A 72089-nucleotide genomic window follows, 5' to 3' on the forward strand; every position below is an offset into this window, starting at 1 on the left:
GAGGGGGCAAGGGAGGAGGAGGAGCTGTTGCTATTACTAAGTTATTATCTTCTTTGTCTAAAAATAATGTTTTTGAATTTTTAATCTTCTGTTCTCTACGATTTGCTTCCTAAATCCACCTGTGTACCTGAGGAATGCCCAATTGACGTTGCCTTTTTGCCTGACCTCCCGCATCAGATTTAAGTTGCTTAAGGAGTTTAACCAGTGAAGTTTTATCTAGTTTACCATCAAATTCATATTTGTTAACCCATTTCGTATAATACCTAACGTTATCGGAACGTTGTGATTGCATGTATTTTGCCTCTTTGGTTAGGGGCGGATCTCGCGATGTTTGAGTGCACTGATTTCCCATGGTAAAAGAAAATGTTATGTAACCCTTCTTATCATGTGATATCAAAAGTTCAGTTCCTTTTCACAGTTTATCTAGAATAACTGCCTACCTTATTCTGTTACCCTGATCTATGACCAAATATACAGTGCTTCCTTTTGTCCCTGATCTGCATAACAAATCTTGACAACTAGTAACCTAGTCCCTGATCTAAAACAGAAAAAAGGCAAAATCTTCCTACCTGAGCCTCCGGTATTGAGTCGTCCAGGATCCGCTCTTCGGCCACAGATCAGAAAGTGGCCAGCCTCTTTAAACGACAATTCAGTCGGAGGTCTTTTCACCCAAGAAGAACTGTTTCGGTAACTTCTCCTGCGCAGTATTCGACCACCGGTAGACTCTGATCTGCAGCTCTCCGAGGGATTTCCGGCTAAGAAGGACCAAACTGTTAAATAAAATCAAGAATTCAATACACAGGAGGTTCAGGTTCAAAGGTTTACTAGTGTACACCAGGAGGCAAAAAACGTACAAGTACAGAATTTTGTCTAACATGAAACAGGAAGTATACAATTTTTTATAGTCTTTACATTCAAGCGGTGCCCACCTTACTACCGTGGTATGTCACAGGGCATCTACATCACTTTAGCTTACAGTCCTCTAGTCATAAAAACTGCTGATGCTGTATATTTTAAAAAAGTTTTCCTCTGGTAACAATACGGCCTTGCTATCCACCTGGTCAGACATAATGTATTTCTGTAAAGTTACTTCTTCAAGGTTTCACATAATTTCGAATACAATAGCAGATTCAGTCTTCTAATACACATCTTTGTTCACTGTAACACTTTCCCACCAGCTGCATGCTATCTTAGTAACACATATACAAGGCCAAATCATCCCAGGAGGAAAGAGCAGAAGATTTCATTATTTCCCATATTTAATTTCCTGACCCAGCAGATAATCACTTGTGAAACGCATAAACATTAAAACTTGCTAAGCTAGCAACTGCCAGGGCCGGAGGTCAATTTTCTACAAGCCATACTGCAGTTTCAAAACTACTTGCATTTACACATGAATTTATCCTTTCTGTTATATGATTAATAGAATAAAATGCATTACATACTACTTTGTTTTTAAACTAGCATTTCACATGTATTCAAATACATATTTTTCTAACAATATGCCTTATCCTTAGCCTTCACCACCTCTCTCTTTGTCATGCTCCTCATCTCTTTATACTCCTGTCTACTTTCTTCATCTCTTTGACAATCCCACTTCTTCTTCGCCAGCCTCTTCCTCTGTATACTCTCCTGTACTTCCTCATTCCATCACCAGGTCTCCTTGTCCTCCTTTCTCTGCCGAGATGTCACACCAAGCACCTTTCTAGCTGTCCCCCTTACTATCTCTGCTGTAGTTACCCAGCTATTTGGTAACTCTTCACTGCCCCCAAGTACCTGTTTTAACTCGTCCCTGGACTCCACCTCACAATCACCCTTTTTCAACTTCCACCATTTGATCATTTGATTAGAGCTTCTTCAGAGCTGTTCCTAATTTGCATATGTCTTTACTCCCAATTATTTCATGGTCTGCCATTTGTTAGGATGAAAAATATGTGGCTGTCTCATTCTGGGTTGCACAGATAGCCACGGCCCAGCATGCAGGTGAATGCACAGACTTCCTACACTGACAGCAATGTATTTTGTGCACTAAGAGGGGATCTTAGAAAGAATGACATCAAAAAAATCCCAATTTTTCTTTCTTATTGCAACAGTATTCTGCCACTCAGTGTTTTGGCACTAAAGGAAGAACAGGGAGTAAATATTGATTACAGAAGACAGCATATATATATAAAATATTGCAGGTTTGCATACTTGACATGAAGTGAAATGAATCTGTATACAAATATTCTGGCTGTATATACAGAAAGGCAGATGAAAATATGAGAGACAGTGGAATATTTGTTGCAGAATGTTGAAAAAATCAAAAGTCATTCAAGGAAATGTAATGCAATGGATATGCTAAAAAAAATCAGAAGAGACCCACAATATACAAAAAACAAGGAAGGTGGAGAGGTCATAATTCAAAGTTAATTTGTTATATTAACATAATAAAATATTTATTTAATCCATTATTGCATGTGTATTTAATCTCAATATGTTTATATGACATTTAAGCATATGGTAATTTAAACAAATTGAACTGAACAGATTGTAAAATGAATAAACAGACTGTAAAATGCTGGCAAAAGCCATGGTATCAATAGAAATGCATGAAGACTGAAATGGCAGACCACCACTGACCAATCCCTCCCAGTGTTTGATTTATTTAAAATGCTACTTTTCCTCACATCAAGTTAAGATCATGGAGGCGGTTTCTAACACTGTCCCAGGACTATGTTGAGACACAACAGTTTAGAAGTACAAGCATTAATATTTCAGTTTCACTCTCTGAAAATTGTACTAGGTGTACTTCTGCAGAGAAAATGAGGCAGGCAATTTTGTTGGCAAATCCGTTAATCTGAAACATGTGCAGTCTCAAAAATGAACCCAAAATGTTGTCCTAATTCTTTAAATTACCCTAATTTATTTACTTTTTTTACACTTTGCTAATGCATACTTAATTTCAAAGGTCACAGGACATTTACTAACAAAACTGCTTACTCATGAGAACGTTTCAGACTCTAATTCACACTATGTTAAAGATATTTGCCTACAAAATTTACTGTGGCCATTGCCGTCCTAACCAACTACATGACACATTTCGGGGAAAAAACTAGGTAACTTTAGGCAGGTGTTTGCAGCTTTTAATGTGTCTTAATTTGGGATATCTATAAGTTTGGGTTCAAACTCAGTTTTCTGTTTAAGGTGCTTCATTGTATAACTCTTTAGATTTAATGCATGCTATAATAGGGAACAGTTCCCAACTTTTGACACCCTTTTCGAAAACTATTTGAGCAAATACCTTTAAGTTTTCAAATGTAATTATTGAACTTTTTCTTTAGGTGCTTGTAATATTTTGGACGAGTAATCCACGTAGATGGTAACAGCTGTGAAACAAATGTTATAAAATTGTCATAGACATATTCAGTTCTGTTCAATTTATTCCAGCATACCTATATGCAGACGGTTGGAGATTAATATAAAACAACTGTTCTAAAGCATAAATATAACAAATTACAGATTTCACTGTGGATATTGATACATATAAAGACAGAAGGATAGATAGGTAAGTGCATAGAAAGACAGACAGGCAGAAACATTCCAGTGATATATTCAAGTTATCCAAAGTTGGCTCTTGCTTTAAGAGGTAAGATAAGATAAAGAATTCCACAAATAAGTCATTTAAAAAAGAACAAAGCTATGATTAGAAAGCTCAAACTGGTATGAAAAAATTAAATAATCCCTTGCCTGCTAGGTGGAGAAGTTAAAATGGTTAAGATGGCACCAATAACTTTATTCTGTGAGAAATATACAAAGCATGCAAGGCTTGATATTTTCCCATAAAAACATTATATTGAATCTTATAGGGCACCATCAGGCAATGCAGTTTGTGTGGTACTGGTAATATGGGCTTAATGATTAATACCAGCCAGAAGATATGCAGCAGCGTTCTGTTTTTTTGCAAAGTGACTAAAGTCTCCAGTGTCAAGACAAAAGTGAGGTGCATTGCAGTTATCTGTGACTGACAATACCAAAGTATGCACAGTCCCAGAAAAATGCACAGATGAAATTAAACATTTTAGCTGGACTATGTTCCACAAGTGGAAAAAAAAGATAACCACAGCTGGATCCTTATGCATAAATGTCAGCCCTTCATTAAAAACAATGCCTGAGGTACAGAAGTATACTATCAATTCACACATTTCAGTCTAATGCCCCCAATGAACAGTAGTGGGCCAAAGATAAGGAACCCTACAGCAACTGAAGGTGGCATAAATGGTCATAGCCTCAGTGACACAAAATAGTGGTTATCTGAGTATTCCTCATCCAATTTAGAATGGTATGGGCAGTGCAGTAGTGCAGCAGTTAATGTTGTCTCCTCACAGCAAGAGGTTCTCCAGTTCTATTCTCAGCTGGGGTGCCTTCTTTGTAGAGTCTGTGTGGGTTTCCTCTGGTTTCCTCCCACAATCCAAAGACGTGTCTGGAGCATTTTTCCCTGGGCCTCTGCTGAAAATAGGCTCTGTCCTAGTCGGACTTTCCCAGTCAACAAATAATAAATAAATAAATAAAACATAGACTTGAATTTACAGCTAGTAGGACTAACTTACATTCTTTAGGGCAGAAAGGTAAAGGTGATTATTATCTAGATAATACTGGTAAATAAAACATCAGTGTCCAAATGACTTCTCCCAGTTGGCAGTAATTTTCTTTTAGAAAGTCTGCTTTTACTTTTCAATATCTACACATATGATCTCTAACGTTTTTCAGCAGTACAAAATGAATAAGATAACCAAATGTTATGAGACCAGCACCTATGTGTATGTAAAGAGTTGCAGAGAAGGGGTATGCAAATCCAGTACAGAGTTGGTTGTGGGGTACATAACACAGTATGAATTATTTCAGATTAATTTGTTGCTAATTTGCTTTCCTTTAACTGACCAGTAATCCCCTCATCTATATGTGGCTTTCACATCTGAATTCATTATACATTTTAACTGAGGGAACTTGAGTCTATACTTTAGGACTCTTTCTGCAGAGAAGAGGTAATTATGTATAAGGACAAATGAAACATTGACAATAGCTGGTACAGCTCATTCAAACTGTGGTTTAAATGACAACACAGTGTCAGCTGGATATACTCATATTCCAAATGTGAACTGCTAAGTTTACTCACAACCAATTTCAGTACACTGTCTGCTATATATTATATGTAAATTATTATTGAAAAAGAGATGTAACAACATACACAGGGACATGTATGGTGAATGGGTCAACCTGTGGAGCTCCTTAACCAGTTAAAAAGTTAGAACTCTGGCAATAACATTTTAAGTGTCAGTTGGTTCAATTGCCACTGTCTTATATCTTATACCCATGACTGGATAGGAGAAAAACCACAACTGTACCAAAGGTTTGTAAAGATAAAGTGTGGCAGCTGCTTGCAGTAGTGTGGTGACTGACATGGGCATTATTACAGAGAAACCGAAAGCCGTCCAATCCACATTGGAATCCCTAACCCAGTTCCTGCAGACACATGTCTGTACATTTGCAGCAAATAATGATTACTACAGTCAGCCAGATAACAAACTCCACAATATTATCCATTCCCTAGTTCATCAACAGTCTGAGCTTAATGAACACTGGCCTATCACAGCCAGATATTCATGTAATATACAAGAACTGCAAGTGTGCTCCCAAAAGTCTCAAACTGAAATTGGTGGATCTAAGAGATTAAGCCAGAGAGAGCAATCTACAGATCATAGGGTTGCCAGAAAAAAATGGAAGGGCAGAATACAATCTTCTTTATTAAGAAAAAGCTAGACTTGATTTTGTGGGTGTGATGCCCCACCACTGGAACAGTAATCAAGGAGTCTCAATCCTTACCACTAGCAAAAGTGGGGGACATTTACTAGAAGGATAGCAAGTACACATACAGTATTTCCAGATGCAGCTCTCTGCATCAAGTACAATTTCACTTAGGAGCACACAGAGACCACAGTCAGTCTGGGGCTGGTTTCTCACTCTTTCACCAGATCCAAAGTAAGACTCCCCACTGGCACAGCTATAGAGTTGAGATCTCAGCTGAGTGATCAAGCTAAGACCTCCAGCCTCCTCTCTGTCCAACAAGTGCTTCATGTCCCAACCAAGAAGCTGACACACACACACACTCTTTGAGGCTTGATTTGCACACACACACACACACACACACACACACACACACACACACACACACACACACACACACACACACACACACACACACATACACACTGGTAAAGGCTGGTACAGGTTTACTAGCTATGCCCCCTTCTGCCCAGACTATAAGGTAGTTTTTATTGCCACTGGTCAATCCTGCCGGCTACCTTAAGGACCTTAACAAAGGGTGTCCAATCTTACTGTCTGATATTAATATTAACACAAATGGTAGTTTGACCAAGAGCAAGACTATTATGAATGGCCCACACAGTGTCACCAAATAAATATGCAAGTACTCTCAAAACTTAAATATCACTAAGCAGATCAGCCACAATGAAAGGTTTAAATATATTTAATAATAAATAATAAAAGAACAAGAAAATACTAAATATATATTCACAGTGATATCAGAGTTCAAAACCACAGGAAATATTTAAAACAACATTGCAGGACAGTCTCAAATCTAAACTAAGCTTTACTATATATTCCTGACTTAATCTAAGAGAATTATACAGTTCCCTACAAACCTACTTCATTAGAACAAGGCAGATATTGTACATAGATCTTCTAGCTGTTGTCAGCTCAAGGCAGAATGCAGAATGCTCTGTCTCACTAAGCGACTTCTCAAATTAATATCTAAAATATTAATTCGGGGATAGCTTGCAGAATGACATAATTTTATTGTCATCTGACTGCTAGTTCCCAGGCCAAACAACCATTGACAAAGCTGGCAGTATTTAGCATCTACCTGTAAAAATATACAGACAAGGGCTTCTCCTCAGATCTCTGGCAGATGCTGGAAGTCATAAAACAATTGCATTTCTTCATGCTTTCAAGACTAGTAATTAATTCACCCTAAAGACAATACAGAAAGTTTCCTAGTACAGACGTGTCTCTCTGCATTGAAAACTAAAAGATACTGTCTTCTATGGCCTAGCCATAAAATAATTTGTCAGTTATTTTTCTGAAGTTAATCTTCTGTATTCCAGTTTACACTGTTTAAATATATTCATTTAAGCGGTTACAATAGTGCATGTACATTTCTATTCTCTTCCAATAGGGCACACTGTGGTTACCTTTCAAACAGCACTTTGCAAATACCTTTTCAACACAAGTGTCTGTATAAACAGTTTGATATACACATGATATACAATATACATTTATTTGTAACACAAGCATCTTATATAAATCATTTTGATATTCACCAATGACATATAATTATTTATAAAATTCCAGCTAGCTGGGCTGGCAGTATCTCCTTTTGTCACAGTGAGTAAGGAATGGCCTGGTGATTGATAGGACTCACAGAATCAATAATACGAAAAAAAATCTGTCTACTTGTGCAGGCATTTTATCATAAAATGTCTAGGCTACATTGATTGTGAGTCAATCCTAAGAAAAGCAAGAGAGGAAAAAAAGTACTCCAGTCACCTAATGGGTCATCATAATAAGAATGCCCTAGACGCAGCACCTCACTGTATGCCAGAAGGAAATTAATGGTAAAGTTTTTGTGGGTCTATAGAGCTCTTGGGTTTGCAGTAAGTTTATGATTTTGTGCTATACTGTATATCACAAGGAAGAGTAAAAACATTATGCTTCTACTTATCAGTTGAGCTGATCATTTTTTATAAAGGTATGCCCATCACAAACCCACATTGTATGTAGGAGAAATTCAGGAAGCCATGATCACCATGGATGACAATAAAAAGGGGACTAATCAGTATCAGCATCTCCTGGCAAAAATCCATCAGGAAAGAAGAGAAAAGAAGTATTGGTGAGACCACAAAACCAAAAACAATCTTCGCCAGGAGGTTCAAAGTAAAATCTTGCCATTTTGAACCTAGAGGACCATAACCATTGCAAGCCATTAGCAAGTCTCCTGCCAGAAGTACAGAATAATGGGGAAAGCAATGCCTCAGTTTCTAACCCTGAAATTTCAGCAGCAAAGGTGGAGACCATGGAGCACTCTTGGATCAACTAATCGCTACACCAGGATGTGTCTACTACAAATGATCACTCAGGACATACAGTGTAATGCTCTTTAGCTGGGAAAACGGCAGCTCTCATAACTTCTAGTAGAGTCATGCTCTGTGATGTGCTAGATAGAAATACTGCAGCTAACATTTCTTTACTGTGTTAAATGGTTCATATCCTAGGTCCCTACTTGTAAATGTTTTTAATCTCCCAAATACCTACTTACACTTTTCAAGGGCTCCACAACTTGTCAGAGATTTGGGATGCATGGCTATGCTTAAAAAGGCCCTTGTGGTTGTTAGCCTGTTGCACACCTGTGAACTTATTAAGGGTTATTTGCCCTAAAATATGTTTGTAGGTTAACATGCTATGGAGCAAATCTTTATTCTCATGTGCTCTTAAGTGACTACTTAAAGTAACATATGAATATGTAGATTAATTGTTTAAATAGTGTCCTGTGTTTTATTTGTTAGCTAGTAGGTGAGCCAGGTTAGTACAGCTAGCACTAGGGCTGGATGAATCACAAACATAGTCATTGTTTTCATGCTTTGGTAAGTTTGCCATTTGTGCCAATGCTTACTTTCTGATGTAGAGGCATGTAGTATCATGCCTGATGCTAACGGGATGCCAGTGTATGAACATGATACACAGCTGCATTAAATGGAGTTAGCAGTTGCATAGACTTTGTAGATTTAATAAGAATACCTTGTACAGATTAACTTTAAATGTTTGAGTGCTGTTTTTCCCCAGGGTAGCAGTATGGAGGTAAAAGATTACTAAACATCAGTTTATAATCCACATACTGGGTTTGAGACTGGGAGGGTTGGTTTCTGACCAGGAAAGGATTTGTCAGTGACCCTGTCAGTTAAAGCTAGACATTTCCCATTTAAAGGCATCAGAGTTGAAGGTATGGCTCCCTTACATTTCCTTAAGGGAGGACCCAATCTTTATCACAATTTGCTCACATTCCTTGTGCAGTACCTCTGGCAATCACACTGTTACTGTCTAAACCTTTATATAAAATACCAGACCAGAGTATAATTAATATTAATGGGAGTGACCCTTCATAGGCATACCATCAAGATATCAAATGTGTTAAGTGGAACATCAAAGGAATATCAATAGCAATTAAGGCCAATACCATTCTTAAAGTACTGCACAGGCTGTAGATCCATATAATTTTGCTGCAAGAGAAAAAAAAAACTCATGTGTAACCGGAAGAAACAAGTTCTTACAAGTAGGAAATTGTAACATTTGTTTTCCAGCTCCACATCTGTGAAGTGGGATGTTGCCAGCCTGGTACTCTACTCTAGATAATACAATATATAATCAGAGACAGTCAGAGAAGATGGGTATTGGTGAAACTGAACACATCCCAAGCATGGTGACATAGGCTCACTCAGTAACTTTCAGGATGCAATAACGACAACGCACAATGGACATCATAGGTTGCTGGTAGATGGCAACTTTAATGTAGTGGCTGACCCCACCTTAACAGGATACCTGCCAACAGAGTACAGCTGCCAAAAGTAGGGGATCTTATGAAGAAATGACAGTTAGAGGACATACAGTAGACATATCATTCTACATATGAAGATTAGACTTTTTATGCCAAGGAAGTGTCAGGTCATATTGATTGGTTAATAGGAACTGATTGGGGTAAGTACAAAGCACCAATATCATTACAAAGCCTCTGCTGGACCACTCTGTGTTTGATCTGACACTACAGTTAAGTTTAAATAGAAAGTTCACATCTCATTGGAGACTTGATCCACTACCTTTGAAGAGGAAACAAAACTTGAAATACTTTGCTGACAGCATCTGTAGCTTTTAGAAGGCCGAGCCTGGGATAGGAGAAGATAAAATAACTAAATGGTTAGTATTCAAGCATAGTTGTAGAAGCATAGCATTTCATTTAAACTCCAAAAAGGGAGGGTGATTCTGATGTACTCTGAGAGAATTGAGGAGAAAATTGCAAATAGCAGAAGGATAATACAAGGCCAGAGGGTGCAAGGGTTGTGAACTGTGATGGGAAATCAAGAGTTTCAAGCAAAAGTAATTGAAGTGCTCCTACATATCAGACAGTTGGAAAAAAATATAGGTTGTTTTATGGGGTGAAAAGAATTACATCCACTAAACTCCTAGCAGAAATGTGCTGAGTGGGCAAGGAAGATTAGTGTGAAGGTTACCAGGAGCATAGAAGGGCAAATTACTATTGACCCTGACAAAATTGTGATCATTCTCACCAAGGATTACAATCACTCAGTAGGTAGTACTGGCCCTGTACTTCAGGTGAGAAAATGATTAGCCCCAAATGGCCAATAACAGTCCCTGTAACAGAGGAAATGGTAGTATTTATGGTACAGCCAACTTACATGCAGGAGGCTTTTGAGGCAACTGATACTCTTGCAAGTGGGGAAGCATCTGTCCAGGTTGGAATAGACATAGATTTTTACAAATGTTTAAAAAAAGATTTCAGTTCTCCTCTGTTAGAAGTGTACTTTAAAGATATTAAGGGTAGGAGGTTCCTACAAGGCCTAGTCAGAGCTAAGGTTATAATGTTCCCTAAATCTAACAAAAACTTGACAGAGGCTGACAATTTTCATCCAATATCCTTATTGGGCACAGACCTTAAAAATCTCTGCCAAGGTGCTTGGTCAGAGACAGAATAAATTCCTTTCCTCTATTATTAGATAATACCCACTTAGGGTATATTACAATGGGACCCCAAATGTAGTGAGACTTTGGATTAATGACTAAAATACCTTTCAAAAATACAAATTACAAGCACGAGCTTTGTTGAACAATTTTCAAAAGACATTCAACTCTATTTTATAGCCATTTATCTGGCAGGCACTGTTCCAGTACAACTTCCCACATGAGTTCATTGCATAGTGTATATTGTTATACATGAATCCCATCATGCATGTGTCCACTAGAAATATTCAATCAAAAGTTGTTACCTAGAAAGGGGAAATAGATAAGGTTGCCCATTATCACCCTTGCAATTTGTTGTCTCTATCACTGGTTGACATTTATCGAGGGGATGCATCAAATGCCAACAGAATCATTCATGGGTTACTCCAACTGGATGTTATTACATGGTTCACTGAAGACTGCATCATTTGGGTTAGTGCACCACATCTGCAGATTAACAACATTTTAAGTATTTTGGGTGGCATGGAGCAGGTTACTGGTTTCAAACAGAATAAAGTCAAAGCAAATATTTTCCTCTTACAAAATCAGCAGCCACTGTTTGGCAAGGCATCAAAAGTATTCTATGTAATATCCTTATACAGAGTGCATACTAAGGCATCAAGATGACAATATATACTGAGAAGGTAGCACATAGCAGTGGCCAGGTGCTTTGGGATGAATTTAGGGAGATTACAGGACAATGGAAGAAAATGCACCTGTCTTTCCTTAGTAATTTGCAACTGATTAAAATGTGAATCCTACATAAGGTGCTAGTCATAAAAACACATTCCCCCCAGGCAACTTTTACACCAAAGATTAAGAAAGTACACGGACTAACATATAATTTGGAATGGAATGACAAATAGATGGGGATCAGCCAGAAATGGTTATTCATACAAGTGGCAGCGGGATTGTTGGGAGTTCCATATCTCTATGGGTGCAGTATGATAGCTATTGGTTGGTTCTTTCTTAGGGCTATACAACCAGAAGAAAAATTCTGGAATAAGACTGAGATATGGCTTATACAATGCCATCATTATAGACACTTGGCTTCTCCCTCTTTCAAAATATGGGATTCTGGGGGACTAGATATATCATTTCATGCATGTGTCATCGAAGACATAGGAAGTCCAGTATTTCCAATTGATGACAGTCCCATACATAGGCCAGAATAGAATTATGTAAGGGTGGTCTACATAAAGGATATATAGGATGAGATAAATCAGCAGATTCTCCCTCGGAGGACATCAAGTAAAAATTTCTATGACTCAAAGTTTTCTGAAGACAACACCTGCAACTGAGAACTTGTATAACTGACCTGATTAGATCCAAAAGGCTTTTAAATAATGAAACCGCAGAGTAACATCTGTATCTTGAAAGAATCACCCTCAAGAATGCAGGTAACCCTAAAGTCAAGAGGCTATATTGTTTAGTGCTAGGTAGTCCTAAACCATTGTTTTCTGAAATGTCTTAAAGGTTTATAGGTTCATAAGTATTTACTAGGCTACTAACCACCAGGGCCTTTCTAAGCCTAGCCATGCAGTTCAACCCATTTGTGTAATTATATATCATGACTGTTTAATAGAAGGGTGTATGTTAGGAAGTTTCTAGAGTTTATGTGCATGGGGGGGGGGGGTATTTTAGCTTGGACTGTCTATCAGAGACATAGAGGCCAGACCCAGGGTGAATTTCCGATTTCCCATTCATTCGTCAAGGTTATGCCTAAGGAATGGATTCTGCTTCACATGGATGGGGAGCCTGTTCTAGAGCATGATAATCCTCTGAGACACATACCTGCTCTGCCAGCATGTCTTATTTATATCACAAGCAAAATTTAAATCATTGAATCTAGTAGTTCTGATGCTGTTTATTTTGCAGACTTGCAAAAGGTCTGTCAGAGCTACATTCAAGGACACCTTGTATGCTAGATGTAGATCACCTCTCAGTAACCTGTAGGAGATATAGTACAGATATAGTGTTTTAAGGTGATCCATATAAGAAAATGTGTTTATACCCCAGATTCCCCTGGTAAGGAACCTTGGTGGAACTTTCAACTATTGCATATGTACATGCCAAAGAGGGCATTGTACTCAACGATGGGTTTGATAACAACCAAATAAAGTGGTAGTATGACTTTCTTGGACCTGAATGCCATACCCTTACGTGTAAGCTGAGCAACATAGAATGATTTTCTTACTACCTTGGCCACATGTTGGTCAAAGGCCAAATTACTGTCTACATATGTTCCCAGTTCCCTGACTACCGGGTCAACTCTTAGGGATGTCTTATTGACAGAGCAATGATCCTGGATGGCAGTTTTCACAAAAGGCACTATAATGCATATCATGGAAATGAGTTTCAATCCGTGACTTTAGCACCAGTCATTTGTCTGTGTTACACCCTCTTCTAAAATGCTTGTGTCATGGGGGCAATCTATGAGAGCTCCTAGTCTGCAATCATCTGTGAACTTGATCAGCCAAAGACACTTATTTATTTTATTTAACATTTGTTACCAGGAAAATCTGACTGGGACATAGCTCATTTTCAGAGGAGGCCTGGAGAGAAACACTGCAGATGCATGTCTTTGGAATGGGGGAGGAAACCAGAGCTCCTGGAGGAAACCCACACAAATGCAGGGAGGACATGCAAACTCTGCGCAGATGTCACCCTGGCCAAGAATTGAACCTGAGAACCTCTTGCTGTGAGGTGACAATACTAACCACTGCACCACTGTGCTGCCCATTTCCCTTTACCTCCAAGAAGTGGATACCAAATAGCAGTTGTCCCAACATGGAGTCCTGAGGTACCCTGCTGGTGACCAGTCTCTTAGTAGAAGTTGTATCACCAGTCTTGACTTTTTGGGTCCTGTCTATGAGCCAGCTAACAATCCAGAGAGTTATGTATGAGTTTATGCTTAGTTCAGTGGGTTTGTTTACTAAACTTGAGAACAACATGTTAGTGGAACCATTAAGGTTGGATAACAGAATAGTTTGCCATAAACAGCTACATAATGGAGCATCCTCAGCATTGGGATGTTTGTCACCACAAAGGTGTCATGCAATTGGCATTTTGCTCACAAGCTATACACTAGTGCGTGGGGTAGTAGTAATATCTTTTGGTATTGCAACCAAGGTAATGGAGATTACTTCTGCATGCTTTGGGAGTGTCCAGATGTGGTGTGGTTATGGGAGATTGTTATACAAGGAATGGCATGGGCTCTCAGAATGACTTTACCTAACAGTGAGAATTACAAGTTTTGGTTGTTTGTCATCCCAGCAGAAGCACTTTCTTTGGACACAACAGAATTATTTTGTATCAAAACTGTAGTAGATACTTTTTTATTATGGTGTTTTGCAAACTGGAAAGAATACAAATGAATTGGGAATTTGACATACTGACTTTGAATAATACATTCCCGGCCTGGTCACATTCTTGGATAGACAAGGTTAAGTGAAATGAATACTGGTGTATTTTCACTTTTAACATTTGAGACCAATCTTAAATATGGGGCAATTTTTTCTACAGCTGAAATTTAATAATTTTCTTTTTGTATATATAGGTATTATTTATGTTTATGTGCTCAGTTGCATAAAGCAATATAATTAGTTTTAATTTGTTGCTGTACATGTCACCTTTGGTTGTTTGGATTCTTGGGTGCCAAGTTAGCCAGTTTATGTTACTACTAAACTCTGCCTTTATGGTGTTAATTTATTTCTGTGTTGATGACAAATGTTTAATAAAGTGTATAGAATTTAAAACAATAGATGTAACAGCTAGATGTGATATTCTGAAATTAAGTGTTTTTCAGAAGTTTTTCATGCTGTCACACTACTTATCTTGGCAGTCAGTGACCACCCCCCTTAGCATGCACCACAGAATTCCATCATTGCCTTGAAAAAACTGTTCAGAAAACATATGTAGTAAGACAAAAAGCAAACCATATAGTTTGTTGATCATAACATACTGTTCAACATGTACAGATTTTATTATCCATTGCTGCCCAAATAAAAAAAAAGTTACTGGATAAAATGTTGCAACATTGTTCTTGTATATGTCGTTTAAGTTAAATTCACAACATATTCCCCAGTATAGTTCCAAGCTTATACTTAGTATGATTGATTTTTTTGACATTCTACAGCATGAAAATGTAGCATCTAGGGGACTATAATAGTTTGCTGGACTTCATTTTTGTGGCCAGATTCCATCTTACCTAGCAGTAGCCCATATGAATGTCCCTAATTCCCACATGCAGAAGATACACATTTAATACAACATTTAAAACAAGAGAGGTAACAGCTATATGTATATTCTGAAATTAATTTTTTTCAGAAGTTTTTCCTAAAGTTTGTTCCTAAGCTTTTACACTTATAAGCTAATTTGTACTTTACAAGTATTAACAAAATAGCTGAATATAGCATCCTAGAACTCACTAAGCCAGGAGCAGCAGCCACTTATGACCCTCTCATAGCCCCCCTCATTCTTTCAGACTAACAGAGTTCCCTCCAGTGACTCCGATCAATAATTGTAGTTCGGTGACCCTGTTCCTCAGAAGCATATTTGTACCCAGGACTTATAATTCCCTAACAAAAGGATACCTTTGACCCCCTGTCTTACTACCAGGCTTTTCCCTTGGACTTTTGCAATCTAATGCATGGAATTCTTATTTGACTTTCAAAAGCTAGTGTACGTACTTTCTTTGATTCATCTTTATTGCAAAGCCATCCTATACTATTTTCCCTCTATTTCCTGACCTACCTGGTTAGTGTCTACACTGATACTGATATTTTTTTATTCTTCAGGCTCATTTCTGCTATTGCTTTGCTAGCTCCAGGTGCTGCCCACTTCATTCACCCTTGCTGTACTAAGGCTCACTCCGCTCCCTCACCCTACCCCCATTCCCACCCACCCCAGGATCAATCTCCTTTATTGCTAGACAGGCTCCTCCCGTTCTCCCTATCCTCCAATCAGCACTCCACCTGCAAATTTCAATCTCACTTCATCCATTATCTCATCAAGTCTCCTTTCTGAGTCTTCTACACAAGATTTTCTTTACTTTATCTACAATCTATCACCCATGACCTTAATTATAATCTACCGTCTTTACTATGCTTCTAATAAAAACCTAAACTCTCTCTCCCTGTCCTGCTAGCTCTGTTACTTCTAGCCTTTTATATTACCTCCTTCCAATCATACCTGCTCACAAACAACCCTTCCCCTACCTTGCCAGTAATTGAGGACCTGCGTCATGACAAACCCACTGTTCACATCTCCCTATACATTTTCAACACCTCCCTTACTCTACTAGTCTCTCTTAGATATTTTAAAACCTACAGATCTGCTACTCCACTATATATATATATATATATATATATATATATATATATACACACACACACACACACACATATATATATATATATATATATATATATATATATATATATATATATATATATATATATATATATATATATCTCACAGTCTGTTTTCCAAACTAAGATGTCTTACCCCCATTCCCTTACCCATATTAAACCCCAAAGTGACATGCATCCTAATCCAGGCCCAACTCTTGCCACATTCTCTACCCCCCCCCAAATCCACATTCTGACACCTCCCCTATCTCCAAACTTAATTCCTATCTGCCACTGAAAAAATTACTCTGACCTTCTCATCTTAAATGTCAACCTCAGAAGCTTGATAAATAAAGTACATGAATTTCATGCTGTTATTGCCCTTTATTCCCCTGATATAGCTGTTATTACTGAAACATGGCTTAAGCCTCATATTAAATCTGAAGAATTTCTTCCCAATGGTTATAACATCCTCAGAACTGATAGAGTATCTAGATGTGGTGGTGGGATTGCCATTTTATTTAAATAAAATCTTAAATTGGCACAACTTAAGCCTACTCCACCTGATATCCCTAACTCAGAAGTTTCAATAGCATGCCTAGATATGAATAATCATAAGTCCATTATCTTTATAGCCATCTACCTGCCCCCTGCTAACAACCTCTAAAATATTGAAAACACCCTTGAACTGGCCTCTACTAACTTCAGCCATGAAGCCATTATACTTGGAGATTTTAACCTTGACTGAACTGTCTGCTCTTCTAACCCCCCCCTACTAACTTTATAAACCTGTACAATTTCTGTCAAAAAGCTAACCACCCCACACGAGACAAACACATCAACAGGCAATCCATTCTTGAAAGGATTTTAACAAACAAATCCAATATTAGCTATGATGCTGGGTGTCTCCCTGACACACTAAGCGATCACTTCCCTAAATACTTGATTAGAAAACATGCACACAATTTCTGTAACATTTCATTTCTCTACATTCACAATAAAAGACACTTTTCTCCTACCTTATTTAATACTCTTCTTCAACAATATGACTGGGCACCTCTAAAAACTCTTCAATTGGATCATGCAGTACAAACTCCCATTTTATTAATCCAATAACCTCTCTACTAAACAGAACCCCTGATACACCTCTGTCCATACCTCAAACCTCCAACAATAATTCTACCCTCCTCTATCTCAAACCTATCCAAAGTTATGTTAAAAATCTCCTTTCTAAACTAAAACCTTGCAGACTAACTGCAGACCAGCTACCTGGTAACTTTCTACAACTAGCTGCTGCTTCCATCGCTTACCCTATATCTATTCTCATTATATCTGATGTCATACCCTTACATAAAGGCAGTCACTCTACTGATGTATCCATCTACAGACCCATAACCATTTTGTCACCACTTGCCAAAATCATAGAAAAATGTATACACAAACAGATCTTAGACCATTTTCTGTCAAATAATCTATTATCTGATACACAACATGGCTTTCAACTTTGGCATAGCACCATTACAGCTCCAATTAGTTTTACTAATACCATAAATCAACTCAAAAACAAAAAACAACTAGTGTCTGCTACCTTCTATATGTCAAACGTGTTTTTCATCAAATACTGCTCAATAAACTAGCTTTCTGCCACTGCAGCTCTGAAACCCTAAGCTGGTTTCATAGCTACCTGTCAGATAGTAAACAAGCCACTTTATGGGAAAATAAGCTCTCCCCCCCCCAGCTCCCTATATGTGTAGGAGTCCCACAAGGATCTATCCTTGGCCCACTTTTATTCACAATGTTTACCTGTGACCTACACTCCTCAGCAAATCCACCCTCAATCATACAATATGCTGATGATGCTTCCCTAATCTGCTCTGCCCCCTCTATCTAGGAAACCCAAGAAAAAACTCAGGCAGCCCTCCACAATATTGAAAACTACTTAACATCCCATCAATTTATATTTAACCCCAATAAAACCAAGCTCATGGCCTTCTATAATACCTCAACAACAAACAAACAACCACTTATCTCTATTTCCTCCTCCAATGGCACAAAAGTAAAACTCATTGAACATACAAAACTTCTTGGTGTCACAATTGATAGTGGACTTAAGTTTGACAAACACCTTGCCCTAACAATTAAAAAGGTTAATGTCAAACTGAGCTCTCTCTATAGGGCTAAATCTTATCTTACTGACCATGCCAGACTCGCAACAGCCAGAGCCAATCTCTTATCTTCCCCGCTTTACTGTTCACAAATATTTACCAATCTTCGCAAACCTGAAATGAATACCCTTGAATCTTGCTATAACAAAATAGCAAAATTTGCCGCTAATCAGTCTCAAAGATCTCAACTTTGCACTGACCTTCTCCAGCTGAACTGGTTAGAGCTCCCTCACCTGCTTACTCTGATTCAGCTACTAACTGCCCATATAGTCTTATACAAACCTGACAACTGCCCAACTCTATCTGACTTTGTCCAGCCCTAGACTAACTTAAACTCTCTTAGGTCTGCTGATAAACTATTGCATTTTTTTTGCCAAAAATCGTTTTATTGAAATGTCCCAATACAAAGCCAACTTACAATATGACATTAAACATTGTAAAGAACAAATTAACAGCAATATAAAGTTTTATTTATAATATAAGTATAATACTTGGATCCTAGAACTATATACATCATATACAAAAGAAGCCACCAGAAAGAACTTTAAGAACTTAAACGTTTACATATAGAACTAAGCAAAACTTGTGCATCTAATGAAAGTAATGTGAGGAGTATATCAGAGTAAAGCATGTAGATTATATATTTGAGATCTTTGTTGAAGCCGGGTATAATGTATAAATAATAATGTATAAATATGTATATCTTGTGACAGTGAGAGAAGTGGCCTGGTTTATTTACATCAGGTTATAAACAAAAGTAAGTGAGGGAATTTGAAGTGATATCGTGCTTTACTTCTTAAGGATTAAGTCCAGTAAGAGCCCCCAGTATTTCTGATAACACTGTTTTTGTTTTATATTAGCATAAGCTAACTTATGGGAAGAGATATACTTTATAGTTAATAAACAAAAATCATCCCATGAAATTGAGGATTTATCAGCACATTCTTTTAGTGATGTAAAATTTAATAAGGGTGCAGGTAGAGATAAGGATATGATTTATGATTTTGGGATATTTAGTTGTGACAATATGTAATATAGCTGTTTCCCATGAAAAGGTGGGTTTTTCATAACCCATCTTCTCTAGCCTTACTCTTAGAGAGCACCATAAATTATGGACTTTTTTACATCCCCAAAAAACATGTAGGGTATCTGCTATTTGGTTTGGGCAGTACGGACATTCTGCTGACTATTTAGCCTTGAACATATTAAGAATTGATGGCATGTAATAAGCATTATTAACTATGATTTGAGTGTACAGTAGATGCTTGAAGGGAATAAACGTAATGGTATTTTCTATGGCCAATTTTTTATCTTCCTCTGAAATTAGCTGGCTTTTACTTTGCCAATAATTTGAGAATAAAAGTGAGTGCTGGGATTTTCAGCTTGCTATTAATTTATTAGTCTTAGAGATCATTTTATCTTTAAATGCAAGGTTTTTAAGTATTAAAATAGTTTGATTGATTTCCTGGTGGTTCAATTTGGCAAGAGGTACCTTGATTTTAATTAGGTAAAGGATTTGCCTAAGGATAGTGGTGTAGTTCTTAGGGAGTCCAAGCTTCTCCCTTAGTTGTGTTATATTGGTTTCCTGCCATTCATATAAACCCCACACTGCAAAGTCCTTTATAAGAGGAAACTTAATTAGATTTATTGGTTGATTGTTAATTGATAAGTTAGGATTTAAATGGATTGGTTATATGAGGGTAAGGGCATTGTGGAGTTGTATAGATATGAATACATTTTGGATAGTTGAAATCATATATTTAATCAGTGGGTGAAGGTTCCTAATATAAGAGTCTCTTTGATTTAGGTTCAAAAAGGAGACAGATTTGGGGTTAATATCAAGAGATTTAGGTTGGTTGTACCATAGTTTAATCCATAAAGGTGTCCAACAGTTTGATTTAGGATCATAATTTATTATTTCGATAAGCCTACAAAAGGTGGATATACTATAATAGAGCTTAAAGTCTGGTAATCCCAGGTCACCTTTATCTTTTGCTAATGAAAGTTTGTTGTATTTAATTCTAACCAATTTAGGGTGCCATAGGAATTTAGAAATGGCTTTCTCTACATTCTTGAAGAATTTTTGCAGAATGATAGAGAAGGTAGCATATAACTGAAAAAGGATTCACTGTAAGATATTCATTTTGACCACACTAGCTCTTGATAGTAGGAGCATATTGATATTTCTCCACCTAGTAATATCACTTTCAATTTTTGACCATGTATGTAATAAGTTGTTTTTAATGATCTCATTAAAGTTAGGGGTGAAATTTATCCCTAACTATTTTATTGATATTTGGAGTTTATCTCACTATCAGGAAGGTATAGTTTTTTATGGCCTAAGGGATTTATAGGGAAGATATAGGATTTATTCTGATTTAATTTATAGTTGGATATAGCAGAATATAGGTCTAGACCATTTAGTAGCTTTGATAAATCAGTATTAGGAAGTTCAAAATATAATGTTTAATCATCTGCAAAAGCAGAGTATAAAAGCTTTATATTCGATATTTTAGGAATATGGTGGAAGTATGTTTCAGATATATACAGGAGCAAAGGTTCTAAATATAGATTAAAAAGGTAAGGCAATAGTGGGCAACCTTGCCTTGTACCATTGGAGATGGAGATAAGATTAGAAAAGCATTTGCTGATTTGTAAAGTAGTAGAGGCTTTTTGGTAAAGTACTTCAATTGTTTTTATGAATTATTGTGGGATACCAAAAGAGGGTAGGACATTAAACAGGAAAGCTAGATTTACTCTGTTGAACGCTTTGCTTGCATCAGTGGTAAGGACATATCTTGGATGTCTATCCTTATCTAGAAGCCTAATAATGGTATCTAATAGAAAGGTGTTATTGCTAGTTTGTCTGTTCTGTATAAAGCCCATTAGTTCATGTAAAATAATAAAAGAAAGTATGGTTTTCAGTCTGTTTAGCTATAACGTGAGCTAGAATCTTAAGATCTGTATTGATAAGGGCAACTGATCTATAATTGGGTGGGTCTAATGAATAAGAGTTTGGTTTAAGGATCCAAATGGTTTTTGAGTTGTTAAGATATCTGTCCGTTATGCCATATTGAATTATGTCATTAAATATCTTCATTAGAATTTTAGCGACCGGTTCAGAAAAGTTTTTGTAGAATTCTGCCGTATAGCCATCAGGGCCAGGGGATTTACATGGCTTGAGTTTATTAATTGCAGTTTTGATTTTTTTCAAGGTGTAGAGGTGATTTCAGAAGGTTCTTTTGATAATCAGCAATCTGAGGAAACTTTAGATTTTGTATAAACTCTTCCACTTTGTTAGTAGGGGGTAGTTTGGTAAATTGTATAGGTCTTTATAAATATCTTCAAATATATTTATAATATCTTGGTCTTTATATTTTACTGCACCTTTGTATTTAATTTCTTTGACTGTAGAAGGGCCATTTTTCATGTTAATTAATCTAGCCAGGGTTCTTGATGGAATTTGTGCCCATTCCGAGCATCAGTATAATGAGTTCATTTCCACAAATAAGATATTTTCTAGGTATAGCTTGTGTAGTTGCTTTTGCAAGTCAGTCATTGTATCTTCTCAGCTGAGTATTTATGTTGAAGTTTTAATTCTATGTCTTTGATTTGATTTTCTATTTTGAGTTTAAGGTTATTATGTTTTTCTTATGCCATAAAGATTTTTGAATGACAAAACCTCTTGTAACCACTTTAGCAGCGGCCCATTGTACATCATATGGGATTTGGCTGTGAGATCATTGTTCAGTAGGGCAAAGATAGTATTTATTTCTTGTATTACATCTTGCTTTTGAATGATATTAGGATTTAGGGCCCAATTGTTAAAATGTGAGGATCTCTGGTTAGAGGAGAAGATGTTAATGGAGATATTGATTTTGGAATGGTCGGACACAGATCTAGGGGATACATTATAGTTAAGTGAAAGATTGAGAAATTAAAAATGCATCTATTCTTGACCAGGTTTTATGTGTGGCTGAGAAAAATGTGAATCTAAGTATAGAGTTATCATGTTGGCATTTTGTATAGGGGTCCATTAAATCAAAGGTATTTTGTGATTCTTCTAGGACCATAGTAGTATGTTGAGATTGTCTAGTTTCTTTATGTGATTGGTCTTTATCAGGACTAAGTAAAGCATTCCAATGCCCACCTAAAATGTATAAATGAATTGGATAATTAACTAGGATATTGAAAATATCATAAATAAAAACGTGTTGATCTGGACAGGGGCTATATAAATTAACAAAGAGTGATGGCTTACTTAAAGTAGGATAATTACTGGTAAACAAAACCCATCTTCCACTAGGATTACTTTTAGTGGAGGTGGTCTCACCATGATAGAGCTTATTAACAATAATAGCTACTCCCCTAGAGGATGAAGATGAATTATAACCTGCAGCAATTATTTGTTTCACCCAGTTTCTCTTACTCTCACTGTCTGAAAGCTGGTTGATCATATGTGTCTCTTGTAGAAAAGTTATAGTAGATTTATTTTGAAATGTAAGATGCATAATAAGATTTATTTTCTTTTTATATGATAGCCCTTTAATGTTCCATGAATCTGCTGTGAAAATTTTAAAATCTGAATTTATTATTAAAGTGTGTTATTAAAAGATAGCGGTATAATAGAAGATTTAAGTTTAGACTTGTTAAGGTAGAAAATACTTTAAATAAGGTGACTTCTAAACTTCTTAACCCTATATAGGTGCCTAACCACCCATCCCTCTGTAAGAATATGAATGTTATCACTAAACATTGTGAAAAAGATCAAGTTTTGGGTAATGTGAGATAAGCGGGTAGCAGAGGGATGATAAAATTACCTAAGTTGTTCCAAACATGAACAATCATTAGCCACAAACTGTGCAAGACAACTCCTATAAATTAATACCAGCTAAGTGGAATCGACAACTAAACTCTTATTTTAGTCATAGTAGCATCGCTTTAAATGTCTTGCTAAATGTTTGAAGACAATGTCATAAAAATAAATCTTAGTAACAACTGTTGGGGTGACTCTTGTCCTGTTAGAACAAATTAACTTGATGTGGCAATCGCAAAACCAAAGAACCACTCAAAACCAAAATAAAGAAAAATGAATGCTGCTACCATCTAAAGGTTGTAATTCCCAATGAGAAAAGTATCAAAACCAAAACTGGACACAACCACCATGATGTTATAAAACCAGTATTTAATGTCGAAGTAAAACAAAATGAGATAAAATAAGCGCTTTCACATGCTACACAGGCATGCTTCTTCAGATTTCACAAACACATTTTCAAACAGTTCTTAAGTACACTAACTGCACAACCAAATAATTGAATAATGGATACAATAATTGAATTCAATAATTGGTTGATTGAGCAAGCAATATTTTAAGGCAACCAGCTCCTGGTTGAAAGCCAGATATAAAGTGAATCATATATAATGAAATGTGTGTATGTGTATCCTGAATACAAAAAATACAATGTGATAAGTAGTATAAAGTAATAATAATTGACTAACTAAAAATTAATAATTTAAACAAGACACAATTTGCAACATCATATTACACTATCCGATGTAAAAATATATAAAATATATGAAAACACTATTTACTAAAATGCGTGCACTAACGTACATCTACACCCAGGGTATAAATTTGGGTCCTTAAGCATGTCCAGTGCTTATAATTCATTACCTCTTAAAACATTAATGGAGGGAATATTAATAATATATGTAGTATGTAGTATAAAAATACAATATATATATATATATATATATATATATATATATATATATATATATATATATATATGGTTGAATCCAAAAATACATCTAAATACGTGCATCCAGTATTGGTTTAATGCTAATAGACTGGTTGAGCCCTGGTTCTAAATGTGCTCTCATTCTAAAGATTCATTCAAGCTCAACTGATTCTAAGTGATTCAGGTTGCTGCCCCCTAGTTTATTCTGCAATATCATCTGTAACACCCTGAACCTAAAAGTATGACCTACATTTAAACTAACATGTCTGGCCAACGCGTTCTGGTTGTTCATTTTCCTGATATCGTATATATGATTATATATTCTGTCTTTTAACCTCCTCGCTGTCATGCCCACATAAAACCCTGTACATTTTGTGCATGTAGCTAACTAAATTAGATTCTTACTATCGCATGTAGCATAAAACTTAGGTTTAAACTCAAACATCATGGTAGGGTGAACAAAATGTTGTTCGAATGTTATATATCTACACATGTTACATCTCATACAACAAAAAGTACCCATTTTATTTATACTTAATCTATTGATTCTATCTTTTGTGTGTTCCTTACATAATAGCCTTTTTAAATTCTTACTATTTCTATAGTTGAATCTTGGTTTATGTCCCACTATATTCATTGTTTTAGCATCTATGGTGAGTACACTCCAATGTTTGCTTATTATGTCCACCACTTTCCTGTTGTCATTAGTATATCTCGTAATAAACGGGGTTATAATATCATAACTCCCTCTTGATCTATTATTTGCATGATTCATGGTGATTTTAGTATTCTCATTTATATTATCCATAATGGAGCATCTAGCTTTATTTATCATAGAATCATTATACCCCCTGTCTAAAAACAGGGTGTGTAGATCATCAAGCTGTCTCTGTAGTTCAGAATTCTCTTTACATAACCTATATATTCTGACAAACTGTCCTTTTACCACATTAGGAAAGACATGTCTAGGGTGCATGCTACTATAACATAAAAGTGTATTCCTCCAACAAGGTTTTCTGTATAGACTCATGGAGAGACCACCATCCATCATCCTGGTTATTTTAACATCCAAGAAACATATTTCTCTTGCAGAGATTTCTGAGGTAAATCTCAAAAAATCAGTAGTCGACTCCAAGAAAATGATAAACTCTAAGAGATCCATCTCAGTTCCTTTCCAAAATAGTAGTATGTCATCAACAAATCTTTTATATAGTAGCACTTGTTGGTAATATGTGCTACTAAATAAAAACTCCCTCTCCCAATAATGTACCACTAAATTCGCGTAAGAGTTGGCACAGGGGGTGCCCATTGCTACCCCCCACTTTTGTGCATAAAGTTTATCACGATATATAAACACATTATTGTTGAGGATGGTATCCAATAAAGTACATACCAATAACCCTTGTTCATTCGTTACCCCTTCTGTTATTGATAGCATACTCCTAACTGCTTCTGTGCCGTAGTCATTGGGGATTGCTGTAAATAAATTCCTTACATCTAAAGTTACCATTAAGTAAGAAGTATCTTTAAATTTATCCTTGATGGTTGATATATCATAGATTAGCTGGTAGCTATCTTTTAAGATGCTCGGAATGTTACGAACAATAGGTCCTAGTACGCTCTCTAGATATTGTGATATCCTTTCAGTCACCCAGCCCTCACCTACTACAATAGGTCTCATGGGGAGGGGAAAAACATCTTTATGTATTTTGGGAAGGCCCTTAATACATGGTATTGTGGGAAATTCAACCAGAAAAAAATCATATAGCTTCTTGGTGACCTGCCTGCACATCAATAGATCATAAATATCATCATATACTTTGTTAATGATTTTCATGAGTGATCCAAAACCTATCTCTACATAAGTATTAATATCACATAGCAAAGTCAACATTGCATGGTCATAATCTACATCATCCATTACCACTATCCCTCCCCCCTTATCAGCAGGTTTTATTACTATGTCATTATTAGAAGTTAGGTTACTCAAAGAGCTTCTCTCTTCTTGGCTTAAATTAAAGTACATGCATCTAGGTCCTTGTTTAGAAAAATATGCATATAAATCATTCTCACATAGATTAATATAACATTCAACATTAGTTGGTATTTGTGGACAAAAAGAACTTTTACATTTAAAATGATCTATCAAACAATCATTATTATTTTTATTGTTAGCGTGCATTAACTTTAATGCCACTGAGCGACCAAAAAGTCTGAGATCGACTAAAAGTTCGCTGAGTTTACTTGCCTGAGAAGGAATAAAAGACAGTCCCTTATTTAAAAGGGAATAGTCAGCAGTAGTAAGTTCAAGTTGTGAAAAATTGTAGACCAGCTGGTTCAACTTCGTAACCTTCGTCTCACGCCGAAGTTGTCCCCTGAAAACTTGCGTATCTGACAACCACGACTCTATGATCTGTCCCTTTCTCTGTCGCGGAACTTCAGCAGTAATGGAAAAAAATCTTCCGGCTTCCTAGATGATACCTTCGGTCTTGCCCCTGGTCCTTCACTGTCTCTCAACTCCATTAAGGCCTCTTGGTTACAGGGAAGAGCAGAGGATGCAACATCATCACGTTGCTCTTTTGATGACGTAATCACATCAATACTGTGTGAGCCTTTACTTTCCTCATTGCAAACAGCAGTTGAGACTGTTTCTGTTGTTATATCAAGTTCATAGACATATGCCTTTTCTTTATCTAAAGTTTGGGGAACATCATTATTGTCCGATGTTTGCCCTGAACGTTGATTGTATTTGGGCCAAACAAACACCTGACCAAGCAGAAAATCCTTGTGATCACGTTGCATCTTACGATATTTGACTTGCTGTAACCTGTCACTATATAATGTGACCTGAGTATAAACGCTGTCAATTCTTTTCTCAAACATCGCTCCCTTGAAGCGGTGTTGTAAATCTCTATTCAGAGACCCTACTTTTTGTGTAAGTTCCACTTCAATAGGGGAGAAATATTCAATCAATAATTTTATATAATTAAAGCTTAATTCTAGATTTAATTTCTGCCACCTCTTCAACAGTTCGGGATGATTATTACCATAAGTAGGCATGCATAAAATTCTCATGCCTCTGGGTACAATACGAAAATGAAGGCATGCCTCCATATGCCTTCTCTGCCATAATAACCTTTGCAATTTGTACAGATCATTCTCCAGCTCTCTAAGCAAGTCATTAAACTCTCTCAAATTATCCACAGTACCTGCAGTAGTCGGCGTTGATAAATGATGTAGCTCTAAGCTCAGCAAGGGATTATTCTGCATTTTTACAATGTTGTTCCACCTTGAACTCCTGGAGGCATTGTCAGGATTATAGTCCAATTCTATAGCTGTGCTTTCCATCGTGTGAAAGTAGCCAGCACAGAAACAGGAACCAAGATAAAGAAAAATGAGTGCTGCTACCGTCTAAAGGTTATAATTCCCAGTGAGAAAAGTATCTAAACCAAAACTGGACACAACCACCACGATGTTATAAAACCAGTATTTAATGTTGAAGTAAAACAAAATGAGATAAAATAAGCGCTTTCACATGCTATACAAGCGTGCTTCTTCAGATTTCACAAACACATTTTCAAACAGTTCTTAAGTACTAACTGCACAACCAAATAATTGAATAATGGATACAATAATTGAATTCAATAATTGGTTGATTGAGCAAGCAATATTTTAAGGCAACCAGCTCCTGGTTGAAAGCCAGATATAAAGTGAATCATATATAATGAAATGTGTGTATGTGTATTCTGAATACAAAAAATACAATGTGATAAGTAGTATAACGTAATAATAATTGACTAACTAAAAATTAATAATTTAAACAAGACACAATTTGCAACATCATATTACACTATCCGATGTAAAAATATATAAAATATATCAAAACACTATTTACTAAAATGCGTGCACTAACGTACATCTACACCCAGGGTATAAATTTGGGTCCTTAAGCATGTCCAGTGCTTATAATTCATTACCTCTTAAAACATTAATGGAGGGAATATTAATAATATATGTAGTATGTAGTATAAAAATACAATACATATATATATATATATATATATATATATATCTAGTTGAATCCAAAAATACATCTAAATACGTGCATCCAGTATTGGTTTAATGCTAATAGACTGGTTGAGCCCTGGTTCTACATGTGCTCTCATTCTAAATATCCATTCAAGCTCAACTGATTCTAAGTGATTCAGGTTGCTGCCCCCTCGTTTATTCTGCAATATCATCTGTAACACCCTGAACCTAAAAGTATGACCTACATTTAAACTAACATGTCTGGCCAATGCGTTCTGGTTGTTCATTTTCCTGATATCATATATATGATTATATATTCTGTCTTTTAACCTCCTCGCTGTCATGCCCACATAAAACCCTGTACATTTTGTGCATGTAGCTAACTAAATTAGATTCTTACTATCGCATGTGGCATAAAACTTAGGTTTAAACTCAAACATCATGGTAGGGTGAACAAAATGTTGTTCGAATGTTATATATCTACACATGTTACATCTCATACAGAAAAAAGTACCCATTTTATTTATACTTAATCTATTGATTCTATTTTTCTTTATCTTTTTCTTTAACCACTCAAAACCAGAATAAATGCTCATGCCTCGCTATGTATACTTGAGAAGCCAAAAGTGTTCCCAAAAGAAACTTGTGCAAGCAGCGACTTGTAAAATCCACTTGTTTAATGCAAAAACATGACAACCGGAACACAAAAATAAAAATAAATCATAGGAATGGTTGAGCGCTTTCACCCGTATATAGTACAGGCTTCATCAGAACTAAAAGCCATTTTCAATTCAAAACCATATAAATAAAATCTTTGGCACCAATAGTTTAAAACGTATTTAAAGCTATACATACTCTCTTTTTACACAGTGTAACCAATTGAAACAAATCTTGGCAACACTCGTATATATCTTAAGATCTTAAGTTTCTTTTGGGAACACTTTTGGCTTCTCAAGTATACATAGCGAGGCGTGAGCATTTATTCTTGTCCTATTAGAGGTATAGGTACTCTAGTAAAAACCTAACAGGAATATAGACAGGACTGGTAAAAAGGTATAGGAATACGGAAATACTAAATTTTAATAAATAAATCTAGTATGACTCTGAATGTAGGAGCCTTGCTTGCTGTTAGTACATACCTATCTCTATAAGTATATTGTCCTGAAAAGAGTAGAGATCCCCACAATTCAAACTGGTTGGTGTTGTATATAAGGCTTAAGTGAAAATCTTTAGAAGGCATATTAAAATTCTTATAAGAGTAACATTGTAGAAAGGGAGCGGCCATGGTGGTGCAGCGGTTAGCATTGCCGCCTCACAGCAAGAGGTCCTCCGGTTCGATCCTCGGCTGGGGTGCCTTCTGTGTGGAGTCTGCATGTCCTCCCTGTGGTCGTGTGGGTTTCCTCCGGGTGCTCCGGTTTCCTCCCACATTCCAAAGACATGCTGTAGGTGGATTGGACACTCTAAATTGGCCCTCGGTGTGAGTGTGTGCATGTGTGCACCTTCTGTGGAAGGTTGAGCGCCGGGCTGGCAACTCGACACTGTAAAACTCCACTGCCAATCATGAGCGGACAGGTGATCCACTGTGGCGACCCCTAACTGGGAAAAAGCCAAAAGAAGAAGAAGAAGAAGTAACATTGTAGAAAGGGGGGGAGCCTTGTTTTAGTTTAGAGTATGCTCATAGAATCTGTTGAGGTATCAGGGGTTAAAAGAAGAGTTTAGTTTACTATATATAGTAATGTAAGCACAAACAGAGTTATTTTTAACAATTTATCAGATCAGCTATGAAGAATATTAGAAGAACATGTTGTTATAGCTGCTCACAAATTAATAGATCTAGACAGAAAACATCCACTTCACTATTTACATTTTTAGTAATAATGCACGTATCCTGCCAATTTGCTGTTTGAATTAAATGAACTAACATAGCTTGACTTATTATTGTCAAACAAAACAGATTTTATCTATTCCTGAGATTTAGATAGTATTACAAAACAAAGTATACACTTTGATGGTAGAACCTGCAGAGGTTATGAGCTGTGTTATTGCCAACATAAGGGCTGAACTGTAGTTTTGGCATGCCATAATTTGAAACATTACCTAATGGTCTCAACTACTACAATCAGTGATAATTCAGATAAATGTAGAAAGAGCAGTGATACCTAACTGAAAAAAATGCAGTAGTACTTTACTGCATCATCATCTATGCATACAACCCTTACAACATCAAAAAACAAATGTAAGTAAAAACATAAAGTAATATAGTGTATAATGCAAAAGTTTCATTTTTAAAGTAACTCTGTTCTGCTTAAACATTTGAAGTAAGAAACATCCATATTTATTATTTCTTCATTACTCCTCTTTATACCTCACTTCCAAGCCACTCATGTATTTCCATGCATTTTGAATCATAACTACTTTTGCCTTATTAATTTTGTCTGCATTCAGGTTTTCATTGATCTTATAAACAACATTAGCAGTGCCACTTTTATACTTAAATCCTACCAGCATTATACTTCATAACATTTTAATTCTAGCTCCATACCTCTTTTCCCTAAGGCAAACAAAAATGTAGCCTTTTACACTAGTTATTAACACGCACAAACTCAGCTGTTTTTGCCAAGTCCTGATACCCTTTGTAAGGGTTCAGCTTGCCACATTTTTCAAATAGACAGTTAGACATAGTTGTTTTCGTTTAAGGTTATATCTTTTATAACCAACTTGTAGTAAATTAATCTTAAAAATTAAACAGAGATACAGTATTGGGTGTGTATTGAGTGTGTATCTTGATTGCAGCAGTTCAGGTCTGATAAGAAAAGAAGAAAAGAAAACACAGTACCAGAATTTATGTCTTGCTAAAGTTATTAGCTGTAGAGATCCTGAATTATTCAGATGAGTAAAGGTGTCACTTACGATTTCTTTTGATTTTCTTTCTAGGTAGGCATTTAAAAATAAATAAATAAACTTGTTTAGTTGTTCAAATACATCAGATTGCAATTTCCCAGGCTGTGTATCTTATTCTGATCGTTTGCAACTCCTTTCAGGTATTTGGCTGATCCCTGTAGGCCTTTGGGGCAAGAAATGAGTCAACAATGATGACTCAAAGGTTAAAGGGTGGAGTGCAGCACTTTCTTGTACAACTGAACAGCATTCTGGGAAATAGAATGCCGAGACAGTAACAGATGATAGGTTTCTAAACTGGAGGTTTATTCTGCCAGAATTATGCTACTAAAATGTATAAAAGGGAGAAAAATTCTTAATTCACCTGTCGGTTGCATTAGAAATTGTTGCGTATCTTGGTTCAAGAAGGATTCACTTTGAAAATCTGTAAGAAAGTGGACTTGGCCTCTTCAGGGGTTTTCACAGTTATTTTGGTATCTTTATGGTAATAAATCTGAGTGGCAGGGTATTTCATTTGAAAATGGATTTTATTTTCCATTAGGTAGGAGCAGTACTTGCTGTGTTTTTGACATTTTAATTTAATTTTTAGTGGGAGATCCTGAGTAATAGTGACTTTATGACCTCTCCAAGAAAAGTTATTTTTAGCTTTGTAGGCCATAAGTATGATTTGAACATGTGTTGAATTAAGCAGTCTGACGTAGATTTGCCTTGGGGTTTCTTGCTGTTGAGACTGCCTGATGGATCTGTGAGCTTTTTCAATTATTATATCGTTTAGAGGAACCTTATTATCAAGTAGTGTGCTTAAAACTTCTTTGACTATTGCAATGAACTGGGCATTTTCAAAGGATTCAGGAATACCTCTTAAGATGATGTTATTTCGTCAACTTCTTGCTTCTTGATCTAAGATTTTTTAATTCTTTAATGGTGTTGTCATTATCCTGCATATTTTGTTTAAGTTCTTTTATTTTGATATCATTTTCCACTGATTTTGCTTTGGTTTGCTCTAGCCTGAGCATAATTTGGGCTAGATTAGAGCCAAACGAGGATACTTTGTGAGAAAATCCTTGGATTTCAGTTTGCAGGGGTTTCAGAGCCATTTTGAGGTGTTCGAGTGTTAGAGACTGATCTTGTTTGGATCTAGTGGCTAGCTTCGTAGTTTCCTGCTGTAGCTTATTAGTTTTTTGTCTTTTAGAAGAGGTGCCTTTTTCTGGTGTAGTTTATCAAGGACAATTTGGTTTTGGTAGTTAAAGTTTCCATTTGGTCTGTATGATTATCCATTCTAAGTATAGAAATAACTGTTTGAAGCAACAGATTTTGTACAACTTGCTGATATGACGTCACACAGTTCCTTTTCTCTATTGTTTCCTTTGCTTAGGCTTCAGTGTCTGGAAGCATCCACACCATGCAATTCAGGCTCAGCATCCAGTAAGTATTATTTAAATGCAATAAAACATTATTCCTCTTGAAATATTGGCAAAGATGGATTAAATTTGCATTTTCTTTTCACCCTTCAAAGACTTGTGATATTTTCTTTGTGTGATACACCGGCAAATAGATAGATTGTAGTTGTGAGTTGAGGAGCTGCTCAGCTAATATGCTTATAGACTGTCCACCATTTTGGAATCCATCGCTGATAAACTATTGTTGAAGGTTAACAAAACCCCAAATTCTCACGGCATCTCCTTATACTCACATATCATTGCCAAACAACACTACCTCAACATATTCTGTCCATCAATGATACACATTAATTTAAACAGTCCCTAAAGGAATAGTTCACCAAACATAGGCTTTGCTCATGTTCTCCACCAGGCTAACTAATTTAACCCCTTACTGTCTAACTTCCTTCTGTCTACCACCCATTTTCAATATTACTTGCCAGTTGTGCCACCTTAGCTTCAGTTTGTGATAGTTTTATCCTGGAAAAAAAAAAAAACAAATAAATATTTTTGTTTTGTCTGTATCAATAGTATAAGCTTACTGTACTATCATTGTTATATACTTTTAGATACAATGTCAAGGAACTTGTGTTTGAACTCCCATTGTAATTGTCATATGTATATATGTATAATTATGTGATCTTCCTTGGAGCTTTTCTCCCCGGGTCTCCGCTGAAAATGGGCTTCTGGCCTAGTTGGACTCTACCTGGTTATCAAATGTAAATAAATAAGATAAATAATAATAATTCAAAATAGCGGCTGACACAAGAAATCTAAAAATGATATGAAATTAAATTAAAAAATAAGTGCAAATAACTGAAAGACATGTTTCTCTCCAACATTAACTCACTCATGAGATTTTCAAGTGGCAGGTTAATCAGTAAGAATGAAAAACAAACTGTAACATATGACTGAAAAATCTTAAGGACTTTGTTTCACTGACCCATCTGATTTTCAAAATATATAAATCTATACCTGCATATATATATATATATATATATATATATATATATATATATATATATATATGTGTGTGTGTGTGTGTGTGTGTGTGTATATATATATGTATATATATATATATATATATATATATATATATGTATATATATATATATATATATATATATATATATATATAGATATATATATGTGTGTGTGTGTGTGTGTGTGTGTACACTATTTCTCCTCTCTGTTTATCTCAGAAGATGTAAACAAGGGATATTTTTCATTCCTTCATTCAATAACAATGTAAACCAGCTATGATAAGATAGTTTTAATGCAATTTTTTTTAACAAAATCATCTTTATTAAATTATCACTAATGACATAGGTGATCATACATTTATATAAATGAAAACAAACCATAGCAACACAGTTCCAGTTGCAAGTATTTTACATCACAGACCATATTGATACAATTTTAGTTGTGAACATTATACATCACTTATAATCCACCCAAACATTGTCAGGTAAACATTACATAGCTCATTCACATCCTGTCTTCTTTTAAACTTCATTCATCCCCTGTATGTACTGTTTCCTCAGTTGCCATTTTTCCTATATAATTTGCTCCTATCCTTTTCTACAGATCACAATTCCAATTGTTTTTTCGCTGTTACTATATTCACTACTTCTAGTACAGTTGGTTTAGACCTCAATTTCCATTTTCTAGTAATTGCTTTTTTGGCAGCCACCATAATTTGACTCAGCAAGGCCTTACTATGCCTAGGCAATTCTGATACTGTATCATAGTTCAGAAGAATCATTTCCCTAGTTACACCAATTTGCTCACCCAGTATCTCTGATACACTAGTCTGCAGTGAATCTTTAAAGTCTACCAACTCATTATACTCACAGAAAATATGTTCCCACTTACCTCTTTCTTCCCTCTCACACTTTCAACATCTGCTGTCTACCTGAGGAAAAATTCTCTGGAGTCTATTTGGGGTATAAAAATATCTATGAAAACATTTACAAGCAAAAATCCTAAATCTTCTAGATTTTGTTGCACATTTGGGAGACAAACATATATCCCCCATTGTTTCTTTGTGAATTGCTTACCCAATCTCTCTCCTCCTAATACTTTCTAACCTCCTCTGACTGATTCGTATAGTTATCATGCAATATTTTGTATGCTCTACTAATTATTCTTTTTTTTTAACCGAAGCTTCTGTTCTAGATTCTACTAAAACCAGTGCTGGCCTTTCATTTAGGGCGCCGTTATTTCTTTCTCTTTGCCTATAATCTGATATCAGTCCTTAATAGGGAAGGCAATCTATAACCTGCAGTCCAAATAAATTATTGGCCTCTTCCCATTCTATTACCTTTCCCTCTCTAGTTATTTGCTCCTAATACCTTGGTTCCTTTGCCAATTTTCTCCAATAAATTCCAGCCTCCTCTTGCCTACTGTCTGTATCTCTAGTTGCAGTCAACCCTATCATTAGAATCTCCTTTATTCATCCCCATGTTGGCTTAGTTCTTAGAAGACTTTCTGCTGTTTTATGTATATAATATTCTCTATGACTATTGTTATTCTCCTTAAAGGTCTGCATCCAAAATCCCAGTCTCTCTTTGCATCTTGAGCTTCCCCCTGTTTCATCTTCATCCCTTTCCACTTTGATTTATAGGTTTCTGTTTGCGTGATGTATAGGAGCATTAACTGTGTAGATCTGAAATACCCCTTCAATCTGCCTTCTTCTATTAGAAGAATCAGATTATCCCACTTGACTCTTGCCATCTTCTCCTCCCAGGTAAAATCCTTCAGCTCTTTATTAATTTCTATTGATAACCTCCCTCTGGTTGATAAATATATACTTGACCCATGAATAATACTAAACGGACTAAAATCATTTTAACTGCTTGTATCTTACTATCCATATAACAGAGCTTCCAATTTCTCAATTTTTGTATTATCTTTTCTTTAGTTTCTTCGCACATATCCTTAGCTGCCACATTGGAATAATTTTTAATCCATACTCCTCATTAGCGGACCGGAGTTCCACTGTGGTGACCCCTTACTGGGAAAAAGCCGAAAGACAAACAACAACTCCTAAATACTTCATTTTATCATGTCCCCATAAATATGGATATTGCTGAACCAGTTTGTGTGATCGTACATAATTTACTGCAATTTTAGCTGAAAAAATATGTTGTTTACCAAAATAGCAGGGCATTTCCCACACTTCACAGTTTTTCATGTGATTCTACTGTCCAAACCATGATTGCTCTACAAATGTCAGGACTGATGCAAACTGCACAAGTAAAACTAATCTGGAATGGAACTTGAAATACATATTACTTCATATTTTTAAAGACAGCTCAATGGCATAGAGGAACCCAGCTGTGACTACATCCCAGATTTACTGACTCAAACAATAGCCCTGGCACTAGAGGAGTGAGTGAGTAAGAAGAGATAGGAAAAGAGCAGCTGTTGTTGGCATGCCCCCAGGAAGGAGAAGAGGTGCATGTCTTGGAAGGCATCTCAGTTTGCAACCTCTCTTGGAAACTAGGAAACTTTATGGGAGCAGTGCTGCAGATGGGGGTGTTAAATACTCCTGATGGAGGAGCAGTCAGTTGCACTGCGTAACATCCATCCCCTTTGTGCACCATTGCACAGAATCCTCTCATACCTAGCCAGGTTATGCACGGAGAAGGTTAGGCTTATACAGAATATTCTGATCCTTCTAGGACAATAACCCGCCTTTACTTGATTTTTGTCCCCATGAATTGATAAATCTCTCTCTTCTGCAGGGAAACAAATGAGACACTATAGTGGTGGGATAGGCTTGGTAGTCAGGTAAGGACTAAAAAAGAAATAATGAAATTAAATGTTCACGGTTTTAAATCTCTTGCATAATCTTTTGTTTATTTATAACTAAACAACTGACAGTAGACTCAAAGTTTTCTTGTGACATCAGTTACTTGGCTATCTGTTCTAATTGTCTCATTATTAAACAGAAATTTGATGCCATAAGAAAGTTTTCTCCCTTTTGATGCATATTCCTATTTTGTTAGAATGACCATAAAGGATAAGGAGCATTAACTGAAAACAATGACAATGATCAGCCCATTGCTTGAATAATATTGTCTATAAAAGCAGCAGTATGTTCACATATGCGTGAATGTTCATGCATGTCTGCACACATGCATATAACTTACACACAAAAGCATGCATTTACAGACACACACACATGCATTCACAAACACACACACACACACACACACACACACTCATACACACATTTATTTTTAAGGAATTCTGGAGCCTTGCATCTGATATCATGAGTTATTAATGGTGTAACCTGAAACATAAATATTTACATTACATAGTTTAAATAGGAACAACAGAATGAACTGTCAGAAAACTGGGACGCTGAAAAGTGTACAATATCTTATGCTGCATAAGCCAAACATGCCAGTCTGCTGTAAGACAGGTCCTTGACCTTATGCCTGGCAGGAGTAAAATCTACTTTGTGTCACATATCTCTAAAGTTAAATGTGATATTAATTTGTCGTAATTTTAATGACAATTTTATTAAGGCAGTCAGCTGCATTAATGTAAATGCGGAGGTTCATAAATGTGGAGGTTCAGTTTAAAGTGCAATAGACTAAAAATTATGGCATTAGCTTTCAACTTGTCTACTTCCAGGTCTTTGATTCTAGGTCCCTTTCCTACCAGAGTCTAAACAATCCTTTTATAGCACTTGTGACCCAGTGATAGAACTGCAATTTCAAATAGTAACCCATTTGGAGCAATAATGTGAATTTAGGACTCAGATGAGTAACTGGTAATATATTTTAGACTGGTAGCACTAAAGCCATAACTTTTCTTACCTTTGTACTATGAAACAAGTCATACCTAATAAATTAATGCTATGTTTACAATTAAAGCAGTGTTTGCACATGCATGTTTGCCTGTGTATATGCGTTGCTTGTTTGTGCGTGTGTGTGTGTGTGTGTGTGTGTGTGTGTGTGTGTGTGTGTGTGTGTGTGTGTGTGTGTTTGTGTATTTGCTTGCATGCTCATTTTTTAAACCCATTGTTTCTACAAAACAGTTTCCAACAGTACAATAAATGGAAACAAAATAAGATTCTGATAAAAATGCCCTTACCACTACATTGCATCAGTTTTGTTTTGTCTACACTAATGAAATGCAAGAAAACAAAACAATACTCAGCTGCTAAACATTGGTACTTATTCACTGTTCATGTATAGTTAATATGTTTTCAGAGCTGTGTGTATATTTGGTGTCTGATGCCAAATTATGCCAAAAGTGGTATTATGCACATTTTTTTCTCTGTAACATGAACTAGTGATTCATTTTATGATTTATTAAACGTGTGCGTCATGAGTCAGGTTGATATCTCAGTAATTAATGCTCTGGTAAATTTATCACAGTAAGACCCCAAGTCTCTCTCCATATGTTTACTCTTGTCCTTTACTAGTTTTGACATACTGAAAATTATATATTGCTTCTGATTGTTCCACTGGAAACTATTAAACCTACAGAGATCCTCAATACTGTATGGTTAATTGAAAAAAAAGCTTTGAATGCCATTCTGCTCACATAATTAAACACACTAATATATACTCCTGCATGCTTTGCCTTGTATATAACACTGAAGTATTCCACATGAACAAAACAGTGTGACTCACTAAAAATGAATAATTTCTGATGATACCAGAGTCTCTTCACAGTCTGTACCCATACAGTTAGAAACTGTGCCTGCCTGCCTTCAAAGCCTTTTAACCCCAAAAGATATCAGATAACTTTTTCTTCCAGCTATGATATTAAGTGGCTGTCATTATCCCTGGAGGTCTGTATCATATTGGAATCTGCAGTCATGGGTCAGACAGTACACACTGCACTTGTCTCTGCAATGCCAGTGAATTACTTTCTCTGGCACAATGGCTTCTGAATGGGTGGATGCTTTGTCATTTAAACTGCATAAAGAGGGAGAAATTGATTTTTATTGTAGATCTTCATATCTAATAAAGCTCTGAGGATCTCTTTTCTTCTCTGAGTGAATAGCTGGAGGAAGAGAGAAAAAAGTGGTTTCAATCTAAACTCTGTGTTCCATGCATAAACTGAAAAGGGGTGAAAATAAATGAAAAAAGCAAGTCACTTTCCTGGCCTGAATATGATGAAGGCAGAGAAAAAATATAATTGGAAAAGCATTTTAAATAAAGAGGGACAAAAGGACAGTTCAACAGCGTTAGAAAAAAACACCGTATTTTATTTTCTCAAGGATTTTGTTTTGATCTTTGCCTTATATTATGTTAATACTTTACTCACTCTGTTAAGTTACTTTCTGCTAGTGCCCAGCTAAGATTCTGAGACTGTCCTTTCTTACTCTTTGAATGAAATACCCTAAAGGATGCCAGTTAATGGGATAATTTTCAAGGTTGCTAAGAACAGCCCACTAATGTCTGGACAGTAAAGAGAAGATATAACAGGAAAAATGCAGTAATGCAGCCCACTGAGCTGTGGAATACATCTGAACATAATTATTTTCCTAACTGTGTCTGCTCAATAATACACCCTAAAGATTACATGTGTGTTTTTACAAGGGACTGAAAAAAAGTCTTGCTGCCAACTAACAAAAATAGTCACAGGATTTATGTACAATCTACTATAATGTATAATTTACTTGTGGTTTGTGCAATCTATGTGTGTTCCAGTTGTATCTTAATATTTCAATGTTATTACCAAACAGAATGCTTACAGGGTAAATAACAGTATGGCATTTCTTACCCTAAATTTGTTGCTTTTAAATCTATACACATTCAAAGATTTGCCTTATAAAAATAAGCTGATTTTCCTGGTTGGAAAATTGCTGAAACATTAGCAATGGTTTACGATGTATAAGTACAAGGGTAACTCACCCAGTCCTCAGGGCTGAGGCAAGGTTTCTTTCTTTCTTTCTTTCTTTCTTTCTTTCTTTCTTTCTCTATATATGTACTGTTGATCACCCATTTTCGTAATGTGCCTAAGTCATTGCTAGTACCAGCCATGGAGATTTGATACAGTGATTATAGGTCTGGACTTCTGTCATGGAATGAAGGTGTGGGCCTTATTGCAGTTAATGTGACACTTATTACAGTCCAGTACTGAGGCATGAGAAGCATTCAGCAAAGAAGAAGGAAGAGTGACAAGGCATCTTGTACTTTATGGCAAAAGTGTACAAGACATGCAAGTGACACAAATGCATGTCACATCTTCAGACAGGACATCAAACTTGTCTTTACAGGGGGGACACATTTGTGGATCCCTACCCTACATAAGTTATTTTACATGCGGTTCTCAAGTAACTGTTCTACTTTTCACTCGCTGATCCTGTTTCCCAAAGAATGTTTCCCTAAATGCATTTTGAATTACATAGCGAGATTGTACTTTATGAAGAATTACACAAAGTGATCATGAGACTGCTCATGCAACATTTCATGATGTAATGGTAGAACTGCAGTTATTGAAGAATTACTTGAAGAAACCACAAGATTTCAGGTCATGCAGCATTACATGAAGTAACTGTGGCATTGTAGTTCATGCAGTATTGCAGTGTATTGCATGCAGTAACTTTGACATTGCAGTCCATGCAGTATTACATGAAGTAACAGTGACATTACTTCATGGAATCCTTCATGAAGTGCAACTGTAAGATCACAGATCATGAAGTGTTAAATGAAGTAACTATAACATCGGAGTTCATGTAGCATTACATAAAGTAACTGTGATCCTTATATTAAGTGACTATTATATGAAATAACATTATGATCACAGTTTATGTTGGTTTATAGATTCAAGGGTGTATACTAGACTAACAACCACCAGGACCTTTATAAGCCTAGCCATGCAACCCAAATGTATCCCATGAGTTGTTGTGCCTTAGAGGTTATTCTAAAGAGTGTATGTTAGCTAAGAGCTTTGAGGTGACCTGTATAGGACATTGTGTTTATGCCTTGGATTCTTTTTAGAGGTGCATAGGTTCATATGAAAGTACTGGGCTAGCTGCCCTTCCAGGCCATTTTAAGCCTAATCAATTTCCATTTTTATGCTCCGATTAACCTGTCTCATTTGGCTAGAGACTGGCCTTATGCATCCATGTTTGATAATTATATATTATCCCAATGAGAATAAGTGGGATCATACCATGGATAATTTGAAGAGACCCATGCATGGGATAAAGCATTTTGATCCCAATGAGAATAAGTGGGATCATACAATAGATAATTTGAGGAGACCCATGCATGGGATAAAGCATTTAGGAGCTGTCTCTGTCTATTAGTAGTACAGAGCTGAATTACTGTGGTAAATTTCCTGTTTCCCATTCATAGATCCAAGTTGTGCTTGAATATGGACAGGGATACATTCTTGCAGAAGAGGTTTAAATCTCTAGAGCAAGTATTTCTGATGCCATTTGACTTGTTAATGTGCACTGAATCTATTAGTACCGGGTCAGAGGATGCCTTGTCTGCTAGACGCAGGTCACCTCTTAGCATCCTGTAGGACACCAAGTATAGTGACAGGGTTTTGAATCGGTCCATGTAGGACATGTGGTTAGACCTTGTATCCTTTTAGTAAAGTATCTCTGTGAGCATCTCACTTGTTGAATATGTCTAGACAGATACATGCCAAAGAGAACATTATATTCACTGACTGGCCTAATGAGGGCTGAGTAAAGCAGAATGATGACATCCCTAGATCTAGACACAATCCCTTTGTTAATAAGCTGAGAACTTTCTTACAACAATGGAAACACGTTGGTCAAAAGTTTAGTCACTGTCCATGTAAGTTCCCAAATCACAAACAACAAAGTTAACTAGGTCAAATCTTAGGGTCATATTGTCAACTTGGTAGTTCTCTGGGGTAGATATCTTCCAAAAAGATGCCATAAATCATTTTTGGCATTTAGCTTTAGTCCATGATTAGGGCACCAGTTATTCAATTGTGACAAACTTATCTGCAGGACGGCTAAGTCATTTGTGGATTCAATAACTACTCCTAGCTTACACTCATCTGCAAACTTAGTCAGCCAGAGCTCTTTGGTATTGGCTTTTACTTTAGAAAAGTATATACCAAACAGCAAAGCTCCCAGCACAGAATCCTGGAAGATTCCACTGGTGACTGGTCTTTTTGTGGAAGTAATTTCCTCTATTTTGATTTCCTGCATCATACCTTTGAGCCATTTGGCAATACATCAGGAGGCAAAGGGGATTATTACCAGTTTATTAGCCTTTCTACTATGCCTGAGTGGGGAATTGTGTTAAAAGCTTTAGGCAGGTTGAGGTATGTGGTATGTATCATTTTACCTTCATCCATTGCTTTGTTGACCTTTTGAAAAAAATCCACCCAGTTGAGTAAGCATAACTTTCCCTTGATGAATCCAAAGTGAGGCGGGTCCAGTGTTTGGAGGTTCCCTCTGTCCTGATTGATTAGTTCCATGATAAGCTTTTCCATGGAATTGCATATGAGGCTGGTCAAATTTATTGCCCTGTAGTTGCCTGGGTCTGTAGAAGGTCTTCCCTTATACGGAGAAATGACTGTAGCAATTCTCTAGTCACTTGGTACAAAACCTTTATGAAAGCAGTATGGTTTTTGAGAGGACCCTTTGTGGATGTTCCAGTTGTTGTATGTGCCTGGTCAATTACATACCAAAGGGGATGATATACTCAATGATGGGTCTGATGAGGGCTGAATACAGTGCACAATGCCCTCCCTGAACCTAGATGCCATGCCATTACTTATAAGTTGGGCAATATAGAATGACTTTCTTATTGCTTTACACACATGTTGATCGAAGGACAGGTTACTAGCTACATGCATTCCAAAATCCATGACTACTGGATCTACTCTTAGGGTTGTTTTAAAAATGAAGTAGTTTCCCAGAGTGGCTGACTTCGCAAGAGGTATCATTACATATTTACTGGCATTGTGTTTTAAGTCATGACTTTGGTATGGTCATTTGTTTTCATTACATCTTCCTGTAAGAGGTTAATATCATGGGGGAGATTCTATAACTGCTCCTAGTCTGTAATTATCTGCAGACTTGGTCAACCAGATGCCCTTGACATAGGCCTTGACTTCTGAGAAGTAGATACCAAAGAGGAACGCACCCAGCACAGAGCCCTAAGGGACTCCACTGGTGACGGGCATCTTTGTGGGGGTGGTCTCTCTCTGATCCTATCCAGAATGTTACACAGGGGAATATGCCTAATTCCATGGGTTTGTTTACAATGCCCATGAAGGATATTGTGTCAAATGGCTAAGCCAGGTCAAGTTAGGAAGTATGCACTGTTTTGCCCTCATCCACTGCCTTGGTGACCTTCTCAAGGAAGTCCACCAGGTTTAGTAGACATGACCTGTATTTGATGAAACCAGACTGGGTGGGTCCATTGTCTGATGGCTTCTTATGTCATTGTTAATTATTTGCATGATAATTCTTTCCATGGCTTTACATATGAGACTAGTCAGGCTAATGGGTCTGTAGTTTCTGGGATCTTTTGATAATCTGCCATTTTGCAGAGGAATGACCATTGCAGTCCTCCATTCATGTGGCACAAAGCCTGTTCAGAGGCTATAGTTGAATAATGACTCCAGTGGCCCTGATAGGTCATATGTCAGGCTATTTAGGAGACATTCTGGGATATTATTGGGGCCCATCAAAGCTGTGGTCTTGGCTAAAGAGATTGCAACTTAGATGGTATTGCGACTGGAAGGTGTCAGGGAGTGACTGAAGGTTAAAGTTGGAGCTGGATTTGTTGGCCAGTAGATTTGATCTATTTCCCAGCTTCATAAATGTGGCTCCATTTGCAACCAGTTTGGCACACTGTTGTGTACTGACTTTGAGGTTTCTGACATAATGAAAGAATGCCCTATGTTTATCCTTGGCATGGGAAGCTATCTTTACCTCAAAATTGGATTTATTGGACTTAATTAGAACTCTTGGTTGTCTGCTTAGTTTGATGAGAAAGTTTTTATCTTTTTGGATGTGACTATTCATAGTTTTAGCTCTGATTTTTTTCTTTTGTTGTACAACCTGTTTAATTGTGGATTCTACCAGGGTGGTTTGATTTTAGAGTTTGTTTTGGGCTTACATCTAGTAAGTACAGCAGTCTGAAAGCTGATGTTAACATGGTTGTACAGTGCTTCTATAAACAATTCCACATAGGCTGCTTTGTTATCAGAGTTTGGAGGGGCTAGGAAATTTGAGAGGTTATCACTTAATAAAAGGTTGCTTATCTTGGAATTGTTCCTGACTGTTAACAGGGTTTACTGGGTTGCAGAACTGATTTTTATTTCAAAGGAGACTGCTTTGTGATCTGACTTTACCAGACAGGAGATAGGTGGTGTGCAGCAATCTCCAGTATTTGGGATTACCGGGTCTAAATTATTTATACCTCTAGTAGTTGTATGCATATCTGATCTATGGTGCTTGTGTTTAAAAAAAAACTCAGGAATTCTCTGTACCTGCAAATTTGTGAATGTTTAGAATCCCCACTCTATACAGGGGTAATTAAAGTCCCCTATGAGTATGTTTGTTTGGTTCAATGGTGAGTGTATCCAGTAGGTCTAAGTATGAGCTATGGGTTTCCTGGGACATAGAAGGTGGCTTATAGTTTCCTAGAATATGGTATTTGACTTTGTTTATGGTAATCTGTATGTAGAGAAATTCTAGCACATCGTCCTGTTTAACCATCCTAAGGGTATGTTTGCTATTGATGTAGACCAAAACACCTCCACCTTTAGTTCCTGTCTGCGCAGTTGCTGGTATAAATGTGCAGAGGCCACTAAAGCCTTACAATGACAGGGTAAACCATGCTTTAAACCATATCTTGGTGACTACACAGATGTCTGCATTGTCCAGGGTGAGGAGAGCTTGGCAGAAATGGAGCTTCAGCTAAATTCTTGGCATTAAGCAATAATACCTTCAGACTCCTCTGGGTTGATTTTGCTATGTTTGTCAGTTTAGGGAGGACAATGTTTTAGTCAAATGGGAAAGCCTAGAAGGGATAAGTGTAGACTATCCTTGGCAAGGTAACATGGTTTGTTAACCATATCGTCCCATGCTGACAAATGTTGGATCCCCTCAGAATGACACCAGAAACTAAGCTAAATATTAAAGTCAATCATCTTTTGTTCATATTGAGGCATCATACTTGGTGAAGGTAGAATGCTACTCAATGCTAGGCAAATACTATCCTGTGACACATAGTCTGAGTGCACTGTATTGTCTCTCTTCATACAGCTAGAGAGGTATGTCTCAACTCATTCATACTTACATGGACTATGACTGAGTCATACTGGTACCTGTGGTACAAAGACTTGAGTGCATGTGTAACTTGGTAGGTCTTGTCACCTGATAAGCAACTGATGGTTATTTTCTTTTTGCTCAGCCTGGTGAGAGGGGCATCACTATGTCATACAATGGAGTCCCATTCAACTAGAGTCCTGGGTAGTGTGTTTGCTTACCTTATGGGCTTTTTAGCTGAGGCTCCACTGAGTGTGGCTGTATGTGTAGTGTTTAGTGTTGCTTTTGTTGAGTGTTTTTTGGTTTGCTAAGGATAATTTTTAAAGGTGGAGTGTCTAGGAAGTTTTGGGGGTATGGTAAGATTGCATTTAAGTTTCTAAGCATAAGTTGGTCTATGTGTGAAGTGCATACTATATATGGAGTGTAGAGTATGTGTTTCTGACAACCTGATTTTTATTCTTTGTGCTTGGAGTAGAGGGCTTTGTCTCCAGGGACATTGCTTATATACATCTCTATCATGCAGCATCTGTTTCTTTAAGAATTAAATGTTTGTCATTGAACCTGAGACAATGTACCCATGCCCCCAAACTGACTGCAGAGAAATTGGGAAGGTGTATATTCATGATGTCAAGCACTTTATTATGTGAGCTACAAGGGTGTGGCACACAAGAGGCTAAAAGAAGGAAACTAATGGTGCGTTAGGGATTAGGCACTAGTTCAGGCAATATAAAACTAAATTTATGGGGCATTGCTCCTCAACATGTACTAGTTGCTCTGTGCTTCTCAATGAACAAAGTAATTTCAGTTTCAGAGACAGTTCTACAGCAATATTTTACCTTCTAGGTGACTACTACTATACAAAGCACTGGCAACTGTCACTGCACAATGTGTAGCTCTGTTTTCACCTTGAAGGCTTCTTTTTTCCCCTACATATGTGCCTGTTATGACTTAGTATGCTAGTATATGTACAGTATATAAGGGAGTGGGGGTTGAATTTCCTACATGGAGGAATTGTACAGGATTTTGCCACCCTACAAAAAAGACGTGACAGATTCTGCTTGAAATGTTTTGCATTTTTTGTCAGTCAATTTGGACTGATGTTTCCTTCTAGAAGTTTTTGAGTCATGTCCTAGAGTGGAGCCAGCTCCATCCAACTGGAAACTTGTTACTTTGCCTAAATGTAAGCATTAACCAAAAGGCTCCTCTCCTAAAGGAAACAGAACAAGCAATAGTCAAGTTCCACATCCTCCAACAGGATGAAAGAGAGGTGGGGGTTCCATGGGATACGGTGATGCTCAACCATAGAGTAGTTCAGTGATCAAGGGAAAGTGAATGCTTGAAGAGAGCAAAAAGAATATGGACACATAAACAGGTTAATAATCTTTAGTTCTTAAATACACAAAATATGAAACTGATAGTCACTGATGCACTTCCAGTATGACGGCTTGAAACATATCTTGTAAGCATATTGATCTTTATTACCTTAATGCACAGACAGTAACCATTTACCTAGTTTAGTGAATATAACCATTTAACGTATCAAAGCACTTATAATAAACAACTGTATAAATACCTATCAGAACTCAGCTCCGTGAGTCCAAAAACTTGAAAAAATATATAATGCAAACAAACAGCAAATTACAAATGCAAAAAAAAAAAAAAAACAAAAAACAAGCAAACATACATGAAACATCAAATTCCAAAACTCACTGTTACATAGTTAAAGCATTTTTTCAGAGACCTTCACTCTTCTGCACCCCACAACAGAGGCAGGTGCAGTCTCCATACCTTCATGTTCTTTGTACTTCATATGAGGAGGAATACTAAAAGATACCATTATGCCAGACTTTGGGTACTATTCTTAAACAAGTGCTATGGAACAGACTTAGTAAGCCACATATTAACTTGACAAAATCTGTTTTGATTCATAAAAGTAATAGTACAATGGAGTAAGACATTCCCCTGAATTTACTATTCCTCCGTGAAGGACTAGCTTAGTCCTGCATGGAGGTGGCCGTTTAAGAGCAGGACGGCAATGCGCCATGCATAGTAATGAGGCACACTGCCTGAGCTCGTAGGCTTACATGGAGCGTGTAAGAGTGCAGGGAGCGTGTCTGAGAGCAGAGATCTCAGAATATACATGTCCCCGCAATGAAGAACAGCAGAAAGGGGTATGAAATGAGTGAGACCGCTCATAGGTGACCACATATCCCCACCAAAAGTCCCCCTTGTGTACAACAGCAATAGTATATATAAATAAAATGAAGATACCCTTTATTTTTTTTTTAAATCTGATTAAAGCTAACCGTAGGTGTGCAGGTGTGCCCACCGCGTTTCTACGGTTAATGCAGCTTAAATGGCTGAGGAGGATAACAAGGAAGATATATGCAAATGAAGCAGCATAGCAATAGTATAGTGGGAAGAGCATTCGCCTTATGACCAGGCATTCCTGGTTCGAGTCTCACTGCGGCACATTCCATTTCCCATGGCAAAGCACATTATGAGTATTATTTATGTTGCATAACCCACTAAATAACATATTTTCATGAACTGGAGTACTGCAGTAAATGCACATGTGAGACGTCAGTGTCATAATGAATAAGGCACTAGTAAGCAGGTTTAAGCACAAATAAGCAGTAGTAAGCATAAGGACTAGTAAGTGGGTTTAAACCTGTTTGCACGGTGGTATGCAATGCCTACACTGGTTAAGCAATTGTAAAGCTAACTCTCTGTAAGCAGATGTAACAGCAGGTTAGCAGTGCTTACCATCACGCAAACCCACTTACACATGCTCAAAAGTGCCTTAATCACTCTGTATCCAATGGCCTTTGTTCTGCCCATCAACAAAATAAACAGCCATGTAGGTACCGGACCCTATACACCATAGTCACAGTAGTTAACCACCAAGCCATCACAGAAGTACAGAAGAATGAGGTATCACCCAACAAGTCCTCACCATAGTCAAACAAAACTGAACCTGTTAAAGGAATCAGTATACAGTCATATGTTCCATAACCCACTACATAACATAAATATGTGAACTGGAGTAGAGCAGTAAGCCCAGAAGTGAGGTGAAATTATAACAGAGTGTCTAAGTCTCCAATAAAACACATGGACCCCACAGAGTGTGCATACACATTAATCATGGATACCAGACATACATATAAGGTGTAAAGAATAATAACTCAATACCAAAAAGGAATTATAATGCAAAGTCTAATGTAAGCAATGCTAAGCTTTGCACAGGTCAGCTTAGGAGGTGTAAGCAATGTGTAGGGCAGCTAACTCATTGTGCCCAGTGGTATACCCCTTTAAACAATGCAAATCGTAGGTAAGCAGGTTTGCCCATAGTTTAGCCTTTTCAAAACTGGCCAATCATGGAAAAGTGCGGGAAATCAGCCCAACTTAAATCCAAGAGGTGGGAATACATCTCATAACCGGTTGTAGCTTCCCCTTGCAGGCACTATGGCAGTAAGGGGAGAAGGTGTGCACTTTCGGGCCCAGCGCTGGTGCATCCAGGAGTCCAAGGTCATGGCAGGACTCCTTGTCAAAGACCATGATCAGAGACTGCTGCAGGGCCAGTATCAGGTCTGCCAGTATAAGGCAAAGGCTTGGGACCGTCTCACCCATGACCTCACCAGTGCCACTGGCATACCCCAAACTGGTGAGCTGGTTAGGCACCACTATGCTGACCTGAAGCAGTGTAAGGTGGACCTCTTGGAGGAGTGGCTTCAAGATGCTAGAGCGACAAGGGATGTTCCAGATGTATGTATCACCCCAGTATGTGTGTAATAATTGCCAGCTCAGGTATATCATGGATATGTATGGCTAAATATTCCTCTTATGTCCCCCACAGCTGCAATGGAGCGGGCCGCGAACCAGGAGGCCCACATTAGTCGCCTGGTGAGGTTGCGACGTGAGGCAGGTCAGTAATACTCATGCATTTACTGTCATAAGAAAATAAAACTAAAAGTAGTAGTAAATTAATTGCCTTTATAAAACCTGTATTGTTCAAGGCAAGCACTGCATACACTAGAGAATATGGCAGGAAGAGTCTCATATTGTTTGTATGTCAATAAAAGTGTAATAGCCTGATAAAACAGGTCTAACTGCTGGACTGTATGTGTATATACTGGTATCATATGGTAACGTAGATTTGCAATCATGTAATCGTACTGTTGTAGTAAACACTCTGTTACCCACACCGTGCACCATAAATTGAATGTGTAGGAATGCCTGTATATCACAGGTGAAATCCCCAGAGGCCATTTAGTACAACTGAGAGACACATAGACAGTAAACCGGGAAAATGCAGACAACAAAAACTGAATGGCACATGCAACTGAGATGTGAACTGTTGTTTTTTTAGCACACACAGCCACGGTTCGAAGCCTGCCATGCTAGTAGTCTGCATACAGAATCATACTCCACAACTGTACAGATATGTCCAGAATGTCCAGTAAAGTGGTCCATATCTGTTGCCTATCAACCTATCCCCCTGGGAAATCAGTGGGTTGATCCCAGGCGTATAGGCAGCAAACAAGAAATACAACTGATTAACACACATCTATGAGAACAAAGCTGGCACACTAGCAACTCCCCAATACCTTATGTGGGTAAGAAGCCACGTATGTACCATTTACACCCCAACTTGTTAAGCTGTGGTCAGAGTGTGTTCAGTAACAGAGAGAGATGTATGTGCATAATAGTAATGTGGAATCTGGTACTGTGTGTGGGAACATTCAGGTAGTGCTAATAAACATTCCTCCCACAGGTCTGTCAGATGCCAACACTGTGCCCAGAATTACAAGAATGATATGTAGTTGCTCTGAATAATGAGGTATTACACATGACTGTTGCCCACACTGTCCTACAACATATAACTGTCTAGGAAATCTCTAAAAGAGTGTTGTAATACAAGGTCAAAATGCAAAAGCACATGGGATCAATAAGACAGAAAGCAGATAGGATATAGACAGTAATATCTATATAGCAGACACAACTGTGATGGACAGTGTTTAGGTTGTAGCAGACACAACCATGGTCTGAATCCTGGGAGTGGAATTAGGCTGCATACAGAATCATACCACACAACTGTACAGATGAGGCCAGAATGTCCAGTATATGTGCCCATATCTGATGCCTGTCCCCCTGTCCCCCTGGTAAGTCTGTGGGATGATCCCAGATGTTTAACCAGCAAATAGGGAATACAAGGCATTGTCAAACATCTATGAGAACACACCTGTCACTGTAGCAACCCCCGAAACTGTTAGGAGAGTAATATTTCAAGTATGACCTATCTACACTTCAATGTTGTCAAGCTGTGACCAGAGTATGTACATTAACAGAGTGAGATGTATGTGCAGAATACTAATATGTAATCCGGAACTTTGTGTGGCAACATTCAGGTAGTGCTAACAAACATTGCTCCCACAGGTACATTGGATATGAACACTGTGCTGAGGGATACAGACCATTATAACCTGTACTGGTACTGTTCACTCTGGTATTGTAGGGAATTGTGTTGCAGTTTCTCTGAATAATAAAGTATCACTGGTCACTGTCACTCACACTGTGCTACATAATATAACTGTGTAGAAAAGCATGTATATGTGTGTGTCAGGTCACTAAAGGTGGAAGAGGGCGATATTCTAGATATGTCCCGGCACACCAGCATGTGATCATCACATGGCCAGAGTCTGTGCAGAAAGAGTTGGATAGCTATGTGCAAAACATCAACCTGGAATCTGGGAGTACATGTAGAAATAGTTAGTTAGTGTTAATAAACGGTCTCTCCACAGGTATACCAGGTAAGAGGTGAATACTGCAGTTAAAACCGGTTCATGTCTAATGTTGACGACAGCCATATCACTGTCCAAACTAAGGCTATAGGGTAGTGTACTAAGACTTGTAAGGTACAGATAACAGCACTGACTAGGAAAGTAATGTGGACTACAGGAATATACTAGTTGTTAATTGACATCTTTCACTCCCCCCCCACCATATCTCCAACAAAAATCAACATACCCACCCCAACTGGTATGTAACGACTCTGATAATGTCCAATTGTTTGATAAATATGTTAATGGTTCCCATGCATGCGCTATATTGAATTATTCCAACATCGGTGGCATGGTGCCATCAATGTACCTGCATGCTGTTCTTATTACTACTGTGGTCCCATATATGCATGTTTTCTGTTTGTCATGCAACTGTTCCGTATCTGGTGTCTGGGTTAATGGGAATATCTATGCATGCTGGTATACCTAACCCTGGAATGTGTTGACTATTACTAACCCACATATGATGATGAAATCTAAACACTATAGCACACTTCAGAATGACAGTCCTTACGGACCCACCTGTCCCACCTCAGCTGGCCGTGGCACTGGCACCAGCATGTCTGGGGCCCAACCCGGGACCTCCCTGTCCGTTGGTCCTGCACCACCTTCAGGTGGAACTGCCTCAGGGGATGGGGATCACCATCTGGGAGTGGGCGCAGACAGGCACCTGTCACCCGTCGCCAGGTCGGGGCCATGGTATGTAGAGAGATTGGGAAAAAACGAAAAAGCCAGCAAAAATAGACAGGTGCCACATCCAAAATAGTGTTTATTCACATAGGAAAAAATTATTCCTATGTGTATGAAATTGTAACAAACAATTTACAAAACTTTCAGACCGGTTTCGGCTCCTAAGAGCCTTCTTCAATGATACAAAAAAGACAAAAACTTGTAGATATCAGTATACAAACATATATATGGTTCAGCCCCACAAAAGAACCAATGAATACACTCCATTTATAATTGGTCATTAAGACCAGGTGAAAACAATGCTCCCAATTTGATGATCCATTTTCTCTCCTTTAAACTAAGCAATTCATTCCAAGGAATTTTGTCTTTACATTTACCTTTTATACAATCAATAATGACAAATTAAAAACATGCAGATTTATGTTTCAAACTATGTTTATAAAGTGCATTACTGATACGTTTGTTTTTAACATCACTCAAGTGTTCACCTATTCTCAGACGAAAAGACCTGGAGGTCTTTCCTACATAAAATGCAGAACAATTACAGGTCACCAAATAGATGACCCATTCAGTGCTACAATTAGCCCAGAATTTGATATCAAAGACTTGTGGAGTGTTTTTACTGCTGAATTCACAAGTATGTGAAACCCTGATGCAAAAAGAACAGTGCCCACAAGGTGAGCACCCAACAATGGGTTTGCCTAGGAGGGACAGTTGGACGGAAGCAATAGAATCAGAACCCACTCTCTTATAATGACTGAACTTAGAGCCAATAGTTTGTCCCCTTCTGAATGAAAAAGAACATCTTTCTGAGAGAATAGAGTTCAATTTTGGATCAGCTTTAAGCACATTCCAATGTCTATGTATAATATTTTTGAAACCCTGTGTATTACGTCCATATGTGGTCACCAAACGCAAGGTCTGTGAATCAGGATTTTTATTGTTCCTGTCTCTATAAAATAATAAGTCATCTCTATTTAAATTGGATGCCCATCTTTTGGTTGCATGCACAGAACCTGGACGGTAACCCCTCCTAATAAATCTATGTACCAAATCATCCCGGGCTTCAACAAAGGACTGTTGACTAGAACAGATTCTTCTAGCTCTTATGAACTGAGACTTAGGTATGTTCTGGATGATATGTTGTGGGTGGAAGCTGGTGGCATGTAATAATGAGTCAAATTCAGGGAATTTTCTGAACATCCTGGTTGATAAAGTATTGTCAACATTTCTGGTCACCTCAACATCAAGAAATGTAATCCTTGATGTGTGACAAGTCAACTTGAATTCTATTCCCCAAATATTATTATTTAGATATTCAAGGAACTCCATAAGGTACAATTCATCAGCTTTCCACACCAATCAACAATCATCCAGATACCGACGCCAAATGTCCATCTCGCACATATAGATATTATGATTACAATCATAAATTATAATTTCTTCTATATATGCCATGAAAAGATCTGCATATATGGGTGCAAAAGATGCACCCATAGCAGTACCTTTGATTTGCCAATAGCAATTCTTTTGAAAATAAAAAACATTACTGGACAAAACATGCTCGGTAAGACATACCAAAAATGTATTGAAACCTGGTCGATATAAACCTGATCTAGTCAACCAATAGTCCAATGCTTGTAAACCTGCCCAATGTGGGATGTTGGTATAGAGAGAGGTAATGTCCAAAGTGCATAATAACCAATGTGATTCAAGTTGGGTATTGTTGACAATATCCAAGAATTGGGTGGTATCTTGGATCCTAGCTCTAATAAATACCAATAGTGGTTTCAGATACTGGGTTAAGTATACAGACAATGGTTCAGTGAGAGACCCATGTCCAGAAACAATGGGCCGACCTGGTGGATTAGTAACGTCCTTATGAATCTTGGGTAACAAATATAAATATTGTTTCAATGGTGAAACTACCACTAATTGTTCTTTCGTAGATTGTGTAATGATACCCTCATCCACCGCCTCAGTCAAAAATTTGTCAATATCGCCCTTGAAATGAGATGAGGGATCCAAAGGCATCTGTCTATAATATTCCTTGTCACCCAATTGCCTCAAAGCCTCATTGTCATACATAACCCTGTCTAACACCACCACTGCTCCACCCTTATCAGCTTGAACAATAACCAAATCTTTATTGTTCACAAGCTCATCCAAACTATGTATCTCATCCATAGACAAATTGTTATAAGAGACAGGTAAATCCTTAAGATGACAATGTAAATCCTGTAGGACATTTTTTTGAAACACACCCACTAAATGTTTCATCGGTGGATTGAATGTTGATTTTTTAAATTTGAAATCCTGTAACGTATCACAAACATTATTCTCAAAAAATATTTTCAAATTCAAAATCCGACAAAAATTAATCACATCCTGGGCCAAGGATTGTTCAGAAACAAAAAACCCAGGAACAAAATTAAGCCCCTTGTTTAGCAGTCTAAGTTGACCATTGGTTAGTACCACAGAAGAAATATTATGGACATTGGAATTAGAAATTACTGTTGTGTCATGATTTTCAACAATGTTTCCAAACTCTGTTTGGAAGTTTCTTTTCTTATGCTTCCGCCCCCCTCGTCTGTATCTAAATTGTGAGGGTGTGGACAGTTATCCCTTTTGGCCCTAGGCACCCCATCACTGGAGTATTCTTCCAATTCACCTTCAGTGTTGGAAGACGTATCCTCACCAGAGGTGCCAATGGAAAAACTTGAATTTTTCTTTAAAATAGATTTTGGCCTTTTTCTCTTGGGAGTGGGTGATCTTTTGTCATATTTATTGTCATCTCTGGGTAACCTGAAAGAGACATTCTTAGATGTATCGAATGGTTTACCCCTCTCATAATCACCCACATCCCTGAGAAATTTCTTAATTTTCCTGTCCTTTAGAATAACTTCCATCTTAGACAAATCAGTAGTAAGTTTTTTAACCTGAATGGCAAAAGAATCACAAGTTTCAAATTTATTAGATTCTAAACAAACCATTTCCAAGTCTTTGATACCTTTTTGCACCTTACGTTCATAAAAATTAGCTAAAGCATCCACAAATTTGGAGGAAGCTAATTGTTGAATATGCCCCCAGTCTTCACTAAGTTGGTCATCAATATTGGAAACCAAAGGCTGTATCTTGACCCTAAGACCCCGTGGAGTAATATGTTTCTCCTGATATGCTTTAAATAAACGCAAATGCCACACATTGGTCCTAACAATCTTCATATTCTTACCTAACTTTGCAAAAAATATCTCACATTGTTTATCTAAATCAGGTACCACAGTCACAGAAGTAGATGATGATTCACGTTTGTCCAAACCAAACACAGATAGATCATCCACATCAGAGGATAAACCCTGTATAATGGGTGAAAGTGCCATATTCTGAACCTGAAAACCAAACACAACCAAACCAAATGAAATATGTCAACAAGTCTGAACAAATATGTCACTCAATAAAAAAACAGTGTTAATTATATATTGATATATGTACTGACCCCAAATATATATATATCTCATATATAATTCAGCCTGTACACAATAGATATGGCATGAATAATAAATCCACAAAGGACTAAATAGATACAAAGCAAGACCATTATACACAAACTTGCCCAAAACCAAGAATATGTAGTATGACTTGGTGTGTGTATAAGTCTTATGGATCAAAATCCTGTATAACCACCAATACAATAAACAGCCAAAATAGACTAGAATTGTCATGCTGCGTATTGGTCAATATTGGAAATGAATAAAGTGATATCCATACATTGAAAATGTCAAAACCATGTCCATATCTGTGAACCAGCCTGAAAACACCTGATATAATAAAAAATCAAGAAAAAATATATTTCTTAACAAACTGTGTGACAGTGTTGAAAAACAGCACCAATATTCGTAACACACTCGAACACATTGTCAGATGGTATGGTTGCCTCCCAAAAATGAATGAATCAAAATTTATTGGTATACATCGAAATCTCAAAAATGGTTAATTAGTCCAATGGACTGGTTTGGTTTGGACCAAACAAAATAACTGTCATGAATGTCAGAATCGTACAAACTGCATATGTCTAGATCCGTATAAAAGAAAAAACTAAAAATTATAAACATGAAAAATAGACAAACAAGGATCAAAATAGCCTCATGTATCCAATATATCATGAACATATCATATAGACTAATATCACACTCAGTGATTACTTAGTCAAACATGGTGAACAACCAACTCACTGGAAACACCTTCTACAAATGCCAGTATAGATGTCATATCAGGTCAGCTATACTAATAGTTATAGAAAGCCGACCTGAAAAAAATATATATGCAAACCACTTAAAGCAAAGAACTAAACTTGGCTCAAAAGCAACATATGTACAAAACATAGTATGCTTATTTTTAGAAACAAAATACTTGCTAAATAGAACACTCAATCCACCTAAGTATGACTAATATATATATATATATATATATATCAATAGTCAACCCAAACTAGCAACAAATGTAAAAAATATAAAGAAATTCACTTGTAATCAACTATTAAACAAGCATAAACCTCAATTGCGACCGTTTAAAAAACGAATACCAAAATGAAAACAATGGCATTAGCCAAAAACGCTTAACATTATTGTGCTGTTTGGTTAAAGACCAAGCTGGATCCAAAAACTTATGACATAACAATGTCAAAGTTGACCAATATACTAATTAAGAACTGTTTAGTTCAAACAACACAAAAAACATATGACTAACCTCCACATACCTGGTATATGTCAACCCCAACAATACAGAAATAGCTGGTCCAAAGGAAATCACCCTAATAAACCTAAACTAAATAAACAAAAAATACATACTATTCGCTCAAACGAACGAACATAATACAAATGAGCATGTTATACTATTCCGATGCTGGCGATATGCACCAGTAAATCAACCGGAAATAAGATTACGTGACATACAAAAGTAACCTTATAATGAAAGAACGTTCCACCCAAATGCTACAACATAAATACAGTATAATTCTTAAAACCCATGAATGACTAGCATAAATAGTCTCTGCAATCCATTTGAGAGAACGGACCCAATATGTCAACACCAACAATATAAAATAACTGGTACAGAGGAAATCGCATTGAAAAAACGAGACTTAAATAAACAAAAATACATATTATTCGTTCAAGCGAACGAAAATAACACAAATAAGCATACCATACTCTTCCGACGCTGGCAACAAACACCAGCAGATCAACCGGAAGTAAGGTTACGTGTAATACAGAACGTAACCTTATACAAAAACACCATTCAGCCCAAATACAGCAACATAAATGAAATATTGTTCATGAATTCCTGGCATCAATAGTCTTTGCAGTCTGTATGAGAGAACGGACCCAATATATACTGAACAGAGCTCTGCAACACGATGGCTAGAACCCGAAAAGGAACCAATATCACGAAGTAATGATGTTGTTATAAGTCATAAAAAGTCACGATAATGGTGAACTTTGTCATAAGTAGCGCACCTGTCAGCAACAGTTCACAGCAACTGAAAAAATCATCCAAACATCAACAGGTGCCCGTAGAACCAATGCACGGCCAAAAAGACTAGGAAAAAACGAAAAAGCCAGCAAAAATAGACAGGTGCCACATCCAAAATAGTGTTTATTCACATAGGAAAAAATTATTCCTATGTGTATGAAATTGTAACAAACAATTTACAAAACTTTCAGACCGGTTTCGGCTCCTAAGAGCCTTCTTCAATGATACAAAAAAGACAAAAACTTGTAGATATCAGTATACAAACATATATATGGTTCAGCCCCACAAAAGAACCAATGAATACACTCCATTTATAATTGGTCATTAAGACCAGGTGAAAACAATGCTCCCAATTTGATGATCCATTTTCTCTCCTTTAAACTAAGCAATTCATTCCAATGAATTTTGTCTTTACATTTACCTTTTATACAATCAATAATGACAAATTTAAAACATGCAGATTTATGTTTCAAACTATGTTTATAAAGTGCATTACTGATACGTTTGTTTTTAACATCACTCAAGTGTTCACCTATTCTCAGACGAAAAGACCTGTAGAGAGATTGACCAGCAGTTTGATCTTCTATGCCAGCTCGAGGGCCGCATATTGCAATTAGAGAGGTAGCCTGGCTCTATGACTAAGCCTCCATCACAGCCACCTTCGGGGCTGTGAAGGCGCAGTGGTGACTGCCCATGGGTGGGGACCTCAAGTCCCACTGTTACCACTAGGGGGCTTGTGGGCTTCCAATATCCCAACACCCCTCCCCATCAAGGTTTTTACCCACCACATGTGTCATATACCACCCCTGTATGCGTCTTGTTTGTCTAGTCTATCAATCTACCCAACCCACCCTCCCAAATATACCTACTACCCCTCCCCAACATCCCACTCTCACCTGAAACAAGAAAAAAGGGCAATCTGTTCCCACAAAAAAATCTCGCCTGATACATAGCTGTCCATTTTTCACACGTGTCCACTGGGCACATGTAATCTTGTCTAGTTGGCATCACAGCGTATTATTGTTGTCCTCACCCATTTCCAGGGGTTTGAGTGTCCAAGTCTACCTCCAAATTCAGTGTATATGCACAGCTGTTGCTGTGAAAGAAATGGGCAGCTATGGACCTTCCCGACACCCTTCCTGCACATCCCAGACTATTTTCCCTACTGTCTCTCCCTCATTGTACCCCTTATTTTACCACTTTCCTATCAAGCCCTTTTTCTTTTCTTTTAAAGAAATTAGAGCAAGGGTATGTGTGAGTAAGCACTTTTAAGCAGCAGTAAGTGGGTTTAAGCCTGTTTGCATGGAGGTAAGCAATGCCTACACAGGTTAAGCAATTCAAAAGCTACCAGAGTATATGAAACTGTAACCTGAAGTTAGCAGTGCTTACCTCCACGCAAACCCGCGCAAACCCACGTACAACTGCTTTAAAGTGCCATAATCACTCTGTATCCAATGGCCTGTGTTCTGCCCAGCAACAAAATAACCAGCCTCTGCAAGGATTGAACCCAGGACCCTGCACACCATAGCCAAAATGGCTTACCACTAAGCCATGTCAGAAATAAATAACCCTGATGTTTTCAAAAACATATCATCCAGCCCAATCATTCAATAGTTCAATAGTACAGAGAATGTATTCCAACATTTAGATGTATGTGTGTGTGTGTAAATATATCAATATCTAAACAGATACAACATATATATATATATATATATATATATATATATATATATATATATACATATAAATATATATGTACATATATGCATGCAAATGCCTACATCTATAGATATGTATGTCTAAATCTATATGTCTAAATCTATATGGCAGGTTATATATATGTCAGCAGATATATGTGTGTGTGTGTGTGTGTGTGTGTATATATATATATATATATATATATATATATATATATATAGATATATATATAATGGGGAAATAACAATAACATATATGTCCACATGCAACGTTAATGGGGTTGAGAGAGCCCAAACAATATATGTCTTGTACGAATAGGTATACCCCCCAACAGCCAAACACATTCCCCTGCAATACACTACCAAGTGTTGCAGATCCCATAACCAGGACCAGACACGGCATGGGCATCCCTAGGATACATATACACAGACACATATATGCAGATACAGATACACATATATATGTATGCATATATATAGATATATATATATGTAACTACACATACACACACAGTGATATGTACATTAAGTCATATATGTAGTATGTGCACCCAATATGGAACAGCCACTGTTCCTACAGTTACCACCTTACCAACTGGAGACTGTATGAGCCACCCATACAAATGACATTCATTGCCTGCAACATTTACCCACAGAGATATCAAAGGCTATAACACCACTCACGTGTGTGCATAAATGGGAAAGCTTTATTTGTGTACTATTACAGTTGAATATGCCATGTCATACAGCTGTTTAGACACAGACATCCATATAAACTGAGTAATGCAACTGTGAAACAGGTACAGTAGTCTGGAAATGTTAACAAATGTTGCTGTCCAGGCCAAGGCCATCAAGTAGTACAATAGTAAAGACAGACTGGGCCACAGGATACCAAACAAACAACGGTAAGTAATGCAGGTGTATAGTTCAGCAGCCTCAAACTACATTCTGTAGACAATCCCTAGGGGGTAAAGTACTCAGATGACACACTGGGATGTAACTGTTACATAACAAGGCACAACTGACACCATCACAAGCACACTGACAAACAGAACAGTCTGTATGGCATAACAGGCTCTACAGGCATGCCACAGCACAGAGTAACATACACCTGTGTTTAAGTGCATCACCACAACCAATGTGAACACAGCCACAGCTACATATGGCATGCTAGGTATTATTACAGTATATGGACTATCTGTTCATAACCAACCTCATATGTGCCACCCACACACTAACCCTACATATACTAGGCTGCTACACAGTGTGGTCCTCTGCCTGTCTGTGGTATGAGACATGTGCATGTATGGCTCTACAAACATGTAAGCTGATAGGGTAACATACAGTGGAGCAGCATGTAACATCAGATAGAACAAGACCAAGAACAATGACATCTACCACAGTCTGTACACAGGCCAAGATACATAATAATACACTGCCGACAAACACCATAAGTACACAGACCTCAGTACTGTACACACAACCACAGAATTTCCAGGTTATGTCATCAAATGTAACCCTTACTATACATTACATGTGTAGCAGTCTGATATCTCACTGGGTTGTTACCAGATATGATGTCACTAATCATGGTGTACAGTACATATGCAGCCCTTACTGCATGACATATGTACAAAGGTTGTCAGGGTTGTGGCTGGAGGCACATACACAGGGCCATTATTGACATGTTGCTGTGATAACCTCATACATTTACTGTTGTAACAGGGTTTGTTGCACCATATGTCCTATGAGGGATTTGATGTCAGTAACTCTCACGGCTGTCACCATCTACAGACTGCAATCCTCACACTACCTTCTGCAGTTCACAGATAGGTGGTCAGTGGGTAACACCTGAAACAAAAGGCACCACACACTGTCCAGTCTGCAGATGGCCCTACAGATGGGTGTTCCCTCATTAACATAGCACTGACATGGCAGGTAAGTAAACATGTAGGGCAGCCATAATCAGACACTCCCTGTTAAACCAACATTACTCCAAATGCAGTATAGCAGCACTTGCAGTCTGTAGTCAGGTCAGGCACATCCTTCTGCTGTGTGTTGGCCTGTCTCCACAGTGTATGTTATTAGAGGTACACCCCAATCCATCTGAGATGCTGTTTGCCAAACAACAGATCGAGTTCCTGCTCACAGTGAATGAAAGGCCCAACAGCAACATGATGTTCCTAGATATTGGTATTTGTTTCCATACAATTGGCTATGGGAATGTTACCCCAGTTGCTCCACATGCAGTCAGCTAGAAAAGGGCTGCAATTCATGCAGAGACCATCAGCTGATCCTGAGCATCACTTAAAATACACATGCTGCTGCCTAAGCAAAGCAGGTGTAAGTCTCCACATCCACCAGAGAGGGAGGCAGACAGAGGCACAGAAAAGCCAGGGAGGGGTAGGAGAGTAAAACTTACGCATGTTTACATCACACACCTACCAGTATAGAGTATCAAACCCCAGATGACTATGCAGTGCTATCACATGTCCATGCAGTTATTGGATGCACCACATAGGTCACATGTTGGGGAGCCCTTAGAACGTATATGTGATGGTGAGTGACATCTGCAGCAGGGATATGGTAGCTATGTGGTAAGTGTAGTACCCGTGCTGCCCGCATGAACAGGTGTCAGTGTCAACAAAGCCACAGTCTCACAGGGACACACAGACATTGCCACACTTGGCAGGGCCAGGAATACAACTCATCACTAGTGGTATTGCCACAACACAGTACTGTGCAGGTATCACATGCACCACAGGGGTGATATGGAGGTTATATGTGCAAAGGGTATGTGGAGGTGTCTGACATCAGTCAGGCTTCAGTATACCAAATGGGAGTTGTAGTGAGTGTGAATGTGGTCATATGCATCATACACCACCCACACAGATACGGGTTCCAGTACTGACATGCATATGTTCACTGCTTCATGGGTGTATTGTGGTTGACAGTGCCAGATGGCTATACAAGGCAAGGTGATGGGTATAACTTGTCATCAGGCCACATGACAATGGTCTGCATTGTGGCTCAGGGCTGTAGTGTCTGGAGTTGCCCACACAGGTGGGTATTGTATTCACCATCCAGTCACCTGGGTGACTATTGCATGTGGTCAATACTGTGCATTGCTTGCCATGTATGTGTTCCTTAGTCCATGATATGGACAGTGTCTGGGATGTGCACACTTACCACATGCATGTACAGTGACATGTGGAACTGTACCTGGGGTGTCTGACCTATGTTGTGTACACTGATCGTTATCATTAGATGTGCCAGTCCTGGCCTCATGTGGCAGAAACTGTTCATGGACAGCAGGTTGGCCCTGCACCTACATTGATAGCATGATACCGGTAATCCATGGTGTCAGTGGCATCTGTCCATACAGGGCTTGTGTTTTAGGCATGTTATGTCCTTTGTGGGTCACGTTTGATGGCACCACATGTGTTGCAGATGTCCAGTGGGGAACATGGGGGAGGTGCTCTGTCAGCATATATATGCCTATTAGACTGATGGACATGGTTCCATGCCCTCTGTAGCCCACTGTAATCACACCATGGTTACTATTGGGGACAATATGCAGGGTACTACCAACATAGCGGCTGCTGCCTAGGCAATTTTGTGTGTATATGAGGCATGGGTTGAGAGTGTACCCTGGGTAATACAAGGCTTCCTAACGTTGTTCAGCTAGCATTGATGTCACATTTAGGGGTATGGATTTGCACCCCAGCATATTGGCTATTTCACATCTGTTATCCCTGTATGGTGGACATTGTGATATATACTTGGCCCACTATATAAGAAGTTTGTAAACCAACTCCACATTGAGTCCAGTTGTTACACACTCACAACCGCCACCACACAGGATACAAATGACAAACACAGACACACACACACACACACACACACACACACACACACACACACACACACACACACACACACACACACACACACACACACACACACACACACACACACACAAACACACCTATCATGTCTGGGATTAGAACTCCTACCTAACTAGTATATTACACTATAGCACTATGCTGTTATAAGACGCACCATGGAGATTACTGGGGCTCTCCTTCCCCAAAGGTGTATTTCACAGTGAATGACATCAGCAGGATTGCCTAAGTAGGGCATTTGAATTGTAGTGAGTGTGACTAGCCTAAAATGCAATGCTCCCTACACAAACATAGAAACACACACAAAACATCCATCAGTGCCATGTGTGGGGATAGAACCCCTACCAGAGTTCCATATTACACTACAGCATGATGCTGTTATAGGACACACCACAGAGATTACTGGGGCTCTCCTTCCCCAAAGGTGTATTTCACAGTGAATGACATCAGCAGGATTGCCTAAGTAGGGCATTTGAATTGTAGTAAGTGTGACTAGCTTAAAATGCATTGCTCCTTACAAAAACATAGAAACACACACAAAACATCCACCAATGCCATGTGTGGGGATAGAACCCCTACCAGAGTTGTATATCACACTACAGCATGATGCTGTTATAGGATGCACCAGGGAGATTACTGGACGTCTCCTTCCCCAAAGGTGTATTTCACAGTGAATGACATCAGCAGGATTGCCAAAGTAGGGAATTTTAATTGTAGTGAGTGTGACTAGCCTAAAATGCATTGCTCTCTACACACACACACACACACACACACACACACACACACACACACACACACACACACACACACACACACACACACACACACACATACACACAATTGCCAGGTCTGTGATTAGAACTCCTACCTAACTATTCTATTACACTACAGCAGTACACAGTTATAGGACATGCTATGGAGATTATTGGCCTATAACCTTCACAGAGGTGTATTTCTAGGTTGGATGACATCAGCAGCCTTGCCAAAGCAGAGCATTTGGATTGAAGGGAGTGTGACTACCCTAAAAAGCATTGCTATCTACACAGACAGAGTCAAACAGACACATATACACACACACACACACACACACACACACACACACACACACACACACACACACAATTGCTAAATCTGGGATTAGAACTCCTACCTAACTAGGTTATCACACTACAGCAGTATACAGTTATAGGACGTGCTATGGGGATTACTGGGCTACAACCTTCCCAGAGGTGTATTTCTAGGTGTATGATATCAGCAGCCTTGCCAAAGTAGTGCATTTGAATTGTAGGGAAAGTGTCTACCCTAAAAAGCATTGCTCTCTACACAGAGTCAAACAGACACACACACAAACACACACACACACACACACACACACACACACACACACACACACACACACACACACACACACACACGCTATGTCTGGGATTAGAACTTCTACCTAACTAGTTTATCTCACAACAGTATGCAGTTATAGGACACACTACAGAGATTACTGGGCTACAACCTCCCCAGAGGTGTATTTCTAGGGGGATGACATCAGCAGCCTTGCCAAAGTAGAGCATTTGAATTGTAGAGAGTGTAACTACCCTAAAAAGCATTGCTCTCTATACAGACAGAGACAGACAGACACATACACAAACACAGCTGCCATGTCTGGAATTGGAACTCCTACCTAACTAATTTTCACACTAGAGCAGTACGCAGTTATGGGATGCACCACAGAGATTACTGGGCTACAACTCTCCCAAAGGTGTATTTCACAGTGGATGACCTCAGCAGGCTTGTCATAGTAGGGGTATGGGGAGGGCAGTTTGTGTGCATGGGCCATAACCCTTTCATCTAGAGGTTGACACAATACATGGGGGCACACACAGGGTCATAATCAACAGGTACTTGTATACAGCTGCAAGATGACTACTTCCTTGTACAGTCATGTTGCACAGATAGCACGTGCACCGCATAGTCTGTAATGCTGACAGATACCAGTGGCTAGTATCTACAGTGAGTGACATCTGAACCTCATGTGGTTGTGGCCCTTTGGCTGTGTGCTGGGTGGAACAGGACTGGATGGCTCCTTGTCACAGTCACCCTCTTCCACACATCTATGTACATCTACCTTTGGCTTATTATAGTGTGTTGTCTTTAGATATATGTCTGTATTCCTGTCCACTGTGTGTGCAAAGCATGTGTGGTGCATACTGAGGAGTGTCTGCACTAACATCTGCAACTGCCAGATATGTCTGGTCCACTGGTGTTTGCAGACATGGCCTTCATGTGTTGAAGTGTGTGAGCATGCCCAGTATGACCTTTCAGTATGTTGTTGTCTGACAGTGCCTTCATTTCTCTAAGTGTGTGAGCATGCCAAGTATGCCCGTCTGTATTGAATGTGTGGATCAAGTCCAGGTAGTCTGTACTGCAGTGCTGACCTATGTGTTGTACACCTACAGGTAGCATGCTGTTTCTGCAGGGTATCTGTCGATCATTTGCATTGACTGTTGCTACATTATACATTGGATGGGGGGTGCACACCTGACTATTTCACATTTCTACATAGGATTGGGGGGCACACCTGACTGTTACTACATTTCTTCATAGGATGGGGGGCACACCTGACTATTTCTACATTTCTACACAAGATTGGGGGGCACACCTGACTGTTACTACATGTCTACATAGGATGGGTGGCACACCTGAGACTTATACACATTTGCTATGACCATTCTGGTATGTCAGGTACTCCATTTCATTCTGTAGTCTTACCTATCATGCTGACTAGAGGCATACCAGTGTACTACAGACCTTAGCTTTTTTTACCTACATATTAGTTTTTGACTTCCAAGCCTTCAGAACTTGATGTCCCACTGCCTGACCTGCTGTAGTCTGTATGTGTAGGCCTGGGGGGGTTACACATAGGCCTCATTCAGAGGCCATAGCACAGCCTTTGTTGTGTTTGTCTACACCTGTCCTGCTGGCTGTGACTGTTGTTGGGTATGTGAACCCCCCTGACTGGAATGTGTGCGTCACTTACCTTGAGGGAGTCCCAGTATTGAGGATGGTGCTGCAAGGCTGCTATGTCAGATGCACATAGTACACTCCCTACACATGATTGAGCACATGTAGTGTAATATTTGGTATCCCTTTTACTGTATGTGAGAGTCAGAGAGAGGTGTTATTCCCTGGGTCCCTCCTGTGTCAGTGTATGTGCTATGCGTTGCCTCTTTGCCAAGGCCAGGGCATACTGGGCATGTTTCCTTCTGCCTACTGGGGTAGGCTCAGGTTGTTCCACTCCGAGTCACTCTGTGCCTGTGCAGGCCTTGGCAATGGTGGGGGGCTGTGTAGCCCTACCCATGTGCTGCTCCTGCTGCAGCTGTTTCTGCAGGATCATACTGTGAAGTATAGCACATACAAGGACAATTTGGGTACATGTAGCTGGTGAGTACTGCAAGGCTCTTTCGGATGTGTCATGGCACTGGAACTGTGACATGAGCATCCCAAACACATGCTCTACTATAATTCTGGTATGTCCGTGTGCCTCATTATGGAGTTATTGTTCGGGTGTGTGTGCATTTCTGATGGGTGTCATCAGCCATGGCTCCAGTGCATATCCAGCATCTCCCACTAGATGACCATGAGGGATGTCCCCATTGCCAAATCTCTAATACAGCTGCGTCAGATGCCAAATGTTGGAATCATGATAGCTTCCAGGGCAGCCAGCACACACATTCATTATTATGCCCTGGGCATCACACACGACCTGGCAGTTGATGGAGAGGAAGCATTTGTGGTTGATGTAGACCCTGCCACGCACACCGGGTGGTGATTTGATGCGCATATGCGTGCAGTCTGTAACACCCACTACCTCAGGATATTCTGTTATTTGGTGGAACAGTTACATATTGCTGGCCAACTCCTCACGGGTGTTGGGGAAATATATGTGCTCACCATGTGCTGACATGGCATCCAGGAACTGGTAGAGTACCCTGGATGCTGATGCTAGTGAGATCCCCATTATATCCCCAGTTGGCCTTTGGAAGGTACCTGTAGCTAGTATTCTTAGGCCTACACATACCTTGGTATCCATTGGGATGGGTTCCCCTCTGTTAGTCCTGTGTGTCAGGCATGGCCGTCAAAGCTCAACAATTTGCTGTAGGAGGTCCCTGTCCACCCTATAGCGCTCCACTATCTCCAGCTCATGTAGCCCCTGGTAGGTTACCCTGGGTCTGTACACTCTTCTCCATCTCTTCACTGTGGGTTGGTCAACAGCATTCACATCCTCACCACCCTCAGCCTCTTCCACAAGTTGTTGTATGATAACTATTGCAGCCCCTATCATTTTGCTGTTGTGATTGTTAAAAGTTCCCTGATTGTTTACACTGGTGGTGTAGAGTGTGGGAAAAACCAGAGAGGAAGGTGTTTGCAAAGTTTATAGTAGTGTTCTGGGCTGGGTTGGTCTGCTGCCTGTGTAATTGGCTGATTTTGATGCATTATCACCTGCCAGCTATGCTAGTTCTCCTTGGTTACCTTCTTACTGCTTTTTTCCCTTCCCATTGCCTTTCTGTTTAAGCCCGGGGGTGTGCCACACAGAGTGCTCAAATGTGCCCAGCGCTGTTATTTCCTGATTTAACTTTTTTTAAAAACCTTGAAAACCCGGTGTGCGGTGCGCACACCCACTTAGGCAATGTAAAGAGTGCTAGGCAGATTTAAACACACCCCCTAGCTCAGCTGTGCTAAGCTAGGAGCAAACCTGAGCCACAGGGCTCAAATTGTCTTACAGTATGCCTGACACCCACGCCCCATGATGTCAGCTATCTCCTAGGCTTGCACCATGCTATTCCTACTCTTACACTGTTGGGATCTGACTAGCATGCTGGGGAAAACTGGGATTCACTATCATTCCCCTCATTTGCATAGGATTGCCTGCTAATGCATAGTTACATGTCTCACACTGAGCCTCCCTCCTTAGCAGCCACTACTCACTGGCCATGTTGTCTCCTGCCTGCCATTGCCTTGCATGGCAGAATAGTGATTTTAGTTAGAATGCTTAATTAAGGTTTATTTTGTTACCCCCCCCCCCCCGATCCCGTTTGCGTGCCACTGCCCTACTCTTAAACAGCTGAGATTGGCTATAAAAAAATAAAAGTTGATTTTTTTTTTGGCAGTTTGCAATGCCAATGGCCTTATACTTGGCAACTGGCATGCTTCCTAACTGATATGCAGCCTTTATTTGGAGGTGTCACAACTCCATTTTGGATTTTTCAGAAATGTACTCGGTTACTAACTGAGTACATTTCTGCAAATTGCACTAGTCCTGAACAGCCGGTTGCAAGCTTCCTGGATCGCAGATTCACCTCATTTGCATGGATTTCTCCTGCAAATGGAGTGATTTGCATACAGGGACTTAGTCCATGCAGGATTAGTGCAGGAGCGCTAGTGCACGCACCTGCAGGCAGTTCCTGGATCACACGGCAGACATATTGCCTGCTAGAGCTCCTGCAATGATCTTGCATGCCATGCAAGGCTTAGAGAATCCGGGGGATTGTGCAGGCATCATACTCCATGCACTGAATACACACACATATACATATATGCATATATATATATATATATATATATATATATATATATATCCATGTACAAATACATACACATATACATATACATACACACACACACACACACACACACACACACACACACACACACACACACACACACACACACACACACACACACACACACATATATATAGATATACAAATACATATACATGTACAAATAGATTTATAAATGCATTTACAAATACATATACATATACAAATACATATACATAAACAAACACACACACACACACACACACATATATATATATATACATATATATATATATATATATATATATATATATATATATATATATATATATATATATATATATATATATATATATATATATATATATATATATATATATATATATATATATATGGGTCTATTGCTCTACATCAAAAAAACACTTCTTTAAAATAGAGCAGGAGACCAATACTTCAGGGAAAGTTCACGTCAATGAAAGTGCACTTTTGATGAAGTCTAGTTCCCCAGGCGACCCAAAAAAAAAAGAAACACTAAAACATGCTTTTGCAGGGTGGCAAGCCCCACTTAAATGAAGTGGGTTTGAAGAAGTGAAACTTCAAACATCTGCACGGATCCCATATATAGATATATATATATATATATATATATATATATATATATATATATATATATATATATACATATATATATATATATATATATATATAGACAGATATACATGTACATATACAAATCACCCTCGCTCCTTTCCTGAGTGCACACCACTCACAAAAATGTAAGCATCAGAGTACCAACTGGTGCCAGGGCAGTAAGCCACAGTGTGTATCCAATGTTGCTGCTCCAGCTAGTGCAGCAGTCTCAATCCTCTGCCAATATGCTGTTCAGCTGGGAAAGCTGAGCTATAAATCAATGTTGTGAAAATAAAAAGCAGATAAAAATTCTACTGCATGGTAAGTAAAACCCTGCCTACAGTGAAGTCCACAGTGATGTAGGTAAACCTGCTATCATGACTATATTTGCCCAACTGCTGACAAATCAAAGTGGTGCTGAAGATCTCTCACCAATGGGAGATGGCACATCAACAGATCTCCTTATTACCATAATGTGGTAGTGACACCCCACCAGTCCAAAATCTTGTTTAGGGAATGAAAGTTCTTTTATGAATCAGTCCCAGACAAGGCAGTGAACCACAGTAAGCAGTGATGGGCATCACACTAAGGTATAAATTATCTTACTCCATTCTAAGGTATAAATTATCTTACTGAGCTGCCTATTGCTGGAGTGCTGTGTAATGTTGTCTTTGTACACAGCACTGTCACACATCCTGAGCACAGAATCACCTACTTCACTGTGATGGCGATATACTCATGTGCCATTCAGGAACATGGGGATGACAGTTGCACACTGATGCCTATTACTCCTATTCTTTTCATGAATGGGAGTAGGGGTTGCTGGCAAGTGAGTATTACCACACAAAATGCTTCACACATCTGTGCTCTTTGTTTATAAATCCTTGGGTCTGAATGCATTGCTTTGCATTTGCATAATGCCAAAATTCCCCTCCAAATCTTTTCTCTCAAGGTAAATTTCTTGGTGTCCACATCTTGAACACATAATATACTCATTACAATCAGAGACCCAATCATAATCATGTACATTATAGGTTTATAGATTCATAGGTGTATACTAAGCTAACATCGACTAGGACCCTTATAAGCCTAGTATGTATTCCAAATGTGACCCACAAATTTGATTTATTTAGGTGGTGATTTAGACATAGGAGATAGACCACAGGTGAATTTTCAAATACCCAATCATTGGTCCATATTGCACTTAAATAGGGATAGGGAGTCTCACATGGATGGGGAGCCTGTTCCAGAGAATGGGAATTCTCTGAGAAGCATATCTGTCTCCACAACATGTCCTATTTATGTCACAAGCAAAATGTAGGTCTTTTAATATATTAGTTCTGATGCTGGTTGTTTTGCGGATATGCAAATGTTTCCTCTAAACAGATTTCAGGCATGCCTTGTTTGCCAGGATAAGATCACTTTTGATACTGAATAAAGAGACACATCTTTGCGGAAATCTGTGTAGGGCATTTTGTTTACTCCTTGTATTTTTTGTAAGGGACTTTTGTGAATGTTCCATTTGCTGCATTTTTCTGGTCAGGTTCATATCAAATGGTGCATTATACTCTATGATGAGTCTGATGAGGACCAAGTACAGTGGAATGATAACCTGTCTAGACCTAGATGCCATGCCCTTACTTATAAGTTGAGCAACATAGACAGATTTTCTTACTAAAGTGGACACATTGGTTGAAGGCTGGGTTACTATCTACATGAGTCCCCAGATCTCTGACTAGTGAAACAACATTTAAGGGTATTTTATTCATGATGTTGTTACCTGGGGTGGCAGGCATCACAAAAGGTACTATATTGTATGCTTGGTATTTAGCTTTAAGCCATGGCTTTGGCACCACGTGTTTGTCTACATTAGAACTTCCTGAAGGGTGTTCTCAACTTGGGGGTGATTCAGTGACTGCTCCCAGTTTGTGATCATTTATGAACTTGATTAGCCAGAGGTCTTTGGTATTGGCTTTGACATCCAGTATATGCTTAAGAGGACATGGTTCAGCACAGAGCTCTGTGGGACTCCACTGGTGACTGGCATCCTTGTGGAGGTAGCATCACTGATTCTAACCTCCTGGAACCTACCATTGAGCCAGCTATCTCTCCAGCATGTAAAAAGAGGTTTATACCTAGTTTCATAAGTTTGTTGACAATGCCCAAGTGGGATATTGTATCAAATGCTTTAGCCAAATCTAGGTATGCAGTATGCACCATTTTCACTGCATTCATTGCCTTAGTGACCTTTACAAAGAAGTCGACCAGATTCAGTAAGCATGACCTTCCATTGACAAAGCCAAACAAGGATGGATCAGTCTGTCAGTCTCATATGTCCTTGGTGATAACTTCCATGGTCATTTTTTCCATGGCTTTGCAAATAAGACTAGTCAGATTAATGGGTGTCTAGTTTCCAGGCTCTGTTGACGGTCCTCCCTTATGAAGGGGAATGACTATCACAGTCCTCCATTCACATGGCACAAAGCCTATTTTAAGATTATAGTTAAATAATGATGCAAGGGGGTCCTGCTAAGTCATATTTTATACTATGCAGGAGGCATCCTGGGATGTTATTGGGGCCTTGTTCTTGGCTGCAGTAAGTGCATCCAGTAGATGTTCCTTAATTATAGTTGGAGGGGTCATGTTTGAGGGTATTTTTGGGTGGATGGTTGGAAGTGAGAGGATAGTAAAGATGGAATTAAATTTATCCGCAAATAGTTTCACTATATCACTAGGCTTAGTGAATGTGACATCATTAACCAGAAGTTCAGCACATTGCTGTGTGCTGCCTTTAGGTTTCTAACATTTCACACTGAGCTAATCGGAGGAAGGGCACTGAGCAAACTGATCTGTGATATATAATATTAAGTGTCCTGTTTTTTGCTTATTTTTATGAGTTATTTATAGCACTTTTATTGTCTGATGCATACTTTTCTAACTAGTTTCACTGTGTGTGAGGCATTAACTGAAAATTTTCTACATTTGTTAAGCATCTGTTTGGGTTTGTTTGTTCTGATTTCCTGCCAAGGAGTGTATCATATAACTTATTTTTTTGCAGTTAAAAGCATTCTCTAGAGTCTCCTTGCTCCTTTGTCTTTTTAAAACTTTAATTTAAAGGCTCACTGCTGCTTTTCTGTTGTGATAAACATTTCTGCAGTTTTTTCTATCTAAGTAGTGTGGGTGGTTTTAGCATTGTTCATATTCAAGCTTGTGTTTTGAGCCTAGTTGTTTGTTTGTAGAGGCCGTGTGTCTGAGCACATGTTCCAGGCCATCTTAGTTTAGTCAAAGCCATTCTTGCATTCCAGTGAGAGGGAAGTGTTTATGGTCCTTGGCTGATTGGGGGTACCTGGACTACGGCTTGGTGTAAGCTCCTAATTGGTTCTTTTGAGCTTTTTTTAATGTTGTTTCAGGTTACAACTTTCTGTTACTTAAGAAGTTAACTTGTGAGTGTTTCTGCCATTTCACACTGAGATAATCCGAGGAAGGGCA

The sequence above is a fragment of the Protopterus annectens genome, chromosome 4.part1 (genome assembly GCF_019279795.1).
Source record: "Protopterus annectens isolate FY-2018-M chromosome 4.part1, PAN1.0, whole genome shotgun sequence".
NCBI classification, from domain to species: Eukaryota; Metazoa; Chordata; order Ceratodontiformes; family Protopteridae; genus Protopterus; species Protopterus annectens.